The sequence below is a fragment of the Cornus florida genome, unplaced genomic scaffold (genome assembly GCF_030987335.1).
Source record: "Cornus florida cultivar Cherokee Brave unplaced genomic scaffold, ASM3098733v1 CherokeeBrave_3.0.0_Hap2_Chr04, whole genome shotgun sequence".
Classification (NCBI taxonomy): Eukaryota; Viridiplantae; Streptophyta; class Magnoliopsida; order Cornales; family Cornaceae; genus Cornus; species Cornus florida.
Genome location: NW_026775574.1, coordinates 29,234,624 through 29,300,234, shown reverse-complemented (window position 1 = coordinate 29,300,234; position 65,611 = coordinate 29,234,624). Strand labels below are relative to the sequence as shown.

Here is a 65,611-nt window from a genome sequence, read left to right as displayed (position 1 = left end):
AAATAAAATCCTCCTTATATTTATGAGTCGGTGCGGTTGAATACGCCGAACGACTTATTGGATTTATTGTGGATGGTTAGGAACGGAGTTTAAATATAGTTTTATGATACCGCGATGTGAGCTTGAGTTTCAGCGTCAACGGTTAGGGTGCATATATGCAATAGGATGCGTAGCTGGCTGTGAGGGTTGAGGTATACCCTGTTTAGGTTTAGGTACTCATGCCCACCTATGGGTGCGTTTTCGCATGTTGCCTTCTATTCAGGTTGAGACCCTCTTTATAACCCAGTGAGAGTCCTGTAGTGTGAATATACATACGTACGGACTATTAGCTATGGTTGAGTTAGTTAGAATGTATATGCGTATCGAGTCTCTACTTGGATTGTAGTAGGTTAGAACTTGTTCGTGGGCCTGACCCACTACTATTTTTCAGGTACTCATCAGTTCCAGACTTAGACTTGTTCGTGCTGAGCAGAGACGGTCACTCACTCTACCGACGACGTAGGAGTATTCCTCATGGTTTAGCATTGGATTTCTTTTCAGTTGTTTATTTTTCAGTATTGGATTTTAGTAGGGGTCCACGAGTTGGATTCCTGAGTTGTATTAGAAGTGGAGAAGAAGTTGGATGTATCAAACTAGTTCTTATTTACAAAATTTTTATTTCTGAGGATTTTCAATAAAGGATATTCGTTTTAGTTTCTTTTCAGCAAAATTTTTATTCGTTCCTATTATATTAATTGTATTTTGTGTTCGTTAATTGCTAATTGGTTTGATGTCCTCGGGTAATCAGGCGTGGGCCTGGCCAACCCGCATCCTGAAATCCAGGGGTATCACATATAGGATGTTCTTGAGTTACAGGCCCTTGGATGGAACTTCCAGGTTAAAATTACTGCATGAAATTGTCAGCGATGCCAAGACCAAATTAGAAACAGAGGTTGGTCCAGTGAATGGAGTTTCGTCCAAGATGTCACGGGGCATCGTCAGCAGACTTTCTGTTACAGGTGATGTGCATAAACTCTATTCTCTTGCAATTGAAAAGGCAGATGAATGGCTGGCCACTATTTCTAACAGGAATCCAAACTACGGAGGTTATTACCCATAAACATTTGTCTATATTTACTTCCAATCATTCAAAAGAATTATAGGCAAGTGCTCGGATGGGGGCGAGACGGTGACAGCGAGCTTTCGCAACGGTGGGCAACGGGTTGTGGAGAGGACTCAACCGCGATGAGGTGCTTTGGAGCGTGATGGCAGCAGCAAGCTTGCCTTCAGACGATGGTGGTGGTAGTGGAGCCGCCACTAATGACGACTCATGGTGCAATTGATTTGGGGTGATTACCAGTGACAACTCGTGTGTGTGTGTGTGTGTGTGTGTGTATATATATATATATATATATCGATTGAGCTTGGGTGTTTCAGTACGAATTACTGTATTTGAATTGATTCAATTGGGAAATTGTTTGAGAACCGTTTGTGGCTACGGCGATGATGGCAGTGGCTGGACTGGTTCACTATAAATTATATGAATTTCTTAAAATTATGGTTCAATTGCTTTGGATGGTGGTGGCAGTGGGATTTTAGTGTGGTTTGGGTTAAACGGCTTTCGGTGTGGAAGATGAGCTTGTCGGTGTGGAACCACAAACGCTCGCTGTTGAAGATAGTGAACAGTTATAGGGCGTGTTTGGGAAATTAAGGGCATTTTAGTCCTTTCATGCATATAAGGGCAGTATGGTCTTTTAAAATAAGTAAACTATTTTTAACGGCCAAAAGCTGCCGGATTCCTGTCGGATGGAGTCATCTGCAACAAAATTGAATAGTCCAGGGGATTAATTGCAACTTTTGTAATTCAGGGGGGTTAGTTGCAACTTTGCCAATAGTTTAGGGGGTTTTTTTGCATTTAACCCTATTTTTTATGATTCCATAAAGATTTTGGGTAAGATAAATCCCTTACCTTATCTTATTTCTCTTTTGACTTTGAGTTGCGTATTATTTTTACCCTTATCACTAAGTTTTTATAATTTCTGTCACGTTGTATTTTTCATAAATAAAACGCATTCCTCATGTCTTTGAATGGTGAATCAATTTTCTATTAACATTATATTCGGGAAATATTTTTTATTAAAATAACTTGAATAGCCGCAGATGAAAAGGAAAAACAAATGGTGAAAATATAGTGTGAGTAATCTCAGCCATTCACTTCAATGGCGTGTTGTACTTGAACATCGTAGCCATTCAATTCATGGATTGCCTTGCCAAATTTAGGCCCCACTGTACCATGACTAAGGTTCTCTTAACTGTCAATACTACCTTTTGTAATTTATGGACACGAAATTATATTATACTAGGAAAAGGCACGTGCGATGCACGTGGTGAATATTTTGTAACTTATAAAATTTTTGTCTTCATATTGATTAATAAAAATTTATTTTATATTAATAAATAAATACTGAAATATTTAGAAATTGGTGATAGAGTTTAAGTTTCGTAAATTAATAAATTCTCTTTATGTTTTTATATTAATACTGAAATATGTATATTTTATTTTTTTTATTAAATAATAGTATTTTATTTTAATAGTGAAATATTTGAGTTTTGCAAAGTAACAAATTTTTTTAGGAAATTTGAATTTTATTAGGTAATTTGTAATTTGAATTTTATTAGATAATTTGAAATTTAGTATAATTTTTAATTTACAATAGAAATTCAATTATATTAATTTTTAATTAAATTTTAAAATAGAAATTCAATTATACTAACTATACATTAGATTGAAATTGATATAAAATTTTATTATATGGAGTTTGTGGTTTTTGGAAGACCCTAGGTTATATTTTATTTTCTTTAAATATGTAATTTGTGGTACAATTTTTTAGAAATTATTTTATTTTATTAAGATATATCTTTGTAAAATTAGATTTTCTTTTAATAAAAAACTCATAAAAAATAGATAAATACAAGGGTTATATACTTATATGTGATAGAGTTATCTTTTTGTATTAATTAATAAATATTTTTCATATTAAAAAATAAATACTGAAATGTTCAAATTCTTTAACATTTATATTTTATTTATATGTATTATTATATTATTATATATTTTCTTTAAATATATCCTTGTTTAATGTGATAGAGTTATAGAAATTATTTTATTTTCTTTAAATGTATCCTTATTTAATTAGATTTTATTTTATTAGAAAACTTATAATAAATAGATAAATGCAGGTTATATGTGATAGAGTTTTAAAGAAAATAAAATACTTAATTTGTGGTAAAGTTTTACTAATTTGTGTTAGAGTTTTATAAAAACTATTTAAATATATCTTTATCTAATGTGATAGAGTTTTATTACAAATAAAATAGGTAATTTGTGGTAGAATTTTATATAAATTATTTATTTTCTTTAAATATATATATCCTTGTCTAATTATATTTTTTTATATTAAAAATCTCATAATAAAAGATAATTTGTGGTAGAGTTTTAGATAAATTATTTTATTTTTTCTACCAATTATAAAATATTTTTTATATTAATAATTCTTGTCTAGTTATATTATATTTTATTAAAAAATTCATAATAAATACATAAATAGGTAATTTTTATTAGAATTTTATATAAACTCTTTTAAAAAAATATTTTATTTTCTTTAAATATATCGTTATCTAATTAAATTTCCTTCATCAAAAAACTCACAATAAATAGATAAAAACAAGTTATATGTGATAGAGTTTTAAAGAAAATAATATAGATAATTTGTGTTAGAGTTTTATGGAAATTATTATATTCTCTGGAAATCTATTTATAATAAATAAATAAATAGGTAATTTGTGTTACAGTTTAATAAAAATTCTTTAAAAAATACTTTTTATATCAATTAATAAATATTTTTTTATATTAATAATTGTTGTCTAATTAGATTTCCTTTTATTAAAAAACTCATAATAAATAGATAAATAAGTAATTTGTGTTAGATTTTTATAGAAACTCTTTTCAAACCTCTTTTTATATTAATTAATAAATATATTTTTTATCTTAATAATGCTTGTCTAATTAGATTTTCTTTTATTAAAAAAGCTCAAAATAAATAGATAAATAGGTAATTTGTGATATAGTTTTATATAAACTCTTTTAAAAACTCTTTTTAGATCAATTAATAAATAATTATTTATATTAATAATACTTGCCTAATTAGATCTCCTTTTATTAAAAAACACTTAATAAATATATAAATAGAAAATTTGAGTTAAAATTTTATAGAAACTCTTTAAATATTATATCTTTGCCTATTGTGATAGAGTCTTGTTGAAAATAAAATTTGTGATTTGTGATAGAGTTTTATAAAAATTATTTTAATTTCTTGAAATATATCCTTATTCAATTAGATTTAATTTTATTAAGAAACTCATAATAAAAGTTAATTTATGGTTGAGTTTTAGAAAAATTATTTTATTTTATATATCAATTAATAAATATTTTTTATATTAATAATTTTAGTCTAATTAGATTTTATTTTATTAAAAAATTCATAATAATAAATAGATAAACAGATTAACTTAAATTTTTATTAGATAGATTTTAGAGTTTGATTGACATTTTTCTTTTTTCTTTTTTTTTTTTTAAATAAAAACTCTTTGCATATCAATTAATAAATATTTTTTTTATATAAAAATAGATAGGTAAATACTGAAACTCTTTGCACATGTAATAATACTATAGATAAAAACCTTTTTTTATATCAATTAATAAATATTATTTTATATAAATAAATAAATACTTAAATACCTTGGCACAACTTCTGTATTTTACTCAAAAAATTAGGTTTTCTTTTATTAAAAAATTCATAATAATAAATAGGTTAATTTGGATTTTATTAGGTAGATTTTAGAGTTTTATAGAAGTTTTTTTCTATAAAAACTCTTTTCATATCAATTAATAAATATTTTTTTATATAAATAAATAAGTACTGAAACTCATTCCACATTTAATAAATATTTTTTAAATAAATAAATAAATACTGAAACTTTAGATTTACTTTTATTAAAAAAATTCATAATAATAAATAGATAAATACGTTAATTTGAATTTTATTAGATAGATTTTAGAGTTTTTTTTTTCTTTTATTATTATTTTTTTTTATAAAAACTCTTTTGATATCAATTAATACATATTTTTTATATAAATAAATAACTACTGAAACTCTTTGCACATTTAATATTTTATTTTCTTTAAATATATCCTTGTCTAATTAAATTTAATTTTATTAAAAAACTCATAATAAAAGTTAATTTGTGATAGAATTTTAGAAAAATTATTTTATTTTATATATCAATTAATAAGTATTTGTTATATTAATAATTCTTGTCTAATTCAATTTTCTTTTATTATAAAATTCATAATAATAAATAGATATATAGGTTAATTTAAATTTTATTAGATAGCTTTTGGAGTTTGATAGAGTTTTATTTATTTATTTATTTTTTTAAAATACATTTCATATCAATTAATAAATATATTTTTTTACAAATAGATATTTAAATACTGAAACTCTTTACACATTTAATATTAGTATAGATAAAATCTTTTTTTATATTAATTAATAAATATTTTTTTATATAATTAAATAAATACTGAAATACTTTGGTAGAACTTCTGTATTTTACTCTGAAAATTAGATTTTCTTTTATTAAAAAATTATAATTTGTAATACGTGTAGTATTATAGAAAATATTTTTAAACTCTTTTTACATGAATTAATAAATATTTTTATATTTTAATAAGTCCTATGTAATTAGATTAGCTTTTATTAAAAAAAAGTCATAATAAAAGGTAATTTGCGGTAGAATTTTAGAGAAATTATTTTATTTTTATATCAATTATAAATATTTTTTATATTAATAATTCTTGTCTACTTAGATTTTTTTTTATTAAAAAACTTATAATAAATAAATAGGTAATTTGTGTTAGAGTTTAAAATAAAATCTTTTAAAAACTCTTTTTATATCAATTAATAAATATTTTTTATTTTAATAATTATTGTCTAATTACATTTAGTTTCATTAAAAAACTAATAATAAATAGATAAATAGGTAACTTGTGTTAAAGTTTTTTGAAAACTCTTTTAAAACCTCTTTTTGTATTAGTTAATAAATAATTTTTTATATTAATAATACTTGTTTAATTAGGTTTCTTTTTATTAAAAAATTCATAATAAATAGATAAACAGGTAATTTGTGTTACAGTTTTATAGAAACACTGGTGATATAGTTTTATGAAAAATAAAATAGGTAATTTGTAATAGAGTTTTATAGAAATTATTTTATTTTTTTTAAATATATACTTGTCTAATTAGATTTAATTTTGTTAAGAAACTCATAGTAGAGTTATATAAAAATTATTTTCTTTTATATATCAATTAATAAATATTTTTTATATAAATAATTTTTGTCCAATTAGATTTATTTTACTAAAAAATTGATAATAATAAATAGATAAATAGGTTAATTTAAATTTTATTATGTAGATTTTAGTGTTTTATCATATTATTTAATAAATATTTTTATATATAAATAAATAAATACTGAAACTCTTTACATATCTAATAATAATATAGGTAAAAACTCTTTTTATATAAATAAATAAATATTGAAATACTCAAACTCTTTAACAGAGTTTCTGTATTTTACTCTGGAATTCAACTCTTTTTATATCAATTAATAAATATTTTTTTTATATAAATAAATAAATACTGAAACTCTTTGGCAGAACTTCTGTATTTTACTCTGAAATTCTAAATTTCTAAAATTCTCAATTTCTGTACCCCTTCCTCCTTCGTCCATGCCTCTATTTATAGGCTTCTTGGATGAATAGGATAATGACATGTGTCCTTTTCTGATAATGACATAATCATAACTGGGCCAGGCCGATTATATTGTGATAATTATTCATAAAAAATAACTAAAAATAAAAGTTTTATATAGAATATGATTGATTTTATTAGGCAATTTTTAGATTTTTATAAAAACTATAATTATTCATAAAATAAAAAAAAAACTAAAAATAAGAGTTTTATATAGAATGTAATTGGTTTTATTAGATAAATTAGATTTTTTTTTTTATTAAAAAACTTGTAATAAATAAATAAATAAGTAATTTGTGTTAGAGTTTAATATAAACTCTTTTAAAAACTCTTTTTATATCAATTAATAAATATTTTTATTTTAATAATTCTTGTCTAATTAGATTTACTTTTAGTAAAAAAAACTCAAAATAAATAGATAAATAGGTAATTTGTATTTTAAAAACTCTTTAAAAACCTCATTTTGTATCCGTTAATAAATAATTTTTTATATTAATAATACTTGTCTAATTAGGTTTCTTTTTATTAAAAAACTCATGATAAATTGATAAATTGATAATTTGTGTTAGAGTTTTATACAAACTTTTTAAATATATCTTTGTTGATAGAGTTTTATTGATAATAAAATAGGTAATTTGTAATAGAGTTTTATTTAAATTATTTTATTTTCTTTAAATATATACTTGTCTAATTAGTTTTAATTTTATTAAGATACTCATAATAAAAACTAATTTGTGGTAGAGTTTTATAAAAATTATTTTATTTTATATATCAATTAATAAATATTTTTTATATTAATAAATCTTATCTAATTAAATTTTCTTTTATTAATAATGGATAATAATAAATAGATAAATAGGTTAATTTAAATTTTATTATGTAGATTTTACTGTTTTATAGATTTTTTTTTTCTTTTAGTAAAAAGTCTTTTCATATCATTTAATAAATATTTTTTTATATAAATAAATAATGAAATTATTTACACATCTAATAATAATATAGATAAAAACTCTTTTTATATCAATTAATAAATATTTTTTTATATAAATAAATAAATACTAAAAACTCTTGATAGAGCTTTAGTATTTTACTCTGAAATTCAACTCAATTAATAAATATTTTTTATATAAATAAATAAATATTGAAACTCTTTGGCAGAGCTTCTGTATTTTACTCTGGAATTCTAGATTTCTAGAATTCTCAATTTCTGTACCCCTTCTTCATTCCTCCATGCCTCTATTTATAGGCTTCTTGGATGAATAGGATGATGACATGTGTCCTTTTCTGATAATGATATAATCATAATTGGGCCGGGCCGGTTATATTGTGATAATTATCTATAAGAAATAACTAAAAATAAGGGTTTTATATAGAATGTGATTGATTTTATTAGGTAATTTTTAGAGTTTTATAGAAACTATAATTATTCATAAAAAAATAACTAAAAATAAGAGTTTTTTATAGAATGTGATTGATTTTATTAGGTAATTTTTAAAGTTTAATAGGAACTATTTTTACAAAAACTATTTTTATATCAATTAATAAATATATTTTTTTATAAATAAATAAATACTGGAATTTATTAACATTCTCTAAAAAAAGGTACTGTTAATAATCCCGCAGGTACTGAAACCATTAAAAGAACACCCAACAATTTATTGGGTACTGTACGAAGTATTTGAAATACGGGAAAGAAATACCATTTGGGTAATATTTTCAAGGTGGTTGCAAATGGATCTGCTGGTTCACCAATCATTGATGGTTCTAGAACCGAAATACTGAAACACTAAAACACTTTGCACATTTAATAATAGTATAGAAGTATAGATATGTTTTCAAAATTAAGAATGATATATTAATGACCGCCAACTCTGTTTTTTTTACACACGAAAATAATGACACAGTACGAGTAATTCGGAATAAATTCACAACATTCATAAATGGAATAAAAAATAATAAATAAAAAACCAGATAAAGAAAATCCAATTTACAAATTCCAACATAATTAAGCACCATATTTACAGGTGAAAAATTGACGCAAATACAAAATTTGAAATTAAAATAAATTTTAAACAATTGAATCAATGACATTCAAATTTTGATTCACTTTATCTCATTAAAATCCAAGTATGAAAATATTAATAAGTATTTTATTATTTTGTGATTGAGCCCCGATCTTATACAGGGCATTAAATTTATCACTTTCAATTTAAATTTGTATTAAAAATTCTTAATTAATGATTTTAAACATTATTGTATTGAAATACATAATAAACGTGTTAACAAATTACAACATCACAATAAAATAATTATTTGTTACAGCAGAAAATTCATCCACATTTTGAGATACTCATAGTGTAATGTCAATCGCTAATAGTTATTTTTTTATTTAATATATTTGCATGAAGAATTTAATACTTTATCACTAAGAGAAGTAGAATTGAGATAGATAGTATTTAAAAGTTAAGTTTTATATTCATTAGAAACTGGATGTAGACATATATATATATATATATATTTTTGAAAGCAAAAATGTTATGATATTCCAATATAATTATAAAAATTGCACCTACATTGTGTGTACATGAGAAATAAAAATTTAGTAATGTGCATGTCTGACTATCTTGGACTCTATTTTTAAGTAAGTGCAATGAATGAGCATGGTGGATGATAGATGGTGCATTGTATATATATTTATTACACTATTTTTTATATTCTTTGAATCCTTTTTTTTTTTTTTTTTCTTTCTCTCTCTTCAATAATTTCAATTCAAATTTATAAGGCTTTAGAAAAATTGTATTTTTGTGTGATGGGTTCATATGTACATGCATTTGAAAACTGTGTATTGGATGTGAAGTTACCAAGGCAGGGAATCCATTGCACTAACCCTTCCCAGGATGTGAAGTTAAAGTTATCTATTGAAAAATAGACCTATATGAAGCTGTGTCTCGGATTGAGGAGGTGTTTTGCTTTTTCTGAAATTTTGATTCCTTGTGTTTTCTTTTAGGGTTTCCTTGCGGCCATGGACTCTTCTTTTTCCCTGTAAGTATCAATTACCTTTATTTATATATATATATATATATAAACAACCATAGGTTTGATTTTGTAATCATATTTTAAAAAATGAACAACATTTGACAAAGGCAAATTAGAGTGAGAAACGAGGTAAAAATTATATATATATATATATATATATATATATATATATTATTTTGTTGTTATACAGAAACGTCCTTTACATTCTTAACTAGATCCGATTTCTAAGAATTTTTTGATTGTTCATGATTATATAAAAATAAAAAATAATAGAAAAATAATCTGACATCGAATAAATTTTATATGAAAATAAAAATACTATTTGATTTTATGTAATTTAATAAATATAATACAATACTCAAATATTATGTTAATCATTGATGTGATTGAAAATATTATTTTTTAATTGATTGGTGGGCTGTCAGGCACCCTGCAAAGGCTCAGAAACAAATGATATAGGCCCCACCTGTACCCATCACTGGGGTTCACACAAAAGCCAACACTTTCTTGTATTTTACGTGGCACGATGCCCAAAATTGTGTTTTGGTAATTTATTGGTGTTTTTTCTTTTTCTGTAAGTCCAAAATTATGGGCTGTAAATATCATCGCTGGAGAGTGGCCCTTTCGGCAAGCAATGATAGTTATTTTGAATTATGATATATTAATAATGACCTACCAACTACGTAGCGTAGGTTACAAACATGAAAAAATAATGGCATCTTAGTAATCCGCCGGAACCAAGATACCTCTGCTCTGCTCTGCTGTTGAGCAGCAGCCACATCATGCCGGAGTCGGGGATAATTTTCTTTGATGCACCAGGCGGTAGAGCATCGGACGTTCTCATGGAGACGGGCCATAAGATTCAGGTAATTATAATAATTCTACGGATCGAGAAATACATAGAATTCAACATAGTAAAATAAAAAGTTAAAAATTTTCGTTGAAATTATTCATTTGGAAATTTACGAGTCTAATATATCTTCTTTTAATGCCTATCATATAATTTTTATGTGTTCACCAGAGTCAGTTAATTCCATATAATTTTTTTAAATTCAATTATTTTATATATATATTTTAATTTTTTGTTATTGATTTGATCGCAGTAAAATAAGAAATTGAAAGATTTCGTTGAGATTGTGGTTTGAAAATTTTGATGTGGAAAATATCTCATGAATCTCATCTCCATGAGATTAATTATTTTAATTCAGATCTTATAATTTTTGTGGATTGAATCTCATCTATATGATTTATTATTATTTATTTATTTATTTTTTGTGCTTGATTTTATTAGGATAAGAGTTCCTTAATCATGTCCACGTTTTGTAAGGTTGTCATTGAAGAACAGATTAAATTCGGATGGATCATGGATATGATAACAGCTTTTTTTTTTTCTTAAACCAATTATTTTTTTTAGATTTGAAATTAGAATTGAACACAGTAAAATAATAGATTGAAAGATTTTGTTGTAATTGTTCGTTATTAGATTCAGTTAATTCCTTATGATGGAATGAGTTCTCCAAACATATCAAATTTAGAGTTGAGGATGGTAGGGATGTAAGGTTTTGGAAGGATTTTTGGTGTGGTAATTGTATCATTGCTTCTTCATTTCTCAAATTGTTTTGGATTGCCGTTGATAGTCATGTCTCAATTGCTTATTGCTATCGGCTTGATAGTGGGAAGTTGACTTGAGATGTGCGGTTCATGCGAGCATTTCAGGATTGGGAGTTGGACGATATTTGCGGGTTGTTAGATCGTTTATATCGGCTCGAGATCCATGGCGAAGATAGAGATTCGTTCGTTTGGGTGCTTGCTTCGCAGGGAATATTTGAAGTGAGATCTTTTTTCCGATTCCTCTCAAATACTACAGGGATTACGTTTCCGTGGAAAACAGTGTGGAGATCTAAGGTGCTACTTAAAGTGGCGTTTTTTACTTGACAATGGTGTGGGACAAGATCTTGACGCTTGATAATTTAAGGAGGCGAAGACAAATCACAGTTAACTGGTGTTGTATGTGTAAGTCCAATGGGGAATCGATGGATCATCTTATTATGCATTGTCCAGTGGCCTTGGATTGTTAATGTCTTTTGCTTGGAATGTTTGGGATTTCGTGGGTTATGCCTCGATCTTTGATAGGATTGATGGAGGCTTGGAGAGGGTGCTATGTGAGAGACCATGCTCATTGGTTTTGGAGGATGGAACCCTCGTGTTTATGGTGGTGTTTGTGTAGGGAGCGGAATAATATATATTTTGAAAGAAATGAATCATCAATTGCTATTCTTAAGTCACCTTTTATTACATCTTTATGTTTTTGGGGTTCGGGTAGGTTTTGTTCCTCCCCAGAGGAGATATTTATTTTATTTCTTCTTTGGGACCATAGGATCCCTTTCTTGTCATTGGGACATGTTCCCCTTTTGAACGTTTTTTTAAATGAATTTGTTTAATTATCAAAAAAAAAAAAATTTCCGTATAATTTTTTTATTCTATTATTATTATATAAATTTGTAATTAATTTGATCGTAAAATAAAAAATTGAAAGATTTCGTTGAGATTGTTCTTTTGGAAATTTACGAGTCTAATTTATTTCTCTTAATCCCTATCTTATTATAATTTTTGTGGTTTGTCCAATTAGATTGAGTTAATTCCATATGATTTTTTTATTCTATTATCTTATATATATATATATATATATATATATATATTGTTATTGATTTTTGATTTTTTGTTATTGATTTGATTGCATAAAATAAGAAATTGAAAGATTTCGATGAGATTGTTTGTTTGGAAATTTTGGAGTCTAATATATCTTTTTTAAATTCCCATCTTATAATTTTTGTGGGTTGGCCAATTAGATTGAGTTAATTCTATATGATTTTTTTTTACTCTATTATTTTAAAAAAATTTAAATAAAATTTTTTATTGATTTGATAGCAGTAAAATAAGAAATTGGAAGATTTTGAAAATTTTGGTGTCGAATATATCTCATGAATCTCATCTCCTTGAGATTGATTTTTGGGTTGAATCTCATCTATATGATTTTTTTATTTGGTTATTCCATACCCTTTTTAATTTATATATTAATGTTTTTTTGTGGTTGAATTTATTAGGATAAGAGTTCCTTAATCATGTCAACGAGATTAATTATTTTAATTCCGATCTTTATTATTTTTGTGGGTTGAATCTCATCTATAAGATTTTTTGTATTTGGTTATTTTATACTCTTTTTAAATTTTTTTTTTTCTTTTTGTGCTTGATTTTATTAGGATAAGAGTTCCTTAATCATGTCCACGTTTTGCTAGGTTGTTATTGTAGAACAGATTAAATTCAGACGGATCATGGATATGATAACAGCTTCTTTTTTTTAATTCTTTCTTAAACCAATTATTTTTTTTTTTTAAGATTTGAAATTAGAATTGGTGCAAGTGATGATGAAGACCTTATTGTTTTTGCTCCCCTGAGGCATATACTTTCTTGTATAAATTTGTGTTGGACGTAATACTTCTTACTTTACAACCTGCATTTCTAAACTGTAACGTTTATTGCTTTCGTAATTGAATTTTCAAATGGAAATTTTGATTCATTTGGACTTCGGCTTAAAAGCTTTCAATTTTCCCGAGCAATTACTTCCTTCTTTATGGCTATTACAAATTACAATATTATCAGTAATAGGAAAAATGATCTTATACTGTTTAGCTTGATCTATTCTCCTGCTTGATTTTGTAAATGAATATATATCATTTTGTTGTTCCCATGTTGATTTAATATTTATTGCCTGAGACTTTAACATTGCCGTTTACTATGTTACGTGTTCTTAGATTGCTTTATTCATTAAAATATATAGAATTGAACACAGTAAAATAATAGATTGAAAGATTTGTTGTAATTGTTCGTTATTAGATTCAGTTAATTCCATATGATGGAATGAGTTCTCCAAACACATCAGATTTAGAGTTTAGGATCGCAGGGATGTGAAGTTTTGGAAGGATCTTTGGTGTGGTGATTGTATTCTTGCTTGTTCATTTCTAATATTATTTTGGATTGCTGTGGATAGCTATGTCTCGGTTGTTGATTGCTATCGGCTTGATAGCGGGAGGTTGACTTGGGATGTGCTGTTTATGCGAGCGTTTCAGGATTGGGAGTTGGACGATATTTATGGGTTGTTAGATCGTTTATATCGGCTCGAGATTCGTGGTGGAGACAGAGATTCGCTCGTCTGAGTGCTTGCTTCTCGGGGAATGTTTGAAGTGAGATCTTTTTTTCTCTCAGATACTATTGGGATTACGTTTCCGTGGAAAACAGTGTGAAGATCTAAAGTGCCGTTTAAAGTGGCATTTTTAACTTAACAGTGGTGTGGGGCAAGATCTTGACGCTTTATAATTTGAGGAGGCGAAGACAAATTACAGTTAACTGGTGTTGTATGTTTAAGTGCAATGGGGAATCGGTGGATCATCTTCTTATGCATTGTCCAGTGGCCTTGGGTTGTTGGTGTCTTTTGCTTGGAATGTTTGGGATTTCGTGGGTTATGCCTCGATCTACGAGAAGATTGATGAAGGCTTGGAGAGGGTGCTATGTGGGAGACCATGCTCGTGGGTTATAGAGGATGGCGCCCTTGTGTTTATGGTGGTGTTTGTGTAGGGAGTGGAGTAATAAATATTTTGAAGGAAAGGAATCATCGATTGCTATTCTTAAGTCAACTTTTATTACATCTTTATGTTTTTGGGGTTCGGGTAGGCTTTGTTTCTCCCCGTAGGAGATGATTGATTTTATTTCTTCTTTGGGACCACAGGATCCCTTTCTTGTCATTGGAGCACGTTCCCTTTTTGAAAGTTTTTTTTATTTAATTTGCTTAATTATCAATTAAAAAAAAATCCATCTGATTTTTTTGATTCTATTATTATATATATATATATATATATATATATATATATATATATATATCTTGTAATTGATTTGATCGTAAAATAAAAAATTGAAAGATTTCGTCAAGATTGTTCTTTTGGAAATTTACGAGTCTAATTTATCTTCTCTTAATCCCTATCTTATAATTTTTGTGGTTTGTCCAATTAGATTGAGTTAATTCCATATGATTTTTTTGATTCTATTATTTTATACTTTTTTATTTTTATTTTTGATTTTTTGTTATTGATTTGATTGCATGAAATAAGAAATTGAAAGATTTCGTTGAGATTGTTTGTTTGGAAATTTAGGAGTCTAATATATCTTTTTTTAATTCCCATCTTATAATTTTTGTGGGTTGGCCAGTTAGATTGAGTTAATTTTTTATGATTTTTTTATTCTATTATTTTATACTTTTTTTAAATAAAATTTGTTATTGATTTGATAGCAGTAAAATAAGAAATTGGAAGATTCGTTGAGATTGTTCGTTTTGAAAATTTTGGTGTCAAATATATCTCATGAATCTCATCACCTTGAGATTGATTTTTGGGTTGAATCTCATCTATATGATTTTTTTTATTTGGTTATTCCATACCCTTTTTAATTTATTTATTAATGTTTTTTGTGGTTGAATTTATTAGGATAACAGTTCCTTAATCATGTCCATGTTTTTTTTCAGGGTTGTTATTGAAGAACAGATTAGATGTGGATGGATCAAGGAGATGATAACAGGTTTTTTTTTTTTAAAACCAATTATTTTTTAATTTGAAATTAGATTTGAAAAAGTAATTGAAATTGGATTCAGTAATTGTAACTTGTAATAAAGGAATTTGAAAATGAATAAAATTTGTATCATTTGGAGTACGAGATGAAGTTTGTATAAGGGGAGATGTAAGACCCTTTGTAGAAGGGTGGTGGGGTAGTTTTGATAAGTTAAAAAAATTAATCTGAAAGTTAACGGTTTGTTAGTAATTTTGCTGGTTGTGTTTTTTTTTTTTTTTTTTTTTTTTTTTTTTTTTTTTGGCCCTACTGGTCCGTTGGCCAACTCCAGAAAGACAACGAGCCACCAAATTGCAGTAGTATTCTAAGTTAAACATTGCTCGACTTTAGAATTTTGATATATTCACGATTTTAAAAACGTTGTGTCATGGAAAGGTAAAGAACTTACATATAGTATTTCGCATTTTCACACCCAAGCGATGTAGAATTTGTAAGCACACATAGCTCGCATCAGAGCCTTGCCTCTTACAGGCCTGCTCCCTCCCACCAAGCCTCACAATTCCACCCTCTTTGGGGGCCGACGTCCTCGTCGGTACACTTCCGATTGGATTAATCTCTGATACCATTTGTAATAGCTCTTACCCAACAAACATAATATTTTTCGTTTTTGACTCATCTGGACAAGAAATTTCCTAGGAGGTCACCCATCCTAGTACTATCCCTACCCTAAGTTAATCACGCATAACTCTAGAGTTTTGATAGGTTTACGGCCATTGCGCTTTTAAAACGCGTTGTTTCATAAAAGGTAATGAACCTACGTATAGTACTTTATCTTGTCACACTGAGGCGATGTTAGACTTTTGAGTACACCTAACTCACACTGGAACCTTGCCTCTCACATGCTTGCTAACCTCACAAGACTATGTAGAATCCAACTCTGGAAAAATGAATTTCTGTTGTACATTTTAAAACAAAAACATGATCCTACAGAATCCACTTTCGTTAAAATTGTTCGTTTTGAGATTTACGAGTCTAATATATCTTCTTTTAATTCCCCATCTTATAATTTTTGTGGGTTGGCCAATTAGATTGATTTAATTCCATTTTTTTTGTTCTATTATTTTATACTTTTAAAAAATAATAATAATAAAAATAACTTGTTCGAACTTTAAATTATTCAAGTTCAACTCATTCTCGCTCATTTGCTATCCCAATAATCCTCCCTTTAAGGTTGAAGGCATTGAGTGACTCAACATGTCCAGGGTTTGAAGATTTCTTTGATACCTTTAAATTGATTTTAGGAGCTTAGCGACATGTTCTATCATCTATCTGTATCCTCCCTTGGGAAAGAAAAACATGTTGGGAATTTAAAGGTTTTAAAGCTTTTTAATTGTGTGTTTATTATATTTTATTCACTTTAAATTAAGTATCCCTTTTTGCTCATTTTCCTTCTATAATTAAAAATCATATATTTTACATGGATTCGAATTCCCCATTGTGATGAAAATCACATGACCTATCACATGCCTTGAAATTTAGAAGCATAATTGACTGTCACTTAAAATTAATTAAAATGGCAATTGCACATTCCTATAAAGAGTATTTTATTTTTGGAATATTAATTAGCTCCAAAATAAATCAACATTTTCAACACATAAGAATAATGTGTGATTATATATATATATATGTGTGTGTGTGTTTTGATTCATGAATATATTTGTATAAATGTATTAATTTTTATTTAAATTAAATTTATATATATAAATTTAGGTGCACAACTTTATTTAAAGTATATGCGTCTATAAATATGATAATTAATGGAAAGGGGTTTGTGGTAAGAAGTTGAGAGGGGAGGGGATGATGACGGTCGTTAAAAGGTGAAAATGATCATGATTAGGAGGTGAAGGTGCGAGAGGTGATGGGGAGATATTGAAGGTGGAAGAAAATAAATATAATAATGACAAGTAACACTAATCAACGCCATTAATTCTTCTCCAGTAATAACGTCTAATAGCATTATATTTGTCAACCTTTACTCCAGTGTATGTACATGAGAGGGGAAGAGTTACCAATCTAGTGTATAGCTAGTGCCTGACAGTGAAACTTAAAGATAGAATTTTTGTGGCTAATCCTTGAACCACCCTTTGGCTATCTTGGGGCTCGTTCCACTTTTAAAAAAGTGCAATGAATGGACAGTGGGTGACTGATAAATCAAATTTGCCCCGAGAGGTGGTGGAACCTCTCACCTAACAACATAATAAAGAATGATTATAAAACCCATGCTACTTTTCCTCCAAATATCCTTCGAATCCACATTCATAATAATATTTGAGTAATATGAAATTGAGTCTCTAAAGTTTTAATCCTCAATTTATTTATTTATTTATTTATTTTGTTGTTGTGTGTTTTTGTTCTCTCCCTTCAATTCACCAGACTTTTTGACATATATTTTGTATTTTTCTGTGGTGGCTTCCAATGCACATTTGAAAACTCATACCAAGACCGGGAATCCATTGCCCTAACTTTTCCCAGGATGTGAAGTTAAAGTTACCTTTGGCAGCTGGCAAAATAGACCCCATATGAAACCCTGTCTCGGATTGAGTAGATGTTTTTGCTTTTTCTAAATTTTTTTTTCCTTTTGTTTTCTTTTAGTTAGGACTCTTCGTTTTTTCTTCTTTTAATACAATTATCAATTACCAAATATATATATACATATATATAAACAATCATAGGTTTGATTTTGGATTCATTTTATTTTATTTATTTATTTTTTTAACAATGAAGAATATTGAGAAAGGGAAATTAGAGTGAGGACTACATAGAATAATCTAATTTTAACATATTGCATATTTTTAACAACGTAAAGTCAAAGAAAAAAATGATTATTCAATTTCGATATTCCTCCTCAGATCCGAATTGTAAGACTCAATATGTTATGTAAATTTTAATTTTTTTTTTTTTTTATTGCCTTGATTATATAAAAACAAAAAATAGTACGAAATTACTTGACCTTGAATTGTTGAATTTTATTATTAAAAATTAATTTTAATGAAATGGTGGTAGAGAACAGTGACATCAGCCTTTTAAAGTATTTAAAAGGCGTGACAAGAAGGATTCTAGAGTTCAAACCTTTATTTGGCACATGCTAGATGATGGGGTCCATTTGAAGTCTTGCATAATTAGGGTGTTTGGTCAAATTGCATTAATTATGGTGAATCTGCATCATTTTGGTAAATTGCATTATTAGGGGGTTTGGTCAAATTTCATTATTTTGGTAATTGCATTAATTATGAAAATCCGCATTATTTTGGTAAATTGCATCAATTAAGTTATTTGTTACTTTATTAAATTAGAGTCAACTTTTGATTACCTCCATTGTAGGGTAATCCAAGGGTCATCTTTTATTATAAAAATGATACTAGGTAACTCTGAATACTCAACGAACGATTGAATAAAATTATCCTTTGAGAATTCTTTGTGAGTGATTCACAAATTCTGAGGGTGTGAGGCCTTCTTTAGGTGTGATACCTAGGTCCTATTGGAGTGATTCCAATAGGCTTTTCTTTGTTAATTTCAATCATTCTTTTCTACTAACAACTGCGGAATCTTAACTTTGTTTCTGAATTTTCAGCCCATAACTCTTATTTACTTTCTTCTATTGAAGTCTGTCCTTTGTCCTACATCAGTTTTTGGTATCAGAGCCTAAGTAGACATTATGTTTACTCAATCGGCCAATGAAAGATTGGACAATAAACATTACAAAATTTGGAAAAACTTAGAAGGCTGAATGCTCAATGTGATATGATAGGGGCTCGAATTTCCCAGCCTTTTAACAAATCGGTAGCCTTTAAAGAAAAATATGCATTAGGTACTAATGATGGCAGAAACCGCAAGCAACAACAACCTTTACACTCTCTTACATCAAATGGTGGGCTGGGATCTACAAAGATACATAAACCTTAAAAAGATGAGAATATAGTGTGATTGATTTCAACTGTTATTGCATATAATAAACCCTATAATAAATCAATAACACTTCAATTTCTCTTGGTATATATCTTCTAGGGGTGCACCCGGTTCGGTTTGATCCAATTTTGAAGATTTTTTGAACCAAACCACTTCACGGTTTCAGATTCGAACTAGACCATTTGAGTTATGGAACCGAACCAGCCCAAACCGTGAAAAAATGGGTTGGTTCGGTTCGGCTCCACGATTTTAGTTGAATATTTTTTCCCTTAATTGTATATACAACAAAAATAACAATAAAATCATTTACATTCCCGAATTTGGGAATAAAATAGTGAGATAAAAAGAGAAGGGAAAATGGGTGAAATAGATCCAAAAGCTAAACCATAGAAATTAAAATAAGGTTGAATCTTACTGAAACTGAAAAGGATGACAAATCCTTGGTTGAAAATTAAGAAACTTGATTCGTTATCATTGTTGGTTGTGTTTGAGGCGCAAACACGCTGTGAGACTCAGAGATTTGTGAATTGAAAGTGAGAGAGAAGGGGAGAGAGTATGAGAAATGATGTCACTGATGGCAACGATAAAAGACAACGGCAATGACCGAACTTCGAAGGTTGCGTGAGAGAGATTGATCAATAACTGGATATCGCGACGATGACAACTAAGAAGTGAATGAGGCAACGTGAGCAACGAAAAAAAAATGAGATAGTAGAGGAATGTTGGAACGTACCCAAAAATCAAAACATTAGAAGAAAGAAAGCAAATAAAAAAAATATATCAGATAGTGATGAATGTTGGTTCACGTTTGATCGTTGTGCCGAAATCCTTTGCAATGTTAAGAGTAGTATATATGTATTTGATTTGGTATTTTCTGGCCACGATTAAATTTCAAAGAGATCCCAGTAAAGATGGAGAGAATTCTAGAGAGCAATAGAGAGAGTGCATAAGAGAATATATAAATTTATATACACGTAGGTGCATAAAATTTCGGCCCGAATATGATGATTCGACCCGAAAGATTAAACACTAACACTTAATCAAGAAAATATGCAAATAGTAAATAGAAGACCGAGAATGAGATCAAGGAAGAACAAAGGCTAATGACAATGGGAATCAGATGCCTTTTATTGGGTCCTTGACCTTGTATTTATACTCATACAATGAGAATTTCTTAGGGCTGTTATATACATCGTATCTTCATCCTAGGGCTTTACACCGAGAGAGCATCTTTGTGTTTGTGAAGTCCTTTCCCCACAGCGATATCATCCATTTTGCGAAGGTTAGTCTTATCCACTTTCTATCTCGTTGTTTTTCTTTTCTATTCGATTTCGTAGTTATGAGTCAAGAGAGCAGTAGTCGCACCTTGAGTGCTAGGATTTCTGAATGTAAATTAGGAGTGCCTGAGGTCAGCACGAGTGGCCAGCGTTTTGCTGAGGGCCCAATTGTCCTTCTCGCCAATATAGTAGAGAGGAAGTCCATTTCCGTTCTTCAATTGAGAAAGAAGAACAAAGTTTTCGAGGACATTTCTCTTAACATATACCCTCACCATCTTAATTTCAGTATCGGTGAGGGCCTTGAGGAAGGCGAGATGCTTTTCTCGGCTAACCATTTGCTTACCTTTATATTTTCGTTGAACCCTTTTTATCTTCGGGTTCTCTGGTTCTTAATTTTGCCCCTCTTTAAGTAAATCCTAACTTCTTTTGCATATTTTCTTGCCTTTTGGTTTTGAATCGGGTCAGAGGGCTAACCCTGAATTTTTTCAATCTTCGATTTTGTTTTTTCATTAAATAGAATTAGGGATGAGGATGATAGATATCATTTATATACCCGAATGAATCGAGCCATGTTCTCTGGCCTCAACTCCTCAAACAATGAGTGGAAGGAGAAAATTGTTAAGGTTGTGGGTGCTTGGCGCCCCTCATTTCTTTAGGATTTTCCTGTTCAATCGAGCTTCCGTACCCCTTCTATTCCTTAATTTGATGATGATGGCGAGTCCTCTTGCTTTGTTTGTGTAGTTAAGTTTTTCTGCTTTATTTATGATTTTCTAGGTCACAAGACTGATTTATTTCCTTCCAAATTTGCAGATTTGAGACTTGAGTATCTCCAAGCAAATGTTTGGAACACCGTTCTTTTTGCAAGAATTATTTTGTCTTCTTCTCTACTTGAGACCATCTCTAGAAATCCCCCTCTCGCTCCCCAAGATCCCGAGGAGCCCATTGACCTTCGGGATTCTGACTCTGAAGTTGAGCCTGCTTCTTCCGTTTATCCTTTTTTTTTTTTCACGTCTACAATGGAACTTCCGCCTCCTAGGGCTCGTATCTCTAAGAAGGAGAAGGAGGCAGCTGCAAAGTTAGCTCATGAGCGGAAAAATGTGTTCCTTGGGGCGAAGAATACCCCCTCTTCCCAAAATTGAAGGGGGGTTTCATCTGCGCTGGTGTTAGAATGCCAACTGTCAAGGGATGCCCCTGACCTCAAGCGCCCCAAGCTCAGGGCTGGGGCTTTAAGAAAAAAAAATGCGCCCTTTTTGGCATTGTTGCTTCCGCTGGTTCTACCGGCGATGATTTCGCGGGATCCAAAGAGAAATGGTTTCCCGAAATGCTAAAAGCTGATGGCTCTGCAATTGCCATTGGTGATTCCGGGGCTGAGAACCCGTAGATTATAAAGGATTTGGCCAGAGGAATGTGGCCACCCCGGGACGAGATCATCCAGCAACAGATGAGTATTGATGATCTCTTATCTCTTACTCCTTAGTCTGTTATGGATGTAGTGAATTTTGATAATCATTTATTTATCCAAGTGTGTCTTTGTTTTTTTTTTTCTCCAACATTTTGCGTTTGTCTTCTACAGAACATGTTTTCTCTCTTGAAGAAGCGTTCCGTTGACTCTCTTCAAGCCAATCAAATTGAGGCCCTTTAGAAGAGGATTGACTCCTTGGAGGCCTTTGTTAAAAATGCTTAAAGGGAAGCAGAGAGAGCCATCAGATGGCCGAGTACTTCGGCAAGAGATCCAAAGAGATGGAAAACAAGGCTGCCAACCTAGAATTGTAGCTTGCCCAAGCTAACTATAGGCTTCAGATATGCAAAGATGGTGGTTTGGAGATGTTTCAGTGTTTCTCTCAGATTGCTGATCTTTGTTATGCCAAAGGGTTTCGTCTTGGATTTTCTCAGGGGTCCCTCCCGGCTGAGGAGAGGGAGTATGCTGATGTCGATGAACATGATATGGAGCAAGGCTTTTATTAGCTCATCAGGGAGTATACTGAGGCTTTAGCTGGGGCCAATGAGAAGGAGCTTGTAACGCCCCAAATCCGAGGTCCGAAATGCTAACTGGGTTCTTACCTGAACCTGAGAACACTTAAGGGTAAAACGGTCAACTCAAGGTATGAAAGTGAATGAGATGACTCTAAGTGAGTAGTACAAGGTCAACGTAAGTCTAATTGGTTATATGGACTCATGCCATAAGGTTCTAGACATAAGAAAGATGGTTGCACACAATTGCACCTTTTTAGTTTCAAAGAATTCTGGAGTAGTCTGCACTAAAGATGCCATAACTCTCTCTAAAATAGGAATCTATGGCTAGAATTACCACCATTGGAAAGCTAACTTCGAGCCGGTCAGTTTAGACTCAAGAATGACCCAATTTGGGTTTAAAATGAGGAAGTTATGGTCTTTTGAAGTTTGGGTTAAAGTGCAAAAAACTGCTTTTGGGATTTCACCATTTTAGGCCTTATGGTCAAGTTCAAAGCCATAATTTGGCATTGTCATTGGTTCTAAGGTGTCCCTATGATTAGAAGTCTATCACACACCCTTCAAACCTGTACCAAATGTGTACTTAAAGGCCTAAATCACATGGTAACATTATAGATAAAATAAAAAACGTAATGATTCCCAAATAAGAGCTTGAATTACGGCCAATCATTGTCCCATTTCATGCATCCAAAACATAAAGTTTCTAATGTCCATGGTTACAAGCCTTAAATGAAAACATTGCTGCATTTACAAGTCTAAAATTACATAGCTTCCAACAAAACTTAAGTCAAGGCTTTACAACGTAAACATTTATATAATAAAAGATATCAAAATTGCTAATCCCATTGTTATCTATTTTTGTGGAGGAAAGTCTTCCACCACGTCCTTTCCATGACCTGAAAAATAGTAATAAGGAGTGAGCACAACAGCTCAATAGGAGATGTCTAAAACGCATTCCTTGATGCCTCTGTGAAGCCAAACAAAGAATAGCCACTAAGAAAGGATTCATGCTTGTTTTAGGAAGTAACAATCATCACATAATTCAATCCCGTAAATGCAATAGAATGCATTGCTAATGTGATGCTAATGTCTCACCCCATTTTCCAAAATTTCATCAAACGCCTTAATCGTCAAACCGTTAATGTAACTTGGCCTAAGGTAACTCCCCGCCTTCATGAGAGGAGGATTAGCTATCTATCCCTGACCTAAGGTAACTCCTTAGCGTCTTTTAGGGCCTAATAACTCAACCACGTGCAAGGCAAGCTCCCTACGTCCCCTCTAGGTCCCATTAACGACACGGACACAACGTAACTCCTTGCCACCCGGTTTTCACAAAGAATGTTTCAAAACATTTCCCCACAAAATCAGTTTAGTATCATTCATTCCAAAAACATAATGTTCCTCCTTTTCAAATTCAGTTTTTGCCCAAATGCTACCCAATGTAATGCATGAATGATCTAACTACGTAATGTTACAACATTCTAACAACTTCCACATCAAATTTTAGTTTTATAACCATACTTTGATGACAACAACATGGCAGCTTTTATATCACAACAATGTATTCATTTATACAGAAAAATCGGTAGTATAACTAGGCAATTTAAACATAGGCAACAAGTGTTTGTTTCAACATTCATGCTAATTTACATAACCCAATTAAGCAAGAAAAGTCTAATTTTAGACACATATAACAACTAACATTGAGGAAGCCTAAAATTCAGTTTCTAAACACATTACACGCACCAATATAGAAGCTACAATTTTCAGTTCTAAAATATATATGACAGGCTCGGAGGGTGGCTTAGAGCTAGTCACATTTTGGTTTCAATTTAAAAAGTGTAATTCACCTAATTTACATAACACAATTGAGCAAAAATTCTCAATTTTAAACACATACAACAACCACATTTAGGAAGCCTAAATTTCAGTTTCTAGACCACACAATACATCATTAATATACAACTACAAATTTCGGATTTTTAACTACATAATGTGCTTGCAAAGAAAATTCAATTTTAGTTATATAATGGTTTAATTTAGAGAATTTAATTCATAAGAAAACAAAGGGTGTGAGGTTTAGACCAACCCCTACCTCATGCCAAGCTAAACCCCACAAGGACAGCCTCCAATTTAGTAGGTCCAAGGTTACCAAGTGTCACCCAAGAACCACCAAAGGAAATGAGAAGAAAAGAGGAGCAAAACCTCTCTTGAAGCCCCAACCAAATCCCACTTCTAAAGGCATTTCAAAATTTCAGTTGTGAAGGGATGACTTTGATTTTTGGATCAATGGATAGCTCTCTCCCTTGGGGTCATTTTCTCTTCTTATGGCAACCCTAAATTCCCTCTACAAAGCCCTTCAAATATAAGCTTAAAGAAGGGCTAACAATGGAGACAGATTTGGTTAAGGAAGAAGAAGAAGAAAGAAAAAAGAGGAAGGAAAGAAAAAAGAGGAAGGAGATGGCTGAGCATGTACATGAAATAATGTAATGAACATGCCAAGTGTATGTGTGTGTGTCAAGCACAAAAGTGGTCAAAGGGTGACCATGCATAAAGACCAAAATGCCCCTCCAACATCACTAAATCACTATTATGCCATTTAAATGTCAAAGGTTCATCCTACCCTCATGTAAATGACAATTAATATACACAATAAACAATTACTGCTAGAAAAATAATTTAGAACCCAAAAATCCCGGTGTGGGACCCATACGGGTCTCCTAGTCCTAAATTTCAAAAATTGCCAAAATGTATTTCTAGGAGTCCCAAACTCAAAGAAATATTCAAAATCAATATAAAAACCCTCGTGACACGTAAATCAATGCATGGCAAAGACGGACCAATCCGTTATGGGAATAGTGGAACCTTTGGCAGTAATGCGACCTAATAGCTTAGAGACGACTAATGATTTGGGCAAGGATTAGGTGGCAGAGAATATTGGTGTTATTAGTGAAGCTCTAGGTGTCTCTACAGAGGGCAATGATAATCAAGCCTTGTCTATTCTTCACGCAATTGTGGCAGGGGGAGATACTGCAGAGTCTATTCAAGGCACGAAAAAGGTCAAAAGTAAAAGACCTTTAATGTCACAGAAAGGGGAGTAGGAGGTTAAGAACCTCATTTCATATGTTAACTATGAGGGGAAAAATGGGGCGGCGAAGGAAAGGGGAAGGACCAGAAGTGGGAAATGGGGAAAAGGGGAGATGATTGTTTATGGTTTTTAATGAAGCTATGAATCATTACACGGAACGTTTGTGGTCTAAATGATCCAAACAAAAGGAGGGTGGTTAAGGTAGCTGTGAGGAAATGGAGTGCCCATGTTGTTTGCTTGCAAGAAACTAAGTTAGCCTCTATTTTTGATGGGGTGGTTAGAAGTCTTTAGGAAGGAAGATTTGTGGAATGGGGCGTTAAACACTTTAGGCACCTCTGGTAGAATCCTAGTTATATGGGATCGAAGATAGTTGTCAAGGATGAATAATTGGAAGGGATTTTACTCTTTGTCATAAGAGTTCAAGATGGAGGAGGACAATTTTAGATGGGTTTTTTCTGGGGTTTACGGGCCAGTTATTGACAGTGAAAGACTTGCCTTTTGGGAAGAGCTTTGCTACGTTAAGGGACTGTGGGCGTTGCCTTGGTGTCTAGGCGGGGACTTCAATTCTATTAGGTCTCCATTTGAGAGGTCCACTGGGGGTAGGTGGTCTTCAGAAATGACCTAGTTTTCAGAGTTTATTGATAGTCATTTTCTTATTGATTTGCCAATGGAAGGGGCAACCTTTACGTGGTCTAATGGTAGGGATCCAGTTACTTTCTTAAAGCTGGATAGATTCCTGATTTCTGGGGAATGGGAAAAGAAATTCCCGAATGTTACTCAGGCAACTCTCATAAGGGTAACATCTGATCACGTTCCCTTAGTTCTTGATTGTGGGGGTTTGAGATCTTGGCGCATCCCATTTCGTTTTGAGAATATGTGGTTAAGATCAGAAGATTTCCAAGGGAAAGTACAGTCTTGGTGGGAGGCGGTGATTGTTACAGGGTCCTCTAGCTTTGTATTAGCTAAGAAGTTTCAGTTTCTCAAATTTGTGCTTAAGAAGTGGAATTAGGAGGTGTTTGGGAACCTTAAATGGAAGAAGAATAGAGTCCCCGTTGAAATTGCTGAGCTTAATCGTCTTGATGAATTGGGATAGGTTGTGGATTCTTTGCGCTTTAGGAGAGCCTCTTGTCAGGCGACTTTTGCTGAGATAGCTACTATGGAGGAGATTTCATGGATTCAGAAATCTCGAGCTTGTGGCTCAAAGAAGGGTAACACAAATTTTTTTTCATAGGCTTGCTAATGCTCATAGAAGGAGCAATCATATTGGGCGTATTTGTGTGAATGGTTAGGAGTTGTGGAGAGAGGATGAGGTGTGGGGGGATGGCATTTTTTTATCAGCAGCTTTGCACTAAGACGTTAGGGTGGAGGCCTAAGCTTGATGGTCTCCACTTTGATGCCATTTTTGAGTTGGATAGAGACAGGCTTGAGGTTTCATTTTCTGAAGAGGAAGTGCTGAAGGCGTTATCGAGCTGCAATGGTGACAAAGCTCCGGGGCAAGATGGGTTCACTATGCGGTTTCTTATGGAGAGTTGGGAAGTGGTGCGCAGCGAGGTGATGGGTACCTTCCAGGAATTTCACTCTTATGGCATAATTGAGAAGTCGTTAAACGTATTTTTTATTGCCCTTATTCCTAAGATGGGAGACGCTTATGATATTAAGGATTTTCGGCCAATTAGCTTAGTGGGATGCATGTATAAGCTTATTGCCAAGGTTCTTATTCTTAGGATGAGTAATGTATTGGATGGTATTATTTTGGAGTCCCAGAATGCTTTTGTTGGAGGACGGCAAATCTTGGATTCTATTTATATAGCAGGGGAATGCGTAGATTCCAGGTTGAAAAGTGGGGTCCATGGCGTCTTATGCAAACTTGACATTGAGAAAGCTTATGATCACGTTAATTGGAAGTTTTTCCTTGACTTGCTTCAGAGGATGGGGTTTGGAGTTAGGTGGAGGAAATGGATTGAAACATGTATTTCTTCCGTTATGTTCTCTATTTTAGTGAATGGATCTCCTGCTGGTTTCTTTGCAAGTTCTCGAGGTTTGAGACAAAAGGACCCCTTGTCGTCTTTTCTATTCCTTATAGTTATGGAGGGTTTGAGCTGACAAATAAGAAGAGCGGAGGAGTTGGGTTATATCAGGGGATTCAGAGTCGGCAGAGATGTAGATCATCAGATGAAGATCTCTCATCTACTGTTTGTGGATGATACCGTGGTTTTTTGTGATGCAGATGCTTCCCAACTTAGATATTTGAGGTGCATTCTTGTTTGCTTTTAGGCGGTTTCTGGGTTAAAGATCAATGTTGGAAAGAGTGTGCTTGTCCCGGTAGGGGATGTTCCACATATTTCCTCCTTAGTTATAGTTCTTGGATGTGGGGTGGGTGTTTTTCCTCTTCCTTATTTAGGATTGCCTTTGGGGGTGTCCTCTAGGAGAGTGGGGAGTTGAACTCCGGTGATCAATCGGTATGAGAAGAGGTTGGAAGGATGGAAGTAGTAATATCTATCGGGGGGGGGGGGGGGAGGGGAAGGTCACTCTAATTAAGAGTATTTTCTCGTCCTTTCCCACTTACTATTTATCTTTGTTTCAAATTCCATGCTCTGTCGCTGAAAGGATTGAAAAAATCCAAAGGGATTTTCTTTGGGGTGAAAGGGAGAGGAGTTCAAGTATTATCTTGTAAACTGGGAGCAAGTTTGTAAACCCTTGAAGTTAGGCGGTTTAAGCATCTGAAAGCTGGTTCCTTTAAATAGAGCTTTATTGGGGAAGTGGTTATGGAGATTCGACAGGGAACGACATTGCCAGTGGAGAACGATTGTCTCGTGTCGCTTTGGGGAGGAGAGTGGAGGTTGGTCCTTTTATCCAGTCTCTGTTGCGGGAGTCGTCGGCGTGTGAAAATTCATTAGGAAGGGATGGGGTGTGTTTTCCTCACACATCATATTTAAGGTTCGTGATGGTAGGCGTGTCCGTTTTTGGGAGGATTTACTTTCCTAGACTTTATAGTATTGCCGAAAATAGGTACGCTTGCGTAGCTGACTGTTATCGGCTTGATAACAGTGGGGTTATGTGGGATGTACGTTTTAGGCATTCTTTTTAGGACTGGGAGATAGACAAGGTATGCATTTTTTTGGATTTGTTATATCAGCAGAAGGATATTGGTAGAGGCAGTGATGACATTTTGTGGGTCCCTTCCACTCATGGTAGATTTGGTGTTCGGTCCATGTTCTTTTGTTTGTCTAATTTCGTTGGTCATGATTTCCCATGGAAGATTATATGGCGTTTTAAGGCTCCACTTAGAGTTGCATTCTTTGTTTGGATTGCCGTCTGGGGCAAGATCTTGACGTTAGATAATTTAAGGAAAAGAGGAAACATTATTGTTAATTGGTGTTGTCTATGTAAATCAGATGGTGAGTTTGTGGATCACATTCTTTGCACTGTCCTGTGGCGTATGATTGTTGGATCCTCATATTCGGCATTTTTGGTGTCCATTGGGTAATTCCTCAGTCTTCCATAGGACTAATTATTGCATGGAGAACATGCACAGTGAAAGGCCACGTTCATGACTATTAGAGGATAGTTTCACACTGTGTTTGGTGGTGTATCTGGAGAAAGAGGAATAACAGAAATTTTAAAGGAAATGAAACATCTGTGGTGACATTGAAAATGAATATTCTTCGTTCTATTTTCTGTTATGTGAAAAGAAGCGATTGCTCCTCGACTAATAACTTAGTTGATCTTTTGGACTTTATTGGTCATTAGGTTCCACTTTCGTTTTTTGTATTAGCGACGCGTTCCGCTTTTGAACGCTTTTCTAATCGATTTCTACTTATCAAAAATAAATAAATAAATGCAAAAATTGCGAAAAATGCCCGAAAAAATAGAAAAATGAGAAACATCATAGAGCTTGCGGAGCTTCTCAAGGGTATCCTGTCCCTTAGGTCCTGCCCCCAATCCAGTATCTTTCTACTTCCATTACTGAGCCAGTCTCGCCTGTTGATGTTGTCCTTCCTCCCCACATGTCTCCTCTCTTTGTTTTTATGGTGTCAAATAAAGGTTTGTACTTGTCAGAGAGTTTGGAAATGAAATGGCTAAGGGATGCTATCCGTCCAGTCAGTACTTGTAGTATATCTCTCATGGTGTGAAGCTCTTCATTCTGAGCTAGTTTATCTATCTGGGCTGGACTGGCTTCTATTCATCTTCTGTTGACCATATGCCCATAGAATTGGCCAGAGGAGACTCCAAATGAACATTTCGCTGAATTCAATCTAAGATTATTTTTTCTAGAGTGTCAAATAGCTCCTGTAGATGTAGGTTACGATCTTATTGTTTCTTACTTTTGACTACCATATCATCTATGTAAGCCTCAACAGAGTTTCCAATTTGCTTTTATTTTGTTAACCAGCCATTGATAAGTGATTCCCGCTTTCTTGAGGCTGAAAATCGTGACCTTATAGTAGTAGGTTCCTCATTCGGTGTTGAATGATGTTTTTTCCTCGTCTGTTGGGTTCATCGGGATTTGGTTGTTACTTGAGTAAGCATCAAGGAAGGTCAACTTCTCGTATGAACCCTGCTTCATGTAGCCGTTTGACTTCCTCTGATATAGTTCGGTTCCTCTCCAGAGCGAACCTTTTCAATTTCGGCTTCACTGGATGGAAGCTTGGATCAACATTCAAGTTGTGGCAAGGTGTTTGTGGATCGATTCCTGGCATATCCAAATGACTCCAGGCGAAGATATTTGCATTCTGATGGAGGACTTTTGCTAAGCTCATCTTTTCTTCGGGTGATTGGAGCGACCCGATGTAAGTTACTTTCATTTGATCGTTCTTGATCAGTTGTATAGCCTCTAAGGGTTCTTCGGCTGGGACCCTTCCCTCGGCCCCTTCACTGCCTCGGGATCCTAGGGATGCTGTTGTTGCTATTTAGACGGTTGTTTGCCTTTATCCTCAGTCTTTATAGTTGTGTGATAACAATCCTTGGCTGCCACCTGATTCCCCCATATGTCAATTACGTCTTGGCCGTTAGGGCTTATGCATCTTATGACTTGGTGCCATTCATTCGATGAATCCCGACCTATTAGGAGGTTATAGATGGGGTGAATGTTTATAATCACGGTTGTTTTCCTTCTGAGTTCTTTTGGCGGCGTTGACTGATATTGTAACCATGCCCATCAGCTCTACCCGCCTTCCATCGAAACCTTCTAGGGGATTCCTCGTAGGTCTGACCTGTTCTGGATCTATTTTTAGCTGTCGAAGGTCCACCTGTTTATTATGTTGGCGCTGCTGCCTGGATTTATTAATACTCTTCTTAGTAAACAATTTGCCGCTAACAGGCTGATCACTAGAGGGTCTTCGTGTGGATGTTGCACCCTCTTAAGATATCTGACATGAAAGGTAATTCGAGCATAACTTGCTTTGCTCTCGACTAAGTTGACTTCTCCGACTCTACGGAATTTATGAGCTTGCTTGAGTTGTATTCTGTAGGAATTATCTGGCTCCTCATCCTCTTTTAGACAACCATGGATTATATTGATGACACAAATGGGTTAATTATCTGATGGTGCTTTCGGTGCTGGTCTGGGCCTTTCAGATTATAACGTAGCGGAAATGATAAAGAACAGGGTTAAACCCTTGAACTCACAAAGAACACACTCATAAGAGAGAAATTGAAATTATATTGATAATGATGATGTTTGTAGACTTACATCTCTTGCCTTTACATAGACAAGTCAAAAATAAAATAAAAAAAGAAAGCATGCGTGAAATAATATTAAAGGGGAAATTTGAGATTTGATGGAGTAGAATCCTCCTTAAATCTTGCAATAGAGAATAATATCTTTTATTGCTGGCAACTACACCAAATCTCCTTTTGACTTTTCCTTATTTATTTATTTATTTATTTCCTTCTATTCTCTTTACCCTTTCAGCTTCCCTGATTTGCAATGATTCTTTTGACTTTTCCGTATTTATTTATTTCCTTCTATTCTCCTTACCTTTTCAAGCTCCCTGATTTGCGATGATCCTGTATGCTTAAATAATCGTGAGCGAGTTATTCTACATCAGTCTCCCCTTCGTTAAAAGAACTCGTCCCCGAGTTACCTGAATCTGGCGGATAATATTCATGTACGTTAGCCACATTGAAGGTAGAAGAAATGGTCATGTCAGTATGTAAATCAATCACATAGGCATTGTCGTTGATTTTCTTTAGAATCTAGTACGGACCATATTTCTTTGCCTGCAGCTTGTTGTATGTTCCCACTGGAAACCTCTCTTTTCTTAAATACACTATAACCAAGTCCCCTTCTTCAAATACTTTTTTCCTTCGTCTCTTGTCAACTGCAGCCTTGTATTTGGCGTAAGTTTCCTCTAGATGTTTTTTGACACTCTCCTGAATGGTCTTAACATACTCAGCCATTTTCTCTGCAGCATCACTCTTTCCCTGCAACTTCGGTAAGGATACTAAATCCAAAGCAACTTTTGGAGGACAATAATACACAACCGCAAACGGGGATTTGCCAGTGGACCTGTTAACCATGCAATTGTAAGCAAATTCTGCCTGGGCAAGAGCAAGATCCCATTATTTTGGTTTCTCTCCTGAAATACAGCGAATTGGATTTCCAAGGGTCCTATTCACCACCTCTGTTTGGCCATTAGTCTGGGGGTGACTGGTGCTACTGAAATTAAGAGAGGTATCAAATCTCTTCCATAAAGTCCGCCAAAAGTGAGATAAAAACTTGGTGTCACGATCTGAGGTAATGGACTGTGGCACCCATGTAAACGAACCACCTCCTTAAAGAACAAATTAGCCATTTGGACTGCAACGTTCGTCTTCTTGCATGTAATAAAATGGGACATCTTGGAAAATCAATCGACCACCACAAAAATAGAGTCTGCTCTTCTCTGCGTCCTCGGCAACCCTATAACAAAATCCATGGATAAATCCTCCCATGGAGCATCTAGAATAGGCAGCGGTGTGTAAAGACCAGTATTCTGAGATTGACCTTTACTAGTTTAGCAGATTGAGCACCGTCGCACATGGTTCTCCACGTCACGCTTGAGTTGTGGCCAATAATACCGTTCTTCTACCATTTCTCGCGTCTTATCACGCCTCAAATGTCCTCCTAATCCTCCGCCATGCAATTCACGAACCACTTGCTCCGTGGAATACACAACTGATTGCCATTAAAGAGAAATCCTTTCTGCATATGCAACCCTTTAAAGGATTGGCTTGTTTTACATGCTGCCCAAGCTTGGCTAAAATCTTCGTCAGCCTCATATAACTCCTTCAGGCATTCGAACCCTATGATTTCAGCCCTCATAGTTACTAAGAAAATTGCTCTCCGACTTGGTGCATCTGCAACTTTGTTTTGTTAGCCTGACTTGTGTTTTAGCGAGAAGGTGAATCGCTGGATATAAGCCGCCCATCGCGCGTGCATCCAATTGACACTGTTTTGATTGTTGATGGATTTCAATACTTGGTGATCTGTAAACAGCATGAACTCTCGCTGGATAAGATAATGCTCCCATGTATGTAAAGGTTTCACCACCGCATAGAATTCCAACTCATAGGTAGTCCACTTCTTGCATGCATCACTCAACTTCTCACTGTAAAACGCTACTGGCCTTCCTTCTTGTGATAGAACTGCTTGGATTCCCACTATTGAGACATCACAATCTACCTAAAATAGCTTCTCAAAATCTGGAAGGACTAAGATTGGGGCTGTTGACAGTTTTTCCTTGATTAAGGCAAAACTTATCTCAGCTTCCCCTCCCCATTGTAATTTTCCTTTCTTCATACATTCTGTGATGGGAGCCATAATACTACTGAAGTTCTTGATGAACCTTCGGTAGAACGTGGCTAAGCCATGGAAACTGCGTACTTCTCCCACATTCTTTGGCATAGGCCACTCCGGAATAGCCCTCACCTTCTCTTCATCTACCCGAATGCCATCACTACAAACCATATAGCCGGAGAATACTAGGCTTGGGGTCACAAAGCTACACTTCTTCAGATTAATGAACAGTTTATTCTTCTGTAAAGCTTTTAATACCTCTCTCAAGTGAAAAAGGCGTTCTGCCTTTGTTTGACTATAAACCAGAATATCGTCGAAATAAACAACTACAAATCGATTAATAAATGGTTTGAGTACCTGATTCATCAACCGCATGAAAGTACTTGGCGCGTTGGATAATCTGAATGGCATGACTAACCACTTATGCAGTCCTTCTTTTGTTTTGAACGCCGTTTTCCACTTATCCCCAGGGTGGATTATGATCTGATGGTATCCACTCTTGAGGTCCACTTTGGTGAAGACTTTTGATCCCGCCAATATATCCAATATATCATCCAACCGTGGAATGAGAAATTTGTACTTGACAGTGATTCTGTTAATTGCGCGACTATCAATGCATATTCTCCAACTGCCATCTTTCTTCGGTACTAGCAAGGCCGGAACAGCACATGGGCTCGTGCTCTTCTAGATCAACCCTTTCCGTAGTAACTCTTCCAATTACTCTTGTAAGATCGGACTCTTGTTGGGACTCATTCGGTAATGTGGTAGATTTGGCAGGCTTGCCCCGGGCACCAAGTCAATGTGGTGCTGAATGTCCTTCATGAGAGGGAGACTATCAGGTAAGTCTTCAGGCACCAACTCACTAAACTCCTGTAGTAGTGGCTACTATAAAAGGAGGTTGTTTAACTACTTCCCCTTTGCACATAACAACAAAGATTCCAGGGGCAGTTGTTATTTCGCCCATAAATTCCACACTGTTGATCAACATAACTGAATTTCCTTTGGGAAATTCAGCTTCTTTCATCAGACCCAAAATAATCTTTTGACCATTCTTGTGTAGATTATACACATTGTCTCTACCGCGGTGAGTGGCATCGACATCAAATTGCCATGGTCTGCCCAATATTATATGGCATGCATCCATGTCGACTATATCACAACGCACCTCCTCTATATATGTTTTCCCAATTGAGAATGGAACGGTGCATGTTTCAGTTACTCGTGTTTCTGAGCCTTTCTTGATCCATCCAATTTTGTATGGATGGAGATGTTTATCTGTTTTAAGCCCCAATTTTCGAACCGTTGTTAAGGAAACAATGTTCTCATTACTATCGCTATCAATAATAACATCACATACCTTATGGTTGACAGTGCAACTTGTACGGAACACATTATGATGATGTGGGTGCTCCTCTTTCTTTGGTGTGAACATCAACCTCCTCACGACTAAAGAGTGGGATAGCAACTCGCCATTGTCTCCTTCAATCACCTCTTCTTTTTCAAAGGTAAGGAACTCACCTTCCTCACCCTCGCCTTTCTCATGCTCGACCAGATTTACTGTTGGTCGCTTGGGGTAATTGTTGGATTTATGGTCAGGTTCTCCACATCAAAAACACTTGCCCATACTTGGGTGTGCATAGGGATTTTCTTTCATAGTTAGGGCTCCCCTTCTAGCAGGGCCTATTGGTGCTGCGGGTTTGGCCTTTGTTGGACCATCTCCAATGCCTCGCCATGTCATTGGAACAGGGGCTATCATGGTCTGTTTACCCATGTCATGTGAAGGACGTTGGGTGTTATATGAACCATAAGATCGATTCTTTGACTTCTCTAGTAACGATTCTGCTCTCTCTGCCACCGTGACAATCTCAGACAGTTTGAATAACGGTTGGAGCGCCACTTTCTCTTCAATATCCCATCGTAACCTGCCTTTAAAACGGGCCACCATGCTAAATTCGGGTTCCACCTGTTTGTTACAGGATGACAACCGATAAAATTCTTCAGCATATTCAGCAATCGTTCTACTTCCCTGTGTGCAAGACTGATATTTTTTATAAAGAACTTGTTCGTAATCAGGGGGTAAAAATCGAGTTTTCATCAACTTCTTCATCTTAACCCACGTATGTACTGGATCCTTACCCTCACGTGCACGGGTAGTTTGCACTTGATCCCACCATGCTGACGCGCCGCCTTTCAACTTATACGCCACGAGTTTGACTTGCTTCTCCTCCTGGATTTTCATATAGTCAAAGAAACGTTCAACTTCGCTAATCTTGTCCAAGAATTCTTCAATACGAAGATGACCTTGAAAGGTGGGTAGGTCAATCTTCTTACGAAAATCCCTGGAATCATTAATTCCCCATCGACCTCGATTATCGCCAAACACCTGTATGGCTCGGTGGTTACCAAAACCGACATTTTCCTCATAGGCTGGTTGCCTATTCGGTGGGTTTGGGTTGTGATTACTAGCAGGACGTCCATAATCACCGTTGTTGGACAGCATGTTGTTCTCGCGGTTAAGTTCTACCGTTGTATATCTCGCCAATACTTGACGCATAGTTTCATGTATATCAAGCAAGGTTCGATTAACGTTGGTCTGGAACTTAGTAAACTCAGCCTTCAAAAGAGCTACTCCATCACGATCACCGTCGCTGGAGGCGTTGCTTCCATCCCGTGAACCGGCCATCGAAAACAAAGGCGAATCTTGGATTCTGAACCTTGCTTTGATACCAACTAACGTAGCGGAAACGATAAAGAACATGGTTAAACCCTTGAACTCACAAAGAACACACTCACAAGAGAGAAATTGAAATTATATTGATAATGATGATGTTTGTAGACTTACATCTCTTGCCTTTACAGAGGCAAGTCAAAAAAAAGAAAAGAAAAAGAAAACATGCGTGAAATAATATTAAAGGGGAAATTTTAGATTTGATGGAGTAGAATCCTCCTTAAATCTTGCAATGGAGAATAATATCTTCTATTGCTGGCAACTACACGAAATCTCCTTTTGACTTTTCCTTATTTATTTGTTTATTTCCTTCTATTCTCCTTACCCTTTCAGCCTTCCTGATTTGCGATGATTCTTTTGACTTTTCCTTATTTATTTATTTCCTTCTATTCTCCTTACCTTTTTAACCTCCCTGATTTGCGATGATCCTGTATGCTCAAATAATCGTGAGCGAGCTGTTCTACATCAGGTTACTTATAATTAACCGGTTTGAGAAAGTACTCGGTGAGCTCTCCTTTTGCCAGTAGGGTTTCCACTTGCCTTCTCAAGCTCCCGCAATTATTAGTTAAATGATCGAAATCGTTGTGAAAAGCACAGTGCTTATCCTGATCCCTTTGATCCATTGGTTGCCTGATGGGAAGAGGGATTTAGAAAATCTTTCTGCCTTTGTTTTCCTTGTACAATCTTGCTAAAGTGGTTTCGAGTGGGGTTACCTTCTCAGCCACCCATGACCTTTTCTTTATGGCTCTGTTTTCGAAGCTTGGCGGTTCCTGTTGTGCCTTTGGGATGCTCACCCGCTCTTTAGTTCGACTTTCCACTATGACCAGTGTCGCCCTATGTTGCCTGTTGGCCTCGCTCTCTTCGAGCCTTATGTAGTTTTGGGCTCTTGCGTTTAATTCTGACATGTCGACGTGGTCTTTTTTATCAAAGAGTCATTGAACCTGGTTCTTTGGATCATTGCTATCTTGAATACTTCCACAACCAGTTGCTTGGTTACAGTCGGCATGTTGAATTTGGTCAGGAAATCTTGAAGTTTTTCTCCTTTCATTTACCGTATGGTGAACAGGATGGATATGGTCTTCTTCTGCTTTTTATTCCCACAGTATTGTGCTAAGAAGGTTGTGCATAGCGTCTTGAAGTCTGGGATAGACTTGTGGGGTCTGTTTTTGGACCATTCTAGTGCAACTCCCGTTAAGCTGGATGGGAATATCTTGCACAAGAACAAATCGTTTCGTGTGTCTAAAGTTATCTCCTGGTTGTAGTGGTCTAAGTGCTCCATCGGATCTCCAGTTCCGTCAAACTTAATAAATTTCAGCATGATGAACTTTTTTGGCCTCTCAACTTGGTTTATCTTGTCGGTAAAGTGGGTTTTAATTATAGAGGTGGTGAATTCTCTAGTCATGTTTTCGGGCGTTCGGGCCTTCAGTCCATCGATTTGTTAGTCCACTTCTCTCCTGAAATTTGCCAGGATATCGTTATCAGTCAAATGTTGAAGATACCTATCCGGGATTAAAGTGTTGCGCTTCTCGGATTCGACGTGATCTTCAAAGCCTTGCGTTCGTGTCTGTTTCAGTATTCCTAATGTAGATTTTGCCGCTACTTGGGATTGATTGGTCATGTCATTCGCATTTTGCTCTGGTATGGCTCGAAGCGCGTCAAGATTTTGTGGGGGAATCCTCGGCTGCTGAAGGTTGTTATTGTCCCCTTGAACTGTTGGGACTGATGGCAGGTTCAGCTGTTCGTCCCGTTACTCGGGTTGTTGATCTTGGGGAATCTGCCGATTAGTAGCTGGCAGGGGATGCCCTAAGCTCCTCGTTTTCCTATCGTAAGGCATTGATTTGAGCGACACTTGCCTCACTGGCTTGCCTTAAGGTATTGATCTGTTGGGCGCTGGCCTCATTCGCTTAGCGCATAGTATTGAATTGTTCTTGTATCTCTTCGTGCATTTTTTGTATGATTTATAGCTGCTGCATTTGAACAGCGTCTGATCCTATTACAACGGTGTTACATGTATCAAAGAACTCAACAATGATGGTGAGAGACTTTCAGTACCTTCCCACAGATGGTGCTAAAGTGTAGGTGTATAAAATTTCGGCTTGAATATGATGATTTGACCCGAAGGATTAAACACTAAAATACTCAATCAAGGAAAAATAAGGGCTAATGGCATTGGGAATCAGATGCCTTTTATTGGGTCCTTGCCCTTGTGTTTATACTCGTACAATGAGAATTTCTTGGGGCTGTCATAGGCCGTTACATATATAATATTAATATTTCCATAATTATTAGTAATTTATTGATGAGCGTTATTTTCGATTGTGCTTGGTTGTAATTTTGGGTTGGACTTGCTGGGCTGGATCTTGCTCTTCGGGCCAATTCGGTGTTGGATATATTTTGGTCCATGGGACACATTATGGGTTTTTTTCTCTGGCCTGACATGCATGTTTCTATCTGATTGCTCACTATGAGTGGTGGAAAAATTCCCTTCTCCAAAAGAAAAGAATATAAACTTTTAATAGTGGCACGGTTATAATAGTGGCACTGTGGGTGGAAATATTAATAGAAAGAAAAGAATATGAGAGAGTGCACAAGAGAATATATAAATTTATATACACATGTATAAAATAAAAAAAATTAATAGAAAGAAAAAATATTAGAGAGAGAGAGAGAGAGAGAGAGTGAAAATCAGTTTAGTCGCATGAGAAGAAAAAAACAAAAAAGTTTAGTGGCATTATTTTTTATTAAATGACTTGTTTAACTTTGAGGATCAAAAAGCTCCATACATTGTAAACTGTGTTGCCACTATTATAACCGAGACCCCAAATATATTACTAACCAATTATCTCCAAGAGAGAACCCTTCTCCACCCTTCTCAATGGTTCTTATGCTTCGCATCGGCGTCCTTTGTCGCCGGAAGGCCACCCTCCTCCTAAACAGATCAGTACTTCGTCCAACTATGGGAAACACAACCCATTTCCCCCTCCCTCCACCTCCCAGCACCAATGCTCACATCAGTAGAATTTTGAACCCCTTTTCCTTGAGACATCCCAAACCCAACCCCTCCACCGCCACCCCCAACCCCTCCACCATCACTCCCACTCCCACTCCCACTCCCACTCCCACTCCCACTCCAACTCCCAAACCCAACCCCTCCACCTCCACCCCCACCCCCACCCCCTCCATCCCACCACCACCACCACCACCACCCCCACCCCCACCCCCACCACCTCCCCCTCCATCCACAACCCTGCCACCACCCCTCACCCGCATTGCAAATCTAAAAGCAATTTTTTTTGCTGAATTTAAGAAATACCCTTTCACAGTCAGTATTGCTTTGACCAATGTGATCGTAATGTTATTGGCCTTTGGATACCAGGTTTATCTCTCTCTCCCTCTTGCTCTCCTTCTCAATCACTCACACAGACACACAAATTTAGTTACTACAGGGTATATGAATTTAATTATGTCCACTCTAGTGACAGAATAAAGTAGTTGGACTACAATTGTGATTTGTATTATCATGCCTTTCTTGTAGGTCTCCTCTAATAGGATCAATGATGTTCTATGGAAGACCCAGATATCTGTGCTTCGGAAGCACAAAGCCTTGCAAGAGAAAGGGAACGAGAATATAAAAAAAATTAATGATGGCCTAATTAAAATGGCATCTCCGGTGAGTATTCAAGTCCATTTAAAATATAATTGTGTTAAAGGATTTGTAGAAAAACTGAAATAGCACTCATATTTATGTATAAACAAAATTGTTTACTTATCAATTTTATTTTTTATTTTATTTATTTATCATTATTATTATTATTTTTTATGTTTAAACAAACTTGTGATTCTACCTAAGTGTTGTTTGATAAACGTTAAAATATAAGTATTGAAAATTTCAAGAGCTGAATTTGAAGTGTTAAATATAAATTATATATATATATTTCAAATACTTACTAAATTTATCCGTCATCTCATGGGAAATACTTGAGAGGTCTATATGATATAAGCCGGTATAAGATGTGGCTGTGAGGTTAGTTCAGAAAACAAGACCAGACCTGTTTATTTGGTATTGTGTTGATTTTGAGATTTTCTTGGTATATTTTGGTGGGGATATTCTACTTATGTCCTAACTAGAACGAAGTATTTGCTTTTATGTGATGCCCCAAATCCCGTGATTTGGTTCATCAACCAAAGTGATCCGAAAACTTGACTTGAAACCGGATTAAGAAATGCGGAAGCTAAACAAGGAAAGAAGACACTAGAGATGAAATCCGTCTCTAAGGCAAGAATAGGACATCAAGAAGAGTCACGAGACTCTAACACGGTACAATGCGGAACTAAGAACAAATAATCCAAGTAAACAGGAATGTGGAAGTGAAGACAAATAGATCAAAGTACATATGTCAAGGGTAAAATGGTCATAGACCATGGTAGGATGTCAACAAGGTCATCTAAGCATGAATACTAAGACCATGACATGAACATAGGCAAAAAACTAAGTATACTAACATTTAGATATTCAATTCAAATCTAATATCATGCTAGCATTAAATGTTGCTAACATTCTAACAATTCAAGGCACATAAACATGGATATAGGATCATTGGGTTAAGAGATAATACATACACAACTTAAGTAAGTCTTAACACAAGGTAAATCAACTTCAAGTATGAAGATAATATAGATACCACAATTTATAATTTACAAGGATACTAGAATAAGACATATTACTTCATTACTTGAACAATGAAGTTAAAAGCTACATAACATAGAAATGTCAAGCAAACTTAGGTTAAGAACTAAAAACAATTAAATCTCTCTATAACTCACACAACACAAGTAAAGCTCATGAAACTCTCCAAACCACAACGAAAATCCTAGGTTACAATTATACTACACCCCCTACCTCACTAGAGAAAGCCTCCTAGAAATCCAAGAACAAGATGGTGCAAATGCAAATCCAAGATAAGGGTTATGTTGCCAAAGGAACCACCAAGCTTTTTCCCTTCTATGATGTTGTCAAAAGATGAGAGGTGGTGGAGGAATATGGTTTGAGGTGGAGCAACAATGGTGGTAGTGGGAGTCTCTAAGTGCTAGACGCCCGTATTTAGCACTTGGGTGTGGGTTCGATTTTCCTCCAACTCTGCAAGTTCCTGACTTAAAATACTACTTGCACTGTGGGGTCGGGTTGGGTAGCCGGTAAGAGGAAGAAGAAGATTAGAGAAAAGTGTACAAAATATGATATATAACATAAAAACTAACCCTAGAACTACCTCTCAAACAGTATATAAGCCCTCCACTTGTCTCAATCTTGGTCCCCCACATGTCTCCACTCAAACTCCAACATTTGTCCTAATCATCAAATGGCACATGTCCTAACTTTCCCTAATTGCATAAAAGTCTCTCCAAGAAATATCTCTAAAAGTTAATCGCACTAATGCCCCAAAATAAAATATCTTCTAAAGATAATTGCACAAAGGACCCCAAAAAAGAAATAGCACTAATAACCCCACAAAATACAACTTAAGAAGCATGTAAGTGCTACACAATTAAATCATGTCTTGAGGATAGAATGCACTAGAATGAAATGCATCAAGTGTCGGAAGCCATTTCCGAACACTTGACCCTACCTTGGGTCCACACAACCCTAAGACAACAAGGAAATAAAATTAAAAATAAAATAAACTAGGGAGAAAAGAGAAAAAGATGACATGGTCATCACATTTTAAGTCAATGCTTTTGATTATAAGTTGAAGGAAATGCTAGTAATGTATGCATGATTCTTTAATTCAGTTACTAGAATTGCATCACTTGCTGTTACTATATATGAATTTTGTTTTTCCGTTCTTTCTATTACAAGGCATGTCTCCTATTATATTTAACTTTTTAAGCCTTGTCTCTTATCTTCTATCTCTTCATTTTTAATTTAACACATTTCAAATTATTCTATTTAACAAAAACTCTTAGCAACATGAATTTCTTTTCCACAAAACCAGTTGTTTTCATTTGTTTGAGGATTTATTCTCGGTTTTTCAACTTTCTTTGTTTATGCAAGAGTTGTTTAATTCAAATGTGATATATCCTCGTGAAACCTCATATATGTTAATTCATAGGCCATGCACAACTTCATTCAACTTTTTTGTTATTTTTGCAGCCTTAAACATTAATTCTCAGTAGAAGTCCAAAGAAATTAGTTTTTCATGCAATAGAAGTAAATTTTTGATTACGTATCAGTTTTAATTTTCTGTTGTTTTTCCTGGAATGCTTAGTAGTTTGTATATATATAGGTGTTGCAACTATTTTAATTTCAAAATGTTTCATGTTGGTAGCACTACATTTTCTTATAAAGTAATAGGTGCAACTTTCTATCTATTGGAAATCTCAAAAAATGGTCTCACAAGGGATTCATGTCAAAAAAATGTTTCAATATGTTTCATGATGTTATTTTAGATATACCATTTCGATACCTGGCCTTATTTCGGATGGAGGAAGTTTTATACGCATGAAAGGTGATAAAGAATTCATTGAAGAAAAAATATTATACGTAGATAAATATTTTCTGCTCAATCAAAGATGTGAGTGGACTTTATTGATTGTACATAGTTCTTACACCTACATGTGATTTTTATAAAAGACCTTAAATTGTTCAAGGGAGGAACTTGTGTACCAAACTGTTTTAAGGTCACAAACCAGTGAAAAAAGGTAGCATATCAGTCAGTTAAGAAGGCTAAGAGTTTAACGGCCATGACCAAGCTTAAATTTGCATTTTGTACAGTAGCTATTTGAAATATTCTTTGAGTATCATATGACATCATGGCCTAGACGGTAGGTGAAGGGGCGAAAATATCCCCCAATAAAAACACGACATCTGGGCAGGATGTGTCACCAATCATATCGTGCCATGTGTAAGCAGTGACAGCACACACAGATGGGTCAACTTTCTTTTCTGCGGCCATCCTGGCTGCCTTCTCCACTGCCCAGGCACTAGACAACTCAGTACATTTCTATTCAAGTTCCTGGTGTCGAACAACCACCTTGTTGGCCTCAAGAACCAACTTGTTCTTCTGAGAGTGCAAGCTCGCTACCTTACGATCACCAGCCTCAATGGTGTGACATAGAGAAGCTATCCCGAACATGGTCTGCAAGGATAGAAGTGGAATCTAAGTACAACAGGTGAATGAGAGAATACACATAAACTGAAAGTAAAGAATTATGACGAATGGGGGAGTTCTCACCTCCATTGCACAGATAGACACCCTAGCAAACAGGTCATGCCTTGAAAGCAAACACATGGTGTCCTCAGCTGTCACGAAGGACCCATCAACCTTTAGGAATTTGGGAGCCCATGGCTTGCTCGAACGAGAAGTATCCCCTGCAATGGAACCAGAGGCAACTGCTTGGGCCGATCGAGAAGCCTGAACCTGAACGGCAGAAGAAGGTTGATGAACGGTTGAACGCTTGGGTGCTGGTGCGCTCTGATTGGAACCTCCAGATTTGCCGTCTTCTATTCTTTTCCCCAAAGACTTTTCTTGGGTTGTAGAGTCTGGTTCACATTCCCCTATCCGGCGGCTCTTCTGCCGAATGTTAGTATCAGACATCCTAGCGGCTTCGACAGACACTTTCTTCGGGGGTAAGACGTTGCTCCACACTTTCTGGCGCAGGTAGAGGAGCCTTCCCTTCGCAATGGAGTAGTCCAAGAGATCTGTGGGGACACCAACAAAATGACAAATAAATCTATAGAAGCGGACGAGACAAGTTTCACGCACGCGCGTGCTACACACATATTTATGCTTCCTAAGGGGGTGAATGTTCAGAGAGTGCACTCCCTGAACGAGGAGGGGATCAGGGCAGACTCGGATACTTTGGTCTTCCAATTCCCCCAGACCATTATGTGATCGTCTTTTCATTCTTTTCAATAGTTGGGGTTATCGGCTCAGATTGCACGACCTGAGATAGGAAAAAAGTGGTATCGATTATTTTTAAGGCGGATTCTACACACCTTATAACAGAAAAGCAAATCAATGATACTAAGGTCGAGACTCTACCTCTGATTTAGAATGAGAAGCATGGAAATTATCCCAAAGAAGTTCTGGTTGACTTGTAGCATGGCAAGGTTGAGCGTATTAAGCACTAAATGATGCAGGGGATGTAGAGGAAACCCAAAAAACCCCTAACTGAGGGGAAGAGAAGATCATCTAACTGGGGTTAAAACCCTCCCCAACCTTGAACTTTGCGTCATTGGGGTAGTGTTTAATGTAAACATTGTCGGGGATCTAGCAGTTAACACGAAGCGCTTCAAGATCGATGGCCATTACAAGGAATCCAGAAATCCACTGGAGAGAAAAAAGAAAAGGTTTTGAGGGGAAAAAGCGAAGAAAACTGGCCTCAAAGTAAGGAAAAGATGATCACCGGAAATGCACCGATGAAGGAAGGAGAGATTGCTGTAGAAAAGTCTCTCTCCTCCCATGTGCATATGTCTATTTCTTTTTTGTTTCTCTCACATCATGCTCCCATCTCCGTTTCACATTGTCGCCTCCATTCACAAATCTAAACTCTAGGAAACATCGAATCCAGTCCCTTGATTTCGGACAGTGTTCTGGTCTTAGCAAGGATTAACTCAAATTTTTTTTCTTGATTCACATTCTTGAAGCAGGTATGTTCAAATATTATATTTTCCGATGCAAATTGTTTTTTTTTTTCTTCTTTCAAAGAGCTTAAATCAAGTATGGGTTTTGTTGAATTTTTTTGTTCAAAACGAGCTTAATTCAAGCTTAATTGTGTTCAAATTTTGGGTTTTTTTCCTTTCAAAAACAAAGGTTTCTGTTTGTATCCTTTTCCTCTCATACTTGTTTAGGTTCGTTTTCCATAAAAAAATGATATATATATATATTTTTTTTCCTAAATGGTATTCTTCATTTTGATTAGATAAAAAAATGTATTGATAGTTTTTGGGTGAAGTTTCATTCAATTTTTATATATATAGTTATGCTCTTTAGCAAAGGGAATAAATGTTCTATAGCTGGTATCTGATCATCACTTCTTCTTTAAGAAATAGAGAGGAAAAAAAAAAAAAATTCAATAAAAAAGAAAAACAAAAGAAAGGTAAAGTGAAAAAGCTTTTTCTTCAAATTCTAACCTTCAAGGAAAGAACATGAATTCATTGTAATGCATAAACGAAAACAAAATAAAAATAAAATCTTAACATTTTTAGCACCTCCATTACTATTCTACAAATTTTGCAGTATGTGGTGAGGGCAAGACCTAGGGACATGGGAGCATGATGTGAGAGAAACAAAAAAGAAATGAAGACGTAGCAGAGAGAAACAAAAAGGTAATGAATGATCTGTCGGGTCTAGCCCTAAGTAAATGGGCATAACTCATGCTTTGTATTTTTTAGAGCTGAATAGAGGTGTCAGCCTCTTATTGGACCAACTCAGCTTGCAGGACTAAAATTGTCCTAATAGGGCAGGACTTAAACATTGTCCCTTCTTAAATAGTGAAGTCTGACATGCTGAGAAGACTTGGAAAAGACCCGCACGAGACCCGAAGGCACACGCTCCCATTAAAGCATTGATTACGACAATATCCAAAAAGGAGGCGAACCGTTCGCCTCCTTACATTTGAAATTTCATCCCCACAAAAGTGTGAGGGGCGAGGTGAGGGGCGAAATTGGGGGCAAGGTGAGGGGCGAAAATATCCCCGAATGAAAACATGGCATTTGGGGAGGACGCGTCACCAATTTTAGCGTGCCACGTGTAAGCAGCGACAGATCACACAGAATATGGACCAACCACGCTGAAGGCCAAAGCGAGACAGGCGGGCCTAGGATGAATTGTGTGGACCAATCACTTGATTGGGAGGCCGAAAAAGAAGGACAGTCAAGAAGGAGGGTCCAGGCTGATGATACCGAAGCATAGGCCCCAAGTTAGAAAAATTAGGGTAAGAATGAAAGAGGTATAAAAAGGAAGGATTGTAAGAACGAAAGGCATTGAGTGTTGTAGGAGAAAAATACTTTCTTCTTTGAACTGTGAGAAATTCTTGTACACACAATAGGTTTTGTAATTGTGCATCTTAATATAATCTTCAGTTTTCACAAGGTGGTTGTATATCTTGTAGAGTCTTTTATAAATTAAAATAGGCAATGATGCCCTTCCTCATTTGCAAGATTAAATACTGTTTGATGAATTGCAAATTATTAATACTAATAATTTATGAACTACTTTTGTTTTTATGGTCCTTATCTATAGCTTCAAGTTAGAAAAATTAGGGTAAGAATGAAAGAGGTATAAAAAGGAAGGATTGTAATCGCGAAAGGCATTGAATGTTGTAGGAGAAAAATACTTTCTTCTATGACATGTGAGTAATTCTTGTACACACAGTAGGTTTTGTAATTGTGCAGTTTAATATAATCTTCAGTTTTCACAAGGTTGTTTTATATCTTGTAGAGTCTTTTATAAATTAAAATAGGCAATGATGCCCTTCCTCATTTTTTTTTGATAAGTAAAAAGTATATTAGAAATGCGTTCAAAAAAGGAACGCGTCCCTAATACAAGAAGAAAAAAGACCTAAGGACCAATAGCATCCAAAAGATCAAAGAAGTCATCAATCGAGGAGTATGCGCTTCCTCTTACATAATTGAACAAAGAACGAAGAATATGAATTTTCAGATTTGCTAAGGACGATTCCTTTCCTTCAAAGTTTCTGTTATTCGTCTCTCGCCATAGACACCACCAAACACAATGTGGAACAATCCTCCAATAATCACGAGCATGTTCTTTAACGGGGCATTGTCTCCCAATAAACGCCAAGCATGCTAAATATGAAATTTTAATAATCGTACGCCACAGGACAGTGCAAAAGAATGTGATCCGCGGATTCACCGTCTGCTTTACATAAATAACGCCAATTAACAATGATGTTGCCTCTCTTTGTCAAGTTATCCAATGTCAAAATCTTTCCCAATGTGGCAGTCCAAACAAAGAACGCGATTCTAAGAGGAGCTTTAGAACGCCAAACAGACTTCCATAGGAAATCGTGAACAACGAAGTTGGACAAACACAAGAACATGGATCGGACACCATACCTACCATGAGCTAAAGGACCCACAAAATATCATCACACCCTTTGCCAACATCCTGCTGTCTATACAACGTATCCAAAAAAACACAAGCTTCCTCCATTTCCCAATCCTGAAAGAGGTGCCTAAAACGCACATCCCACGTAACTCCACTGCTATCAAGTTGACAACAATCAATTACGTAGACGTGCTTATTGTCTACAATACTGTAAAGTCTAGGAAAGGAGTGAGACAACAGCTGATCTCGGCACCATAGGTCCTCCCAAAATCGAACATGTCTACCATCACGAACTTTGAATCTAATGTGTGAAGAGAAAACATCCTAGCCCTTTCGAATGAATTTCCACACACCAACTCCTCCAGTAATAGTGACTGGGAGAGAGGACACTCTCCTCTCCAAAGCGACATGAGACAACTCTTCTCCACTGACGATGGCGTTCCTTTCCAAATCTCCATAACCCCTTTCCCAAGAGAGCTTGATTAAAAGGGACCAGCTTTCGAATGCCTAACCCGCCTATTTTCAACGGTTGGCAGACTTGTTCCCAATTAACAAGATGATACTTAAACTCCTCTCCCCTTCCAACCCATAGAAAATCTCTTTGAATTTTTTTAATCCTTTCAGCGACAGAGTATGGAATATGAAACAAAGATAAAAAGTAGGTAGGAAGGGACGAGAGAGTACTCTTAATGAGAGTGACTTTCCCCCCCTTAGAAAGATACTGTATTTTTCCATCTTGCTAATCTCTTCTCATATCTATTAATCACTGGGTCCTAATTCCCAACTCTTGTAGAGGAAACTCCCAAAGGCAATCCTAAGTAAGGAAGTGGAAAAGTGCCCACTCCACACCTAAGAACAACAGCTAAGGAAGAAATATCTGGAACATCCCCTACTGGAACAAGCACACTCTTTCCAACTTTAATCTTTAGTCCAGAAACCGCTTGGAAACAAGCAAGAATGCATCTCATATAACTGAGTTGAGAGACTTCACAAAAAACCGTAGTGTCATCCGTGAACAACAAATGGGAGATCTGCATTTGATGTTCAACATCTCTGCCAACTCTTAACCCCCTGATGTAACCCAAATCTTCCGCTTTTCTCATTAATCTGCTCAATCCCTCCACGACAATAAAAGACGATAATGGGTCTCCTTGTCTCAGACCACGCGAGTTAGCAAAAAAACTTGCAGGGGAACCATTCACGAGCACAGAGAACATAACGGACAAGATACAAGTTTCAATTCATTTTATCCACCTATCTCCAAATCCCATCCTCCGAAGTAGATAAAGAAGAAACTTTCAATTAACGTGATCATAGGCTTTCTCAATGTCAAGCTTACATAAAATGCCAGGAACCCCACTTTTCAATCTAGAATCAACACATTCCCCTTCGATAAGAACAGAATCCAAAATCTGCAGTCCTCCAACAAAAGCATTCTGTGATTCTGAAATAAGACCATCCAAAACATTACTCATCCTGGAGACGAGAACCTTGGCAATGAGCTTATACATACATCCCACTAAGCTGATTGGCCGAAGTCATTAATATCAGAGGCACCGCCCTTCTTGGGAATGAGAGCAATAAAAGATGCTTTCAATGATTTCTCAAATATGCCATGAGAATAAAAATCCTGAAAGGTGCCCATCCCCTCAGTTCGCACCACCTCCTAACTCTCTTTAAGAAACCGCATAGTAAACCCATCTGGTCATGGAGCTTTGTCCCCATTACGGCTAGATAGTGCCTTAAGCTTTCATTCAAGATTCCCAAACACTTCTTTATTCCACCTCTTTATCCCTTTTTTTTAGAATCTGAAACTTTCTAGCTAACACATAGCTAGCAGAGCCTATAAACTCGTTTCCTCCCACCAAGACTGAACTTTCCCTTGGAAATCCTCAGATCTGAGCCACATATTTTAAAAACGGAAAGGTATGCGTCTAGATCTCTTACCACCATAATCAAGAACTAAAGGCACATGATCAGATGTCACTCTAACTAGAACAGTTTGAGAGACATCCGGGAAATGCTCTTCCCACGCCCCAGAAATCAGAAATCTATCCGGTTGTGAAAAAGTAACTGGATCCCTACCATTAGACCAAGTAAAGGCTACCCTTCCAAGGCAGGTCAATGAGAAAGTGACTATCAATGAATTCTGAAAACATGGTCATTTCAAAGGACCGCCTATTCCCTGTGGACCTCTCAAACGGGGACCTAAAAGAATTAAAATCCCCGCCTAAACACCAAGGCAATGACCACAATCCCTTAACGTAGCAAAGCTCTTCCCACAGGACTGGTCTGTCACTATCAATAACAAGCCCATAAACTCCTGAAAACACCCATCTGAAACACACATGACAGAGAAAATACCCTTCCAACTGTTCATACTTGATAACCACCTTCGATCCCGAAGTGTCGGAGGCATTTAACACTTCCCATTCCATAAACCTTCCTCCCCAAAGACTCCTAACAATCTTATCAGTGATAGAAGTTATCTTAGTTTCCTGTAAACAAACGACATGGGCACTCTACTTCCTCAAAGCTACCTTGACTACTCTTCTTTTGTCCTTATCATTTGGACCACGAACATTCCACGTAATAAGTCGTAGCTTCATCAAGAACCAAAAACGATAAACTCCCCTCCTTCTCCCCATTTTCCACTTCTGGTCCTTCCCCTTTCTTTAGTCGACCCATCCTTAGAAATCAGATTCTTCACTTCCTGTTCCCCTTTCCGATGCGAAAAATGTTTTCTGGCTTTAACTTCTTTTGTGCCTCAATAAGGTTCTGTATTGTCATTCCTAGCAACCATTTCATGAAGAATAGACAAGGTTCGATCATCATAAACCTCTGAAGAGACACCCAAGGCTTCACTTATTGCTCCAATATTCTCAATTACCCATTCCATACCTAGATCATTGGTCGTCTCCAAACAATCTGGCCGCACAACTGCCAAAGGTTCCATTAAGTCCACATTTGGTTGATCCATATTCGTCCAGGAATAGGAGTCATTAGAACAATACTGCTGAGAAGGAAAATCTCTATTAACCTCTCCTAATTGCATATCCCCCTCTGTTTCCGAATCATCTTTTTCAGTTGACAAACTCACCTCATTCACAGATGGTAGACAATTCAGCCCTTTTAACGTAGCAAAAGCCGAAGCTCTTTAAGTAGAGCTACAACTGAGTCATTTGTTAGTTTGAAGTGCAGGTCTCACCCAACGCAAACTGTCACCCCATTGAAGCAACCTACGCTCCCAGTTGTGGCTTTTGAGGCATCCAACATTGACCCATCACACCATGAACCTGAGGACCCAAGAAAACCCCTCTGTTGAGTTGATTCATCCTCCAAACCACCCCCAGTTCTCACCACTCCACCCGAAGGAGGAGTAGAAGTAGAAAGAGAGCTTTGAGAATGAACAGAGATCAAACCTAGATGAGAGGCGTGAGATCGTGCTACCCATTTTTGCTTTTCACTCCAAATCCACCGAGAACCATGGCGACCAACATCCATCATCGTCTGCTTAGATTTATCCGACGAAAGCACGTGATTAAACTCAGGCAAGACTCGCTTTGAGAAATGAGACGGAGGCTTGACATGGGCTTGTTCTTCATTACATGGCCCCAAAGGATTAGGGCCTTGCTTAGTGTTTGAGGAAGAGACGGTTGAAGACTTGGGCCCTTTTCGTCTATTAGGCCCAGATCCATTAGGCCCTGTTTGGATCCATGTATTCGGCCCGAATCCAGTAGGCCCTGTCTGTACGTGTCAATTAGGCCCAAAACCAATGAAAGTTCTGTTGGGTTTAGACTGAGTGAGCCCAAAATTAAGACTAGGCCCGATCTCACCCTTGGCTTGCCTTGACATCTTCTTGCCCATCTCACCACCAACCTCAGCCCAATTAGTTTTTTCCTCCCCTATCTTATCATCAACACTTAAAGATAAGGATAAGAGGGAATCCGGATGAGCATCCCGTCGACCTCCACGTGTATTCCTTCGCTGTTCATCATCAACGAGCTTGGCCGGCGTGTGTTGAACACTTCGTCTTCTTCCCCCTATATACTTCACTGCTTGTTGGATTTCTCTATCCTTCAACCACTGTTGAATCTCAAGTACCCCCTTTTTACCTTTACTGAGAATCTTAGTCCATTCCTCTTCCGTCATAAGGTGTGATCCGTCACTACCTTCAAGGCTCTCCGTTGAAGGAACAAGCTCCGGCGAGATTTCTTCCCAAATCGCCACCTTGTAGTAGAAGGTGTTGTCGTTAATAAACACGAACCTCTCACTGTGATCTGAATGCTTTCAGCGTCCTTAGTCTCATCCGCATCAGATCTCACGTACCCACCACAAAGCTCTCCCACTTCGACGAACAAAGCATGACACCATAGATGCAGAGGAAGGCCAAACAACCAGATCTGTTTGAGACCTTTGTCTCTAAGAATGCCACAACACCCAACTCTGAAGGACCACACGTCGATCCTCAGAGTTACAGATTCCCACTGTCGTCGGCCTTCCTTCAGCACACGTTTGGCCTCTGCCTGAGAAGGAAACCGGAAAAGGAGCAGTAAGTCGGATAAGGGTGTTACCCCCACTCGGTCACACCCTCCAACCTCGTCAAAACGTCCGACTAGGCAAGATGAGAGCACTGACTTCCTCATTTGCAAGATCAAATACAGTTTGATGAATTGCAAATTATTAATACTAATAATTTATGAACTACTTCTGTTTTTATGGTCCTTATCTATAGCTTCAAGTTAGAAAAATTAGGGTAAGAATGAAAGAGGTATAAAAAGGAAGGATTGTAATAGCGAAAGGCATTGAATGTTGTAGGAGAAAAATACTTTCTTCTTTGAACTGTGAGTAATTGTTGTACACATAGTAGGTTTTGTAATTGTGCAGCTTAATATAATCTTCAGGTTTCTCAAGGTTGTATATCTCGTAGAGTCTTTTATAAATTAAAATAGGCAATGATGCCCTTCCTCATTTGCAAGATCAAATACAGTTTGACGAATTTAAAATTATTAATACTAATAATTTATGAACTACTTTTGTTTTTATGGTCCTCGCTACAGGTCAGATTCAAATCCACCAAGTTATCTTCACCTATATCTCTTCCATAGCTTTTCGGGTGGACAATTGAATCAGTCCATGCATCTATTTTATGACTTTCATCACGTGGTTGTTCTTAAGTATTCCAATCTATTTGATGTGGATTCCCTCTTCTCACGGTCGTTTTGAAGTACGATCTTTATTCTTATGTCTGTCTAATTTTGTTAGCTTTGTCTTCCCTCGGAAAACTATATAGCACTCTTCGGCACCTACTAGGGTGGCATTATTTGTTTGGACAGCTGTGTGGGGTTAGATTCTGACGATTGATTATTTGAGGAAGAGGGGAAATTGTATTGTTAATTGGTGTTGCCTTTGTAAGCAAGATGGGAATCTGTTAATCATCTTCTAATGCATTGCCATTGTTAATTGGTGTTGCCTTTGTAAGTAAGATGGGGAATCTGTTAATCATCTTCTAATGCATTGCCATGTGGCGTACGATTGTTGGAATCTTAGTCATGGACTGTTTGGCATGTGTTGGGTAATGCCACGTTCTACTAAGGATTGGTTTATGCCTGGAGAGGATGTCGCGTGAGCAGAGGTGTGCGCGATTACTGGAGAAATGTCCCACATTGCGTATGGTGGAGCATTTGGAAGGAGAGAAATAGTAGAATGTTTGAAGGAAAAGAGTCGTCTACGGCGACACTAAAACTTGTTATTATTCGCTCTTTCTTTAGTTATGTGAAGAGGAGTTTTTGCTCTTCTTCTGATGCTTTAATTATTTTTTTGGATTCTTTGGAGCCTTAGTCCCCGAATTATTGTTTTAGGGACGCGTTCCCCATTTGAACGCTTTTTTAATTTATTATTACCTATAAAAAAAAAGAAAGTATTCCAATCTATTTTATGACTTTCAATTAGTGGGCATGACTAATCCATTCCCCAACTTAATAACTAAATTTCAATAGTAGTAGACCTAATTGTTAATTCGACAAAATATTTTTGATTGGACTTTTATGCTCTGTTTGGTTTGAGGGATGGGAGAATGGATGGAAGGGAGAGGGAAGGAATGGATGAAGCATCCCTAGGGAAGGGAAAATGTCTCTCACACTTTTTGTTTGGTTGGATGGAATGGATAATAGAAAGGATGGATGGGGTGACACTTTTTTTGTTTGGTTGGATGGAATGGATAATAGAGAGGATGAAAGGGAATAAAATGTTTTTATATTCTTTTTACCAATATATCCTCATTTTCTAAAATTATTAGAATTAGATATACATTTCAAATTTTTGGTAAGGTTAAAAATGGAATTTTATATTTGTTTTAATTATCCCTTCTTTTTCTCTCCTCTTCCCCCAATATTGGGATAGAAAAATACAGCAAGGAGGAATGCTTCATCCCTCCTTGCTTTCATCCCTCATTTCCCTTCCCTGCAACCAAAACAAAAAAGTTGGTTTTATCCCCCTTCTCATCCATCCCTTCTAAATCCTTCCGTCCAACCAAACATAGGATTAGTTTCTTTTTGTTGAAACTTAGATCAATCAGGACTTCGTATTTGTAATACAATGTTTATGTCTATTTGTACTATACTTATGAGGTTTCCATGTGCATTTATACTAGTATATGTATATAGAAAAAGTAGCAAGTGCAACATATATATATATATATATATATATATATATATATATGAAAATTGCTACCCACTAATTATACTTTAGCTTCTGTAATTAGTGTGAAATTAATGGTACAAAATCTAGGGTAAATAACTAAATCAATGAGGGTCAGAAGAAGAAAAAAAGAGAGATTAGAGGCCTTTGGAAACTCAACAGATGTCGTTTTGACAATGCTGTTTTTCAAATTGTGCAAATGCTGTTTTTCAATCCCCAACACTAGAGGCCTTTAAAAACTTTCGCAACCTTACACTTTTTACTTTTTCTTTCTCATTTTTGGACTTATTATTTCCTTTGAATTGGAATGCATTTGCAGAAAAAAGAAGATAAATCAACTGAAATTATTCATGGCGTTGCAATTGGTGTTGCTATTGCCATTTGGGTGATAGCACTGCTTACTGATCGCCCGAATTGATTATGTACGTATCTGCTTATTGGTGGCTTTTCCTGATATCTTGAACACCATTAGACTTGGCTCAGTTCACTTTCTGTTTCAAAAATTTTCAGGTCCAAGACGGCGGCAATGTTTTTTTTTGAGTGTTTTCCGGCACATAAAATGACGAGAGATTATGAACCTGTCTGATAGAACTTCATTATTATAATTCTACCATTTCAATTGTATGTCCATATTTGATACCTGTGATACCTGGGACATTTTTGGGTATCCCGAGACTTTTTAAATATTTATGCAATGCAGGTATTTTCAGACTTTATATGTGTTGCTATCTATGTTGATTGTTCTTCTATCTTAAGCTTACGATATCTTTCTCCCATACATCACTTTTATAACTATGTTGTTACTAATTTGATGAGATTTTGATGTTTTAACATGTCTGGTTTATGTCTACAGGCTCATAATAGCTATTACATGTTTTAACACGTCTGAATTTTTAATATTTATTCCATGTTAATAATAATATATAAATAAATTCCCTACAGGCCCATAATAGCTATTAAGAGCAATGAAGATTGTAAATCCCAATCCTAGTTTATGTCTCAGCAACACTTTGGTAGCATGGAATTGGAGTACTGGAATTGGAAAAAAAATTGGTTCAATTTTTTGAATTGTTTTTTTTTTAATTTTATCAATTTCAATTCCAAAGCTCCAATAATGAAATAATAATAATAATAAAAATTCCAAAGTTCCAATGCCGCCGAACATAGCCTATACTATCTTTGCACAACATTCAAATAATTTTAAAACTGCTCAATCCGGTTCGTTTGCAATCATACTTTAACTTGTGGCGGGGCTAGGAATTTGTTTCAAGGAGGCATATTAGCACATAATAATTTTAAGGGATAAATTTTATATAATTAAGAAGGAAAAGAAAGGAAGAATATATAGATTTTTTTTTGAAAAAAAATTTAAAAAATCAAGGGGGGACATTTTGTAAGATTTAATAAACTATCTATATAAAATGTAAGATGGTATTTGTTCCAACATTTTGTATTTGTTTGAAAAATAAAATAAATCAAAGGGGGACATGATGCTCTCCATTCGATGGTATTTGTTCGGACTAATAAACAGAAGGGAAGGGTAAGAAATTAAAAAGGTGCATACAGTTACAAAAATAGTGAAAATAAAACCATTGTGAATATTTCTCGAGAAAGACTTTCTTACACCAGTGATACCATATTATCGGGATTATCAATTATTTATAACTTGTCACATAAGAAATATATATATATATATATATATAGAGAGAGAGAGAGAGAGAGAGAGTATGTTCTATCACTGCATATTAACATTTAATTAAGTTCTACAAGTGTCGTGTTACTCGAATAACTGAGTTACTTTTCATGTTTGAAAGTTCGGATCTTACACCTTCTCCTTCTCATGTCCCATTGACCAATCTTAAAAAAAAAAAAAAAAAAAAAATAATAATAATAATAATAATAATAAAAAATAAATAAATAATAATTAAGTTGTGATATCATGCCATTAAAAGAATCTCTAGCATTAAAATGAGCATTAATCTCACTCAACAAAAACTTGCACGAGACGCGGCAATTAACAAAAGCTCATCCCGCGAGAGATGATTGGGGCCCACTTGCCACGTATTACTATTTCACGAAGAAAAACAAAACTGCTTGCCATAATGAGTTATGCCCCATTCCGATGCTGACACGTGGCATAATGCCACATGCAAGTAGATGTTTGAGGAAAAAAATCCTCTCCATTCGCCTCTCACTGGAACCGATCCAGTCGTGGGCCCCGCGGCTGAGGTGGCAAGGCTGGTAACTTTTTTTTTTCACTATAGTTTGGCTGATATCGTTTCTGTACTGTACGCCCTTTCTGTATGTAGCCTTTCCCTTTCTGTACCCTTTCTGCTCAAACTGTATTTCATTTTCAAGTTAAAATTCCCCCCAAAACCAAAATTAAGTTTGCCTCCAAAATTGATACTGATATATATACACAGATATATGGCTTTGCTCTGTAAATCGAGAACTCTCTTCTCAAACACCCAAACTGAACTCCAAAGGAAAGGGAAACTGAGAAAAAAGGCAACCAATACATTAAACACATAAAGGGAAAGATGTCTGAAGACAAGGTCCCTCTTTAGACACACAAAGATTTCTGAAGAGAAGGTCCCTGATCAGAAGCTCGGTTGGGAAAAATCACCATACATTCCGGCGAGAAGCTGCTGTTTCGATCAGGGCTTCCGATGAGAAGCTGAAGCTCCGATCATCTATTCCGGTAGGAAGCTGAAGCTCCGGTCAACCAGTCCGGCGAGAAGCTGAAGCTCTGATCATTATAAGTATTAGGTTGTTATTTTGAATTTCTTGTAACTTTATTCATAATGATATATCAAATCCGGTGGTGATTATTGGTAATCCAAAAATCTGAAGGCTGGGTTATTAGTCCTAATGAACACGAATTCATCTTATTTTCAGGCAACCCGAGAATTGGGAAGCTTGTTTTTGTGCGTATTTTATGTTCCTATTTATCTGTTTTAGCCTTGTTCTCTATTTCTGAATGAACCCTATTAGTCATCACTTAACAAAGAATATATATGCATATACCAGATTTTGAAGCTTGTTCTTGTGCCTATGATATGTTCATATTTATCTGTTTTAGCCTTTGTGAAATAACTTTATTTGTGAATTAACTCTATTAGTCATCAGTTACAATAAAATTTTTATGATTGTATATGCACATACCAGATTTTGAAGCTTGTTCCTCTGCCTATGATATGTTCATTTTTATCTGTTTTAGCATTTGTGAAATAACTTTATTTGTGAATTAACTCTATTAGTCATTAGTTATAATAAAAGTTTACAATTGTATATGCATATACCATTTTCAAGCTTGTTCTTGTGCCAATGTTATGTCAATATTTATCTGTTTTAGCCTTGTTCAATCCTAAAGATGTGATGTTTTATTTATAAAACTGCTGACGTATGTTATAAAAAAGTTGTGCTGTGAAGGTAAAATTATGTTTGCCAGAAATTGTTTGCATATCTAATTTAAACTTGAATTATTTTAGATGTATTTGTTATGGCAACATATGCCACATGTTAGAAAAAAGTTGCTTTAATGGCAATACATTATAGTAGTGTCTAAGTAAATTTGTAATGGATATGTTAGGTCAAATATGTGATGTTGTATTTTTGAAGTTGTTGACATATGTTATATAAAAGTTGTGGTGAGAAAGTGAAATTATGTTTGACACCAATTGTTTTGATATGTAATGTACAGTGAACGTTTGTTATATGAATTTGATCTGTTAACATATGCCATATGTTAGAAAATGGTTGCATTAATGGTAAAGTATTATAGTAATGTAGATGTAAATTTTATGTGAATATGTTAGGTGAAAGGTGTGATGTTGTATTTATGAAACTGTTAGCATATGTTATAAAAAAGTTGTGATGTGAAGGTCAAATTATGTTTACTAGAAATTGTTTGAATATCTAATTTAAGCTTGAATTATGTTAAATGTATTTGTTATGGCAACATATGTCACATGTTTGAAAAAAGTTGCATTAATGGTAATTCATTGTAGTAGTGTAGAAGTAAATTTTTAATGGTCATGTTAGGTGAAATATGTGATGTTGTATTTATGAACTTGTTGACATATGTTATATAAAAGTTGTGGTGAGAAAGTGAAATTATGTTTGACACCAATTGTTTTGATATCTAATGTAAAGTTGAAATTTGTTATAAGAATTTGATCTGTTAACATATGGCACATGTTAGAAAATGGGTGCATGAATGGTAAAGTATTATAGTAGTGTAGAAGTAAATTTTATGTAAATATGTTAGGTGAAAGATGTGATGTTGTATTTAAGAAACTATTGGCATATGTTATAGAAAGTTGTGATGTGAAGGTCAAACTTTGTTTGTCATCAATTGTTTGTATATGTAATTTAAGCTTGAATTATGTTAGATGTATTTTTTATGGCAACATATGTCACATATTTGAAAAAAGTTTCATTAATGGTAATTCATTATAGTAGTGTAGAAGTAAATTTTTAATGGTCATGTTAAGTGAAATATGTGATGTTGTATTTATGAACTTGTTGACATATGTTATATAAAAGTTGTTGTGAGAAAGTGAAATTATGTTTGACACCAATTGTTTTGATATCTAATGTTCAGTGGAAGTTTTTAAGAATTTGATCTGTTAACATATGACACATGTTAGAAAATGGGTGCATGAATGGTAAAGCATTATAGTAGTGTAGAAGTAAATTTTATGTGAATATGTTAGGTGAAAGATGTGATGTTGTATTTAAGAAACTATTGGCACATGTTATAAAAAAAGTTGTGCTGTTAAGGTCAAATTATGTTTGCCACCAATTGTTTGCATATCTTGTGTACACTTGGATTATGTTACATTTATTTGTTATGGCAACATATGCCACATGTTATGAAATTCTTGGCTGGATGTTAATGCTTTATAGTAGTGTACAACTAAATTTTTTGTGGATATGTTATGTTAAATATGTGATGTTGTACTTATGAAACTGGTGAGATATGTTATAGAAAGGTTGTGCTGTGAATGTAAAATTATATTTGCCACCAATTGTTTGCATATCTAGTGTACACTTGAATTGTGTTAGATTTATTTGTTATGGCAACATATGGCAGATGCTACAAAGTTCTTGTTTCAATGTTAATGCATTGTTGTAGTGTCGAATTAAATTTTCAGTGGATATGTTAGGTGAAATATGTGATGTTATATTTATGTATTTTACAGCAGTGTACAATTATGGCATGTTACATGTATTTGTTATGGCAAATGTTAGAAAATGGATGCATGAATGGTAATGCATTATAGAAGTGTAGAAATAAATTTGATGTGTATATGTTAGGTAAAATTTGTGATGCTGTATTTACGAAACGGCTGACATATGTTATACAAAAGTTATGTTGTCAAAGTAATTTTATGTTTGTCACCAATTGTTTGCATATCTAGTGTACAGTGGAAATATGTTAGATATATTTGTGATGGAAACATATGGTACATGTTAGAAAGTTGTTGCATGAATGGTAATGCATGATAGTAGTGTAGAAGTAAATTTGATGTTGATATGTTAGTTGAAAGATGTGATGTTGTATTTATGAAAGTATTGACATATGTCATATAAATGTTGTGCTGTTAAGATATACTTACTTTTTTGTCATGTTGTTATAGGTCTGCTATTATAGTTATGGTCATTGAAGAGACAATTATTAATATTGAAGAGACAGATAGCGATTTAGTTTGCGAAATTCCTAAAGTAGAATGGATACCCTGCGTTGACATGCAGTTTGATTCCGAATAAGCGGCTTATGATTTTTACAATGAATATGGTGGCAGAGTGGGTTTTAGTAATGAATATTGTTACATGAATGGTAATGCATGATAGTAGTGTAGAAGTAAACTTGATGTTGATATGTTAGTTGAAAGATGTGATGTTGTATTTATGAAAGTATTGACATATGTCATATAAATGTTGTGCTGTTAAGATATACTTACTTTTTTGTCATGTTGTTGTAGGTCTGCTATTATAGTTATGGCTATTGAAGAGACAATTATTAATATTGAAGAGACAGATAGTGATTTAGTTTGCGAAGTTCCTGAAGTAGAATGGATACCCTGCGTTGACATGCAGTTTGATTCTGAAGAAGCGGCTTATGATTTTTACAATGAATATGGTGGCAGAGTGGGTTTTAGTATTCGGAGAGAGTACAAAAACAAAAGTCGGAAGGATGGAAAAGTAACATCTAGAAATTTTGTGTGTAGCAAGGAGGGAAAAAGAGGTGAGGACAAGAGGGACAGGAAAACAAAGAATCGAAGGGCTGAAACACGCACCAATTGTCGTGCACGCATGCTTATTGTATGAGATTGAGGGTGAGGAAGAATTCTTGGTGGAATGGGCGTGCATGGAAAAGGAATTTGCTGTAGAGAATAACAAGTGGTTGGCCAACTTATTTGGGTTGAAACATGTATGGGCCAGGGCATACGTCAAACACGTGTGGTCGGCTGGTATGTGTACTACACAGCTTAGTGAGAGCTTCAATGCTCGCTTAAAACAGTACTTAGAGAGACAATATGCACTGCCAGAGTTTTTCAAGCATTTTGAAATGCTTTTGTTCGACAAGCGATACAATGAGTATGCAGCTGAGTATGACTTTCTGCATAAGATGCTCAGGCTGAAAGCAAGGTCTCCTATTTTAGATCAAGTTGGACGTCTGTACACTACTAACATCTTTGACCTTTTTAAGGAATAGTTAATAGTAGCTGGCATGAGTGAAAATGCCCGTAAGTGCAACGACCTTGGTAACGGGGTTTTTTTCATATGAAGTTGCGGTGTATAATGATAACTTCCATCGGCTCGTCACAAGGACACATGACGACTTATTATCATGTTCATGTGGTAAATTTGTAATGGAGGGTATCATGTGCAGCCACACTCTGAAAATCCTTAAAGATGTGATGTATGCCAATGAAATACCTAGCAGCTATATTTTAAAAAGGTGGACCAGAAATGGCAAGGACGGCAGGGTGGAAGACATACTTGGCAGCGATGTTATTACAGATCCTAGATTGGAAATTAGGCGATGACACATGATCCTTTGTCGTTATCTAACTGAAATTTCTGCCATTGCATCAGTGAGCGAGGAAGGATTCAACAATGTTTTGGCGCAGGTGAAAAGTTTGAAGAAGATTACTCAAGGAGCAGAACCTAATCCCAGGCCTGCATGTAACCAAACCGCACGAGCCAATGCCATGGGAAACAGCTTTACAAATATTGAGCTAAATAGTCATGCGCAAACCATAGAATGATTGACTCCTAAAGGGATTGCCACGAAAGATACATTGAAAGGAAGAAGGCGTAGGCTGATACCTGCTTTGGAGAGAGCCACTGCGAAGAAGAGAAAGGCTGGTGTACTAGGTCGCGGTCGTACTGCAACAACCCCTACTTATGTTTTAAACAATGTGAGTCTTATTTTGTGTTTTATATATCCGCTACCCGATCTATAGTGTAACGTACTCATGAATTGATGATTTTTTTTTGAAGGGTGTTGAAATACCAGTAGAGTTTTTCTGCTCCGATGAATGTTATATGCCAACATGTTCAACACAGGGCGACGATTGGGATAACAGTTCGGCTACTTATTTTGGTCAGCCCATGACTCCATTAAATAACCAGGTATCTGATGTCATCTAAATTAATTAAAGTGAAGAAATTTATTAAGAAATTTAACGAGCTCTTTTTGGATGCATGTGATATCAAAAGGGAGTTGATGTAGATGTTGTACGTGACATAAATTTCTCGCCAATGATCCAAATGCCAAACATTGATTCTACATTTGAGCAACAAGGGTTCCAGGAATTACCATGATATGGTAGAAGGGTATAAAAAGTGTACTTGATCGCGATTTCGTCGTTATTGCCATGGTTGCACTTCCTTTATTTTGGTGAGTGGTTAAGATATTGTAGGGGTATCACTGTACATGATATCTTCTACTCCAGTAAATTTGTTATGTTAAAGATATTGTACTTAAATCAGAACTGTACTTCACTTTTTATATTGAACACTTTACATTTGACCATTTATTCCTTGCCTTTATTGCAATTGAATGGTTTGTTTAGAACATTAAAGACCCTACTTAATATTTTCAACCTACACGATGCCTCAGATCTATATTTAGGGCATCTGTATCTCCATAGCAGTCGTCCCATCCCATTTTTAAATTGACAGCCTTTCAAAGTATAAGCAATGGCTGGCTGTCAGTTTTACCTTGTAGTGAAGGGCCGGAATGTTGGTATATACACGAAGTTGGCGGAAGCAAAGGCACAGACACGAGCGTATGTTGATGCAAGGTATTATCTATACAAAACTCATGCAGAAGCTGTTCAAGCCCTGGGTAGATGGAATGCCCACTTCCATGGTGAACTGTTAAACATGGATATTGGTGCGGTAGAAGACGATATTGAGGATGTGGAAGGCGGTCCACCTTTACATCCGCCTGATCCAGAAAGTAAGCGACAACATCGTATTAGGTATAATGAGTTAACAAATGCCAGGGGTGTAATTGTGGCAGAGTGCAGAAGACAAGGTCTATCAATTCTAAGACCCCGTTCATTTGAAATGAAACTCTCAGGTACATCAAATATGGATTCCGCGATTGGTCAAATCAAACGCGGGATCCGGTAACTATATGTGAGATGGCGTAAGTTCCAGAAAGTGAAACATGCTAAAGAAACATACGAAGATCCGGCAGAACAGTTGGCCACCATCTTCAATGACCCAGACCTAAAATCAGATTCAGACATGTCCGATTTTTCAGACGCAGTAGATGATGACTTTGTAATTTCACTTCCAAGATATGGTAGAAAGAAATAATGTGAGTGGATGCAACAAATATTATTTGTGGAGTTGTACGTTTATTGTAATAGTTATTTTCCAATTAAATTAGGGGGAATAACATCAGAATGATATCATATATTTTGTCGTAATTAATTTATATGTACTGTAGGAATGATTTTGTAACATAAGTTAAAACAAAAATTACCGCTCAGAGAAAATTATATCTTATAATGTACACATGTACAGTTCGACAACATAAATGAAGTTTAAAAAAACAAATTAATGATTTCAAACGTGTTATCGTAATTAATTGATATGTAGTGTAGGAATAATTTCGTAACAGAAGTCAAAAAAAATTTACCGTTGAGATTAAATGATCCAGACGTGGGAACTTAGTGGATGCAACAAATATTATTTGTGGAGTTGTACGTTTATTGTAATAGTTATATTCCAATTAAATTAGTGGGAATAACATCAGAATGATTTCATATATTTTGTCGTAATTAATTTATATGTACTGTAGGAATGATTTCGTAACATAAGTCAAAACATAAATTACCGTTCAGAGAAAATTATATTTTATAATATACATATGTACAGTTCGACAATGTAAATGAAGTTTAAAAAAACGTATTAATGATCCAGACATAGGAACTTCCACCTTACCTTTCTAACCGTTGTTATATTGAAACATTTTGACTTTTTAAGTGCCCTAGGCAAAGTATAAACGGGTAATTCATGTGTCTATTTATATCGCCATATCCTGTCGCTGCATCTAATCAAAAGCCATGGAATCTATTCTACAGACCGCGATTGAAGATGTGGTTAGACGAGTTGACGTTATAGCTTTTACAAACACTGCAGAGAAGCATGCATGGTGAGTTATGTTTATACTTTACAATTTACATGCATTATTGGGTTATGGGTCTACATTAGTAACGTGAGGAATATGGGTGTTTTTCGTATTTAAAATGCAGGGAAACGATAGAATTAGGCAGTGGACCATGGACAACGGGTCTACAGCGATATGATGCAACAATTGAATTACTTGCACGTAATGGACCAGATGAAAGTATCCCAGCAAGACGTATGTACCGGGAACAATGTTTTCAATCTAGGGATCATGTTGCAAAGTTCATTAGGGGAGTAGTATGTTTATTAAGATCATGTGTACTCTTTTACGCATTACATTTTATTTATTTGTAAGGTCTAACATGCAAAAAAATTTGCACAGGTTGATTGGATTGTTTACAATGAAAAATTAGGGTTGGCTTTCCTCTGTAGAAATGGTTACCCGTCCCTCTATCCTATGTGTATTGCATTATTGTTTTCCACTGAAGCGGACAAAAAGGCGGGGATTAATTTGTTAACGTTACTGAAGACAAATTCAATACTGAGCCCTTCTATCAAGTCTGCCCGTAGAAAGATGTTAACAATTATTCAGAGGACTTCTTCCTGCAATCGGTCATTCTTTACGCATGTTCCAAAATTTTGTCCCGAAGGCAACCATATTGATTGGCATTGTTGAATCCTAAACGAGGATGTCATCAATTGTAATCGTTGTTGGTGTGATTTAAATATCATGCTTTTGCAAGGTTGTCTTTCGCCACATCACATATAAGGATTGTTTGGGTAGTTCTGCATTTTTATTGGGTTTGTGTGTGGACTTTATTCATTAATATTTGTAATTCTTATTTAACTTGTGTATGGATATTTAATTTGTGTATTTGGATATTTGTAATTCTTATTTTATTAAATTTTTTATTTTTTATTTTTTTTTAATTTTTACTTATGTGAATTGTTCACATCCTTTCTTTCTTTTTTTCAGCGGTCCCAGTACCCCTTTTAACTTCATACATACATACGTACATATATATATATGTGTGTGTGTGTGTGTGTGTGTGTGTGTGTATTCTTAAGGTATGAATTCACACTAACCTTATATAAATATATTCTTTATATCTATATATATATATACATATATAAATTTTAGTCCAAAATATACCATATTTATTACTTAATTAATTAAGTTTGGTAAATTAATGATGAAATGATAAGTTGGATTAAATCCTTGGAGATGGTAGGAGAGAATTTCCTTGGAGAGGATCCATTCCCACATCACATAACATATGTCACAACTTTATATATGTTTTAAACATGTGTCACAACTTTATATATACACAGTTAAGATAAAAAAAAGTATAGTTAAGATAGGAAAACTCACCAACTTCTCGGGTTGCAATTTTATGCCTTGGAATATTTCTCGGGTTGCAAGAAGCTGCATTGGATATATTCAATAAACTGAATAGTAATTAGTAGTTGGGCACTATTAACTTTTCATTTATACCTAACATCTCTAAATGCATTTATGTATGGTCAGATATGGTAGTTACATTTCAACCCTATAAAACCTAACTATCCACAGTTTGTCTAACCACAAGCACAATCAAGATGGAAAGGAAACCTAACCCATCTCTTCCACCACCAGTCCCCCAACCTCAAACAACTACAGATGAGAGAGTTGGATATGAACCATCCTAACTTTCCGAATACCGTGATGGGTAAGCTGACCCGTGTCATCAAGAAGATGCAGATGATGGAGAAACAATTGCGTTGGGTGGAACGTTGCTTAGCAGACCCGGAAATCGAGCATGACTATGCCATCATGAACGAGCTCCTTCCTCCAAGTCCCATATCCTCGGAAAATGAAGGTCAGATCCCAGAT

At 35.2% G+C, this 65,611-nt stretch overlaps 1 long non-coding RNA gene across 2 annotated transcripts; it reads left to right on the top strand.

Moving 5' to 3' along the window:
* The first annotated feature begins 10,523 nt into the window (after positions 1–10,523).
* On the top strand, positions 10,524–54,794 carry LOC132303081 (uncharacterized). Of its 2 annotated transcripts, XR_009481087.1 has the most exons (5): positions 10,524–10,753; positions 15,460–15,512; positions 39,846–39,980; positions 54,398–54,500; positions 54,589–54,794. It is a non-coding gene; the product is annotated as an uncharacterized LOC132303081 (long non-coding RNA). The 2 variants fall into 2 exon arrangements; XR_009481088.1 differs by lacking the exon at positions 39,846–39,980 and having other exon boundaries at positions 10,529–10,753.
* Positions 54,795–65,611: the final 10,817 nt, after the last annotated feature.